Here is a 61,666-nt window from a genome sequence, read left to right on the forward strand (position 1 = left end):
TAATAGTTATTTCACTTCTCAGCTTTTTTGACCTGTTCTAGATGTAGAAAGCAGCAAACAGCTGAATCTGGTATCTCAAAACTGAGTGGGAGAGAGGCCCTTTGCACTACAAACAGCCAGCTCAGTATGGGAAGGCTTCAAGGTATTGTGCACAGGGTACTTTGGCTTGTTTGGCACCTACCTGCATCATTATGGACTTGGTGAGAAATTCCCTGACTCTTTTTCCAAATGGAGCCCATAGTATGTCTGCACTTGAGCATCCCAGTCCCTGACAAGAGGGAGAGCTCTGTCAGCCTGTCCTGTAAAAGGTTTTTGCAACCAAGTGAGACGGTGTGTGAGAAGGGTAGTAGCAGCAGTTTGACTCAAACAGCCATGTGGCAATCTACAGGCATAGACTAGTCTGTGGTGTCTTCCAAGTTCAAAGTTTATTTCACACTGCAAAATTCTCATTACAAAAGCATAACAGAATAGTTTGGAGCTAGGTCAGTTAACTGCTTTCTCACTGACAAACACAAATGTTATTCCACCCAACAGATCTACAGGTGGAGAATTGCAATACGTGCAATATACAGATTCAAGGAAACATTAGTTGGGTCACTTCATGTTTTCTTACAACATAGGGAAGGCAAAGGTGGCCTCTCAAAAACAGCAATTTTCAACTGTATTTGTAAATACTATATTTCAAAGTAATGCTGTTTTAATTTTTCTTCTCAGGTAGTTTGTTCATCACTAGGCTGTTTGCAAAAGACTTGACATCTTTCACAACAAAACTGTTTACTACTTTACCATCCCACTGGTGTTGTGTGTCAGTATTTTATCTGACCCCTCTAATCTTTGTAGACAATATCCTCTTTAGTGCCTGACTGCACTATTCCTTGTACAGCCATCTGCTCTAGTAATGTCATAAAATGTGTGTAAACATCCATCCTGGGGCAGTGTAAACAATTAGAAACACAAGCGGGAGAACTTTGACCAGCTCAGCGTTCTTTCAAAGTCAGTTTTGTCTCATGAAAAATTGCAGTTTGTTTTCAGAGCTTACACCTAAGTGTAAGTTCCTTACACCCAAAAGTAGCAACATAGGTGCAATAAACAGGATTCAATGCTTGCAAATAATTTTTAATGTAATACTGTAATTAGATACTTAATTTATTATGTTGATGGATGCTAATGACCACTGTCTATAATAGAAGACTTGCTATATTCAAAATGCAGGTGTCCTTCAAGACCATGATAATTTCCATCATGGGTTGATCTTAGAGGCTTGGTTGGTTGGTAGGTTGGTTGTTTTTAAGAGTGGTAGAAGCTGTGGATTTTATTAGCTAACCACAAAAATGTGGTCATGCTCAGCATGAAAGCATACTCTTTTTTTTTACTCTGACCTTGACTAGCAGAACTGAAAACTTAGCAGGTCAAAACAGCTTCATCAGACACTGCTGATTTAATTACTTTGCAATTCAGGATGTTTCTGCAGTAGTCACAAACATTTTGCCTTCTAGGTTTGTTCTTGCTTTTTTGTACAATACTTTCTCCTGAGGTAGAATTATTTTTTTACGATACTGTCCTTGGCTAACACTCAATGGTTTCCAGTTCAATCTCTTCTGTTGTACTTGCTGTAAATAAAATGATATTGTTATTGATTGGCAAATGGATTGGAAGGCCAACATTCCAAAATTAACTGTGCCACGACATTTTTTTAACTTTTTAATATTAGCTCAAGCTTGCTCATCTAAAATTAGGTTTTAAATACATCTTTTCAAAATATTTAACTGTATAAAGAAGTTCTCACAATCTGTAAAGTGATGATTATTTCTTCCAGTACAAGGCTAAAGGCACTAAGAAAACTAAGTTCATAAGGCCTGTTCTTATATCTCTCTTCATGACTTCTGAAAGGAGGGCTCTTCTGAGGTGGAATGGGGGGAGAAATTAGGTCTCTGCTTCGAACCATTTCCTGGGAGATCACACAACAGGTTTCTAGAACTGTGCTTTCCTGAACTCTGCCATATGTTACATGAACATATCTAATCAATTCAGCCCTGTGGGAAGATTGGCTTCAGCTAGAAGAAGAGACTTTAAACAAAATCCTGTATATTCTGGCATGATAGGAAAGTTTTCGGTAGCTACAGAAGCTTGTGAGTAGTGTATGCACCATGAAAACAGCAGCAGCCCTTAAGAGTTGTAAGTGAGCAACAGAAAGGAAGAGGCAGCTCAAACCAAGTAATTTTTTTCTATTAGGTTTTGCAGAGTTGACACGAAGTCTGGGCCATGAATCGTAGGATGCTTGAGTGTCTGTGTTGGTCTAGTAAAATACTGATAGCTAGGCTGCTTGTTGTAATGTAGCACTTACTATAGAAGAAATGCAGATCTTTTACGTAGAGGGCAAGAAACCACAAATGGATCTGCACTTACAAAGAGGGGAGGTAAACATCTGAAATATTTTGAAGTGGTAAAGGAAACCTCCCATTTCAAAGATGTGTCTAAGAGCATGATCCCAGGGAATGTGCATCTTGTCTTTCTGCCTGGGCCAAATATCCCTGGTGGTGGCTTGGAAATATCTTCTCAAATATGTCCCTTCAGCGTAGCCCTTGTGTTCCCTTGACCTGCTTTTCATTACTCTTGTCTTCAGTGTCAGGTTTTGATATTACTCAGTGTTTGTTGGAGTCTGCAACAGGATCAAAAGTGAACAGATGAAGAGGGGAGTTGAGAGGAGGAGATGCAATCCTCCACTGAGGACTGAACTGAGGTGGGGGCCACTCCCCAGGGTCATTTGAATATTTTCCCCTGGGATACACCCTGCTGATGTGAACTCTGAGATAGTTGCTGGTGCTCTTGACTTTGTCTCCTGCCCTTTGATGCAGGGTTATTGCAGCTCTGGCCTTTTCTCCTCAAGTTTTGCAATCAGCAGTGTTGGGAAGTATTTCACTATTTCTAATGTGAAACATACAAGGTAGATGTCCTGTGGATTTTTCTTCAGCTAAACACCTGTTATTCAGTTGCCTCAGCTACTAAGGAGTTAGAACAGGATAACTGATCTGAGCCCTTCAGTCTTGTTGCTCAGTGGCCCTGTATAGCACCTTTATGGTACAAATTTTAGGCTCAAATTTCAGGCTTGAAGACCCTATACCCTGACTACAGTTTTAAAGAAATACCTGTTAGTTTGTGTGTTGTCTTCTTCTGAAATAGATGCAGAGATTTATTACACAGCCACATTAAGCAGATTAGAATGGCAGATACTGCAGCGAGAAATGTGAAGAGAACTGCTACAAAATGCAAATCTTCATAGATAATCTCTGTAGGGAAAATGTAAAAAAAAAATCATATTATAAAATTGATTACAAGTAGGTTGATGCTTAAATGCAGGGTAAAGCCAAGAAGTCCCATCTAGTTTGTACCGTAAACATTGACTATGATGGTGCCATAGGCATTGGTTCCATGCTCCTCCATTACAGTGACAAAATAGTAGCCAGCATCTCTCATGCCCACATTCCGAAGCTGTATAGAGCCATTTTCAAAAGTAGTCACTCTGTCCTTGTAGACCGTGGATATGTTTACATAATTCCCACTTCTCCACTCAACAATGCTGGTGGTGCCCCAGCTTGATACATGCTTCCACTCAATGGTGGCCACGCCCCGGCAAGAGTATTCAACTGAGAGGAGGATGTTTTGTGCCACTGTTGCATTGATGTTGGGTTGTGGGACAACTAAAGATATTCCTCCAGGAGCTGAAAGACAAAGGAGAGTGGTGAGTCTGGAGGTGATGCTGTACCAACTGTCCAGAGCATGTTAGGACCTCTGGATCCTGGTGATTCATCCTACCTATCAATGATCTGTTTTAAGAGAGGATAGATTATGCTTTTCAATACCTTTTTTCTTTCTGCTTTCTATAAAAGTAACATACATACTTGAAGAACTAAATACACATTCATAATTTGTGATAGAAAAAATGCTTCCACTATAGAGGACATATAATTGTATGTGTTTCAATGTTTTAACACTCACATAGAAAGGGACTTTAAATAAGCATAACATTCTCTGAAAACTGAGCCATTTTCTTTTGTTCATCAGTAACTGTCTCTCTTTAAAAATCCTGCATTTACATGGAAAATTTAGTCCAAGGTAATCTATCACATTCGTTATCTACCATCCCCCAAAAGCAAGAACTGTAGTAGACCTAAGTCTGTGAAGTCTTGGCAAGGACTTTGTCGTGTTTTCAGGATATGTAATCAACATTAGAAATACCAGCTTCTTGAAGGTGGCCAGTTAATAAGCCAGTGCAGATAAATCACACGTAACCAAAGGCACGCAATTTCATGAGAAGCCAGGGACTTCATGTTCCTGATGATATCTGGGCAAAAATGCATGTAAAAGAATATTTAATTCTCACCTACTTCCTCCTGATGTGAGTACAGAGCTGTTTGTGACACTGCGAAACTGAACCAATGGCTTACTTTAATGTGTAACTGCAATAATTTCTGCTTGCATTTGGTGTTTCTGCATGAAGATTTGGATGAACACCAACACTGGAGTCTCAACTGGATTACGTGTGTTCTTTTTATTAGTGGCTTGTTTGAGACTCTTGGCTAAAGACTGAAATCCTGTTATCTACTCACAAAAATCAAGGCAGACGAAAGGCAGATAAAGCACAGAATAAGGCTGAATGCCTTTTCCTGGTTTGGCTTGGAGCAGCTCACCTGCTCTACTCCCTTACTGTGGGAAAAGCCTGACTGCAAGAGCAAAATGAAAAAGAAATGCTGTCCTGTAAATGTCTGTAACCCACCAGGGGAGTGAGAATGAGACCCTCAGCTACACTGCATGAGTGCAAAGCAGGACACCTGGGGATGATCCTGAAGGTTCTGTAGGATTTTCAGGGATAAGAATGATTAAGAAAGGCAAAGAAAAATTCTTCCAGGGAAAAAATATATTTTTAAAAATCTTAAAATAGGAGCCTTCTATGGCCGAAACTTCACAGCCACCACAAATGGAAGAGATGGGTGAATCTGTAGCAGGATTCACTAACTCTCCTGGTCAGGGTAACGTAAGGGAGTTTAAGAAGCCAGGCCCTCATCTACAGTGCCAAATAGGATTTTTCCAAGATAACACTCCTGGGCTCCCCCTTTCACGAACGTTGTCATACTCATGCTGCCCAGTCCCTCTGCAGGAGCATCATGCTTTCCAGGCAGCTCACTGCATCCTCAGCTGAGCTGTGTTCTGCTGTTCAGCCTGTGTGCAGGAGAGACTAACCAGAGCTGTGAAAAGGAGGTTTGTGCCAGCTACAGAAACAGAACAGCCGGCAACTTCTGGTAATCACTCCAAATTGTTCCAATTGTTTTCTGGTCCGTGTGTTTATTTAAAGGCCTTTCCCACTGTTTCTGACCAGACAGGAGCTGAGTGTCTCCCCTCAGTGACCCTTTCATGTTTTTATAGAGGCTTTGTTTTTAATATGTGATTGCAAGGTAAATGTAAAAGAGAGAGAATTTAAATGTTTCCATTAAATGATTTGGAAACATGTTCTGTCCGTATCTGGCATGCAAAGCTAAAAAACACGGTGCAGTATCTAACAATTCAAAACTATTTTTAGCAGGCAGTGTGCCAAGATCACCTGAACCGGTCTAACCCAACAGAGCTGCACCAGGCTGGAGAGCAAACATCACACCCACATACAAGGTGACTGCTCTCTGCTGCTGGCAAAACCAGCCCCTTCACACCCAGAAAAACGCACCCAGGAGAAGAGGGTACAGGGACTGCTCAGAGCTTACGGAGTTTGCCGTCCTGGCACGCTGCTCTACTCCAATGTATCTGCTAAGCCAAGAGTCAAAGTGGGAAGTGCGGCTGGCTCTGCGTACCAGACTTGGCTGTGGCACCGCAGCTGGGCACGCAGTGCGCTGGGCAGTGAGTGGGAAAGATAAACGCTGGCAGCAAGGGGCCTCCACGCGGGAGCTCTAAAAGGGGGGGACAGCTCTAAATGGGGCCTCTCAAACCTTGCGGACTGTTTCTCCACCCTTTGGTGTCCTGCTTGTGCGTCACCTCTGCCGGTGGAGTGCCGTGACCAAACCAAAATCGCTGGCGGCACTGACACCCCAGCCCCCAGGGGAGGGTGGGGTTGGCAGCAGCCTCCTTCCTTCGGCGCGACTGGGAGAGGACGGGACGGCTCTCTCTGCCCCCTGCCCCGTCCCCATCCGCACTCACCCTCCGTGAGATGCTGGCTTGGAACCCGCCTTCCCTCCTCACCGCCGCGTTTCCCAGCGTGAACCGACACCCCCTCGGGCTGACTAGCCGGGGTTCTTTCCACCTGTACGCCTTGTCCCCTCGGAAAAGCAGCGGGGGGACGGCGGCTGCTGGGGCCATCCCCGCCGAGAGCGGGCGTGAGGCCGGGGCGTGGGGCGCTCCCCCCGCTCCCTCCGAGCAGCAGGAGCGGGGACGAGCCTCCCCTGACTATGTCCAGCCTTCAGAGATCAGCGATGCCTGCCTGAGTCTCGGCATGTCCCGTGCCCACCCCCTCCCAGTTGCGGACGGGCTGGGCAGAGCGCTGGCTGCGGGCGGGGGTCGGTGTGCGCTCCGCACCGCTCCGCCGATGCCGGGCGCTGGGGCTGAGCCGGGACATCGCGGCCAGGAGCAGCAGGAAAAGGCCGGGAGCGGGGGAGGCAGGGACGGAGTCGGACACTTACTCTGCAGAGCCCACCCGGCGGCCAGGCAGAGGGTGACGGTCCCCACGACGACTCCCCGGCCTCGACAGCCCTGCAGTGGTCTCATCAGCGGGAAGCCGATGCCTCAGGGGCTGCATTTAAGTGCTCGGGCCGGCAGGCGCGGCCCGACCCCGGGGGCTGCCTGCCCCAGGCCTCTGCCCCGCTTCTTTCCCTCCTTCCCTCCTCTTCCTCCCGCTCCCGCCGCGCCGCCGGGGCTGCTCCCAGGCCCCCCCCCGCAGCGGCCCCCGGGCGCTCCCCGCCTCACACCCCGCGGTCTCCGATCCCGGCTGGAGATGCAATTGGCTGAGGAAGGGAAGGCGCTGCCCGGCCGCCGGCCATCGCCCAGCCGGGAAATGAGCAGCGCAGCCCTGCCCGGCCCCGCCGCTGCCCGGCCGGAGCCGGGAGCCGAGCCCGGGATCGGGACACCTGGCCGAGGAGGCTGTTTTTAAGCGTGATTTGGCATCCGCAAGGGAAATTTCACTTCGGGGTGTTAAAAACTGACTTTTTTGCTCCAAGAAGTCTGGGGATGCTGCAGGTGAGAGGGGATGGGGGGGGAGGGCTGGCGAGCAGCATCTCTGTGTCCTCAGAGATCATCTCAGATGACCACGCTGGAAAACAAACCTGGTTCCCATCCACCTGTACCCGGCACATGCACTAGGTGTTCCTCTCTCCCTTCTACTGTCGTCCAGAGGAGGTCCTCAGCAATCCTTGTGCTTCTTTCTGAAGCACTGGACAGTGTGAGGTAGTGGGAAACATGATTAGAAAACGGGAGAGCGTCCCAATCCTGAAAAATTCATCCTTGTTCAGAGGCATCCTTGTACATGGCTGCCAGAACCTCAGGAGACTTGCCCCTCTGACCAGGGAAAGAGTTACACACCAGATAAGCCTTTTTGCAGATTTTCCATTCTCTTTATTTGCATTTCCCTCTCCTCAAGTTTTCTTTAGTAGAGCTATGGATTAAAGAGAGACGTTTCAGCGTGCTGGTTAGCACGGGCTCCTTAGGATGAGAGGCACCAAAGGGCCATCACCCAGGTGAGGAGGGACAGCTGCGATCTGCCCGGGCCGCCTGCCGCCTGCACTGTATGGAATAATGCAAGTTTCCTTAGTTACAGGCTGGCTGTGAGGAGAACAGGTGAGTCCCAAGGGCTGAAGGAGGGCTGAAGCACAGCTCTGGGTGGGGGGCTGAGCAGGAGTGAGGCTTGTGCAGGGCTCAGCTGCAAGGGACCCACTCCTGCTGGGGCTTTTCAACCCAAGTGTCTTGCTACCATGTGCTACCATGCTTTATATGGCATTATGGCTTCTTTCATGCACATCTCAGGGGGAACTTCTAGGACTTAAGTCAGGCCTTGACAAGAGACAGCACAATCTTCATGGACTCCAGGACCCGGATTTTGTTAAGGTGCAAAAAAATCTCCAGCTCCACCGACTTCTGGTGCATCTCCTGAAGCTTCAGCGACGATACTCAGATGAAGGGGAAAGGAAGGTCAGTGAGGGAAGGAGGCCAGGTACTGCCCAAGTGTTTGATCCCACATAGGTTTTGCAGCCTGCCATGGTGCTGGGGTTGCCTGGAAGTGTGTTTGCACTTGATCTGCAGAGGCAGGCCATGAAGTGCTTCCCTTCTGCCTCATCTGTCTGAGCTGCTCCTGTGCTTTGCCAAATCCCCTCTGCTGCGTCAGACCAACATTGTGCCTGGGTGTCCCTGCTGAAAATGTAACTGCATGAAAAAGTGTGTAGTGCTTCCCCTGCACTGAGGTTTTGCCAGACAAGGTTTCTTTCCGATCCCATCACTATATGGCAGTTTTATTCCTCAGAGCATTAAAGAAGGTCTCATGGTGATGTGACTTCATGTAATTTTCCTTTTTTTATTTCTTTCAGCCTTTATTTAAATTATTTTTGAGCTTGTGGCCCAGTGAACTATTTTGACAGCACAACTTATGAGCTACATTCTCATATAAAATTAATCTGACCCTGCATATTTTAAATGTATTAAACTGGTTGCATTAAGTAAACACACTCTATTTGAAAAACAGATGCTAGTAATGAAATTTAAATACAGACTTGGAGCTCCTCTCAATTTTGGCAGTTTTGGCTACCAAAGGTCAAATGTTCAGTCCTGTGATAAAAAGAAGTCCTGTGTTGTGTTCAGCATCAATAATTAACAGCAAAGAACTTCTAAATTCCTTCTTTTTAAAGGAAAAATTATAAAACACCTAGAGGTTGGGGGCTTTTAAAATATAAACTGCATCTTAAGAAATACATATCACAAAGTGCTCAGCATTAAGAAAGCATTTAATCAAGTTATTACAAACTCACATTTATTTGAAAGCTAGCTGGTTCTTCTCTCCCTGAGAGCCCTTTGGAAGCAATGCTTCTTCCCTGCGTGCTGCAAACGTCCCCTCTGCAAGGGAGGAGGCTTTTCTTAAGCAGAAATGCATTGGGGTATGAAACAGCAGTGCTGGGTGACAGCTGGGCAGGGTGGGGACACCTTGGCAAGGCAGGGGAGCAGCAGAGGGCAGGGGCAATTTTCAAGGCAGTCCTTTTGCCTGCAGCCTGTGCACAAGTGTGGCCATATATGAGCTGCACTGTGGGGGCTGGTGCTGGAGGCCATGGGGTGCAGCCCCATCAACAAGTGACTACAGAGAGAATCACTTGGCTTCAAGGAATCATAGAATCAGTTTGGTTGGAAGAGATAATCAAGCCAACCATTAACCCAGCACTGCCAAGTCCACCACTAAACCATGCCCATAAGAACCACATCCACATGTCCATTAAATACCTCCAGGATGGTGACTCCACCACTTCCCTGTGCAGCCTGTTCCAGTGGTTGACAACCCTTTCAGAGAAGCAATTTTTAGTAATGACCTCTGGCATAATCTGAAATAATTTCCTCTTGTTCTGATGATGGCTGGATTATTGATTAGCAACCAATCTAACTGAATTTAACCTTGATGCCTGACCCCTCTGAGTCCCCCCAGCACCTACCTGCCTCCCAGAACCCTAAAGGCAATGGGGAATGAGCTTCAGCAGATATCACCCGCTGTTGGGCTGGAGTTTGAAGAGGGTGCTGTGGACATCCTGGGCTTTGGTGCTTGGGCATTGGTGCAAGCTTCAGCAGGGGAACAGTTTCTGCCAGGTGTGAGTGAAGGGATGCACCCTGCCTGGATCTTCTGAAGGATTTGGTAGCTAACTCAGGGTAACTTTACAGAAAAGCCAGATTGGAGTGTTATTCCTAATTTTACTTACCTTGGCATATTCATTATGTATTTTCCTGACAAAGCTTTTTATTAAAATCCTTTCCAATCAAATTCAGATAAACCTAATTATATGCCACTCCAGATTGTAGGGTTTTCATCCATTAATGCTTCTCTTCTGGTTTTATTTTTCTCTGCTTGTCAATCAGCAGTTCCAGGAAACATAAACATATCAAGTGATATAATAGGCACAGTAAAAAAATCAAGTAATATAATAGGCATTGTGAAAAATTAGGTTGTGTTTGTTTAATTACAAAGTGGCCTTAAACTATCAGGCTCTGGGAATGACTTACAAGGTCTGTAAAAGATTTAGTTTACCATTCCTACCCTGCTGTAGGCATCTGCAAATTTTACTGCTACATGCTCAGTACTTTAAGTATTCCTTCCCCTTCCCTTTGCTTATTTCCATTATTTTAAATGTTTTTTTCCCTTTCTTCTCAGTGCCAGATGTGAAACAACAGTCTCTCAAGTTTGTCTGGAGTGCCTGATTTCTCTTTCTGATGCCATTAATAATGGAACAAAACCACATTAACGATTGCAACAACAGGCAGACGGGAGCCAGAAAGCTCCTTTTGCTCTCTAATATGCTGCATGAGTACACTAGAGTGCTTTATACAAAGGGTTTGCTCTTTTTTTCTCACCCTTTTGCATTGATGTCTTTTTTGGAGTTGATAAAATACTTGACCTTGTCTTTGGCTGAAGAAAAGATAAAAACCACCAGAATTAAATGTTTGAAGAGATTACAGACCTGAGATGTAATCTCAGGTAATTTAATCCTGCAAGAAACCACAGGAGAAAACTCAGTGAAGAAATGTTAACAGTGACTGTAGGGCATTGCATCTGCCTGGTCAGACAGGCTGCAGAGGCTGCTCACCATTGTTTTTGGTTGGTGATGCAGTGAGCTGGCAGAAAGCAGGAGAGAGCTGCAGGCTTCCAAACCAGCAAAGAAACACCCACCTGGCACAGAAGTAGTCAAAAAAATAAGTAACAATCTGCTGGCCCCTCTTTCACATGAGGTTAGTCATCCTGGCTGAGTTTATTTGGGTCCTCTGGGAGTGAGAAGAACATTTATTGTGAGGTCTTGGTGTGTAAAAGCATTCCTCCCCTTTGTATTAGATGAAAAAGGATTTTTTTGGACCTGGTCAAATCTGCCTTTGCATGTCAGTGGTTTCTTTTTGCCTTTTATTTTTTCTGCAGAGGCACAGGACGAAAATCCCCCTTCTTACCTCAAATCAATCAACAGCTGTAAGAAGAAAGTTCTGGTCTGTCAGCATTCATCCACTTTTTAAGCTATCTAGACTGCCTAATTCTTGTGGGTTTGGCCTGTGGGTTTGCAGCTTAGGGAAATAGCGGAAAAAAATCAAATGATGATGCAGAAATGTTTATCTGAGAATGCACAGATGCTTAGTAGAAGGAACACATTTGGAAACAGCTTTTATCAAATGGGAAGTGCTTAAAGCACACCTTTGAGTGGGGATGACTGACATTGTCCCATGGGGTGCTGTTGTGGCAGTAAATATCTTCCAAGACAGTATATCCTCCCTCTGTATTCACAAAGAATGGAATATCCCCATGTTCTTTCAATGGGAAACCAAAGCACAGAGTTGTTTTTTTCTAGGAAGTTTATATCAAAGCAGAGAAAATAAATCCTCACTTATCTTGAGTCTCTGAGGTGGTCTTTATCCTGCCTCTCTTAGCAACCTGTTCTAGTATTGAACCACCCTCACTGTAAAAATTTTCTTACTTATATCTTGTCCAAATTGAATCTCCTTCAATTTAAAACAAATACACCTTTTCCTTTCACTACAGCTGCTCCTTGGCCTTCCTCACCCTGTCTTTACACACCTGAGCAGTGTCCCTGTACTCTTCCCAGGATACCTGTTCCTGTCCACTACCTGTGCATTTCCTTGTTGCCTAGTTTCTCTAGCAGGTCTTGACTCAGCCATGCTGATCTCTTGCCTTCCTTTCCTGATTTCTTATACCAAGGGATTGAGAGGTCTTGTGCTCTATGAAAAATGTCCTTTAAGATCTCTAAGGTCTTTTCTGCTCCCTTGCCCCTGAGGGCAGTTTTACACTGGGATCCTATTGACTAACTCTTTGAAGAATTGAATTTTTTTTTCCTAAAATTCAGGGTTCTGATTTTATTCTTTGCCTGACCTTTATCCCTCAGGATGAGAACTCTGCTAGTGCATTATCAGTGCAGCCCAGGCTGTCTCTGATCTTGATGTCACTGATTAATTCAACTTGTGTTGTGATGGTAAAAATAAAATAAAATAATAATTATATTCCAATTAAATAAAATAATTATATTCCATTTTGGACACCAGAAGGTCAGTCATTCCTACAGCCCTTCACGTCACATCAATGTCCCAAATTACTGTCTATTGATTAGTGTTATACCATACAAAGAATACACAAGAGGAGTCTTTATCACAAGGAAGATTAATCTGACCATTTTACACATTTCTAGTTCAACTTTGATGACCCATGGTATTTTTCACTGTTGTTCACTAGCAATATAAATATTTTCAATTGCAGAATTCAGCAAGTGAATGGCACATCTATCCACTGTGTGCAGAGTGGAAACAATCTCAAAAAGGGAAGGAACAAGTGCAAAAGGGTCTCTTGCGTCTTCCCTTTCCCACCCCCCTCTTTCCCCTCCCCTTTTTCTCTTCATTGTTGTCCATTACCAGGACAGTACAAGCTTTTTTCACCTCAGATCTCAGGATGCTCCAGGTGCTCAAGCCTATCTCTTATCTCTGATTTGATCACTGTCCTAAGATGCAGGATATGTACATTATGTTTTAATCTGATATGTACAGGTTGGGTAATAAGTAAAATGAAACATGAGTAATAATTAAGAAAAGCAGTAATTAAGCATTATTAAGTTGGTCTAGTTGAAATGGATTGTTTAAATATTCACACTTCAGTCTTAACCACACTTTTTATGTGGATCACCTAAACAGCTTTCCAATTTATTTGGCTTAAAAATAGTGCAAAGTATTTACTTTGACCTGCCCTGTCAGCACAGCTGCGTCCTCATGGTGTCTGAGCTGACAAAACCAGAACTCTTTTTAGAACCAGTGATTAAGCTCATAATGAGCTTGCTTGAGCACTGAGCAGGGGCTGCCACGGGGTCTCTCTAGAGAGCCAGACTTGACGATCCTGATCCTCACTGCAGGCAACCTCCTTGTCTGTGCTGGTTCCCATGCCTGGACACAGCACCTGCAAGGCAGCTGGGAATACAGAGCACTGAAGTGAATTGAATCGAGCCCCTCTGGCCCTGCAGAACAGCTGCTAAAGCATGTCAGGCATGTGGCCTTTCAAATAATGACTGTGATTGAGCAATAGTGGTGTAATTATGGTGTCTCCGGCGGAAACAAGTTTAGGTAACTCAGCAGTCACAGCTCAGACCCTTGCACAGGCACAGGGGGTGGTTTCCCCCTGGAACACCACACACGGATGTCACAACATTAATTATAGCCTTGGCCTTATGCCCCACCTCAGCCTATGTCTGTGGAGGACTTAGGAACTGCTCCCAACACACAAGAGATGAAATATTATTTTTTGGGTGCAGGGTGGGTAGGTGGCTGCTGGAGGATGTTGTACAGCACCATCACTAAGAGAAGGAGACTTTCTTCTCTCATCTTTGAACAGACCTCTTGGAATCCAGGATACAGAGAGTCTGCTGATGGAGGACCCAGTTTAGATTTAGAAATCCAAATCCCACCATGTTCTTGACTTCTTACTGTTGGAGTTCAAGGGTGGCAAGCAGGGCTCTGAGTAATGTCAGCATTAAGATAGAAATGACAGTGGTTGTCTCAGTGGTTACCTGATTGCTTATTGCCAGCAGGACTGGGAGAAGTAAGGAACAAATGTTACTGGGATTTGTTGGTCTGAACTCTGGGCTGGCATCAGATACCCTAGGGCTACACTGAATGGATTCCTCTTAAAACAGAGGGACAACTTTGAGAAGAGCTTCCACTTTGACTGCAACATTTTCAGTGATGGCAAATGCACCTCAGCCCTTGCCAATTTGCTCTACTTAATGGACTTTACATTTAAAATCCTGAACCTCATTTGTGGTCTTAATATGTCTAATTTTACTTCCAGACACTAGATGTTGCCATAAATCCTGCCTGTGAGGGAAAAAAAAAAAACAGACAAAAGTAGCAGGATCATGCCCTGGGCAAGGTTGATCTCACCTAAGTCTCGACATTGCAGTGCATAGCATCACTTAGACCTTCCTCTGAGGGCAACACAGCCAATAGTTGTTTTTAGGCTGTGATACACTTGATCTGTCTGTAGAAACCTGCATTAGATTGTCCATGAGACCACACTGACCTGCAGCTCATTTGACCAGCTGAGCACATGATGTGCACTGGTCCTCATTGCCCACCTCGCCACTGGCAAGTGCACTTCCATAGCACAATGCCAAGAATCACCCTCACTAGAGGTTCTGTTACTGGATGGTAATTTCCTACTTGTAATTACATTTAAAACCTGCCAGTTGTTAATCTACCTAATGCACATAACATTGATTTTGTACTGTTCTTCTTTCTTAATCAAATTTCAGTCTGATACCATCTCAGATGCTTCAAAGATGAACTGTAAACATGTCAAAGAAAGGCAAGACAGTGGAAGCCTCAGGGTATCTCAGTGGATCCTGCCAGCCCAGGCCCAAGTGTACTGCTGGATGCTGGTGTTTGCTGCTTTATGTAGCAGCTGTCTAGGCTGAGAAAAGTTAATGAAAGCTGAAATGGTATAGAGTCACTGTCATGGAACACTTCTAAGGGTCAAAGGAGGTAAATCCATGTGTGGAGAGGTAAGCTGGGGCCCTCTGGTGCCCAGGTGAATTTTTTATTTAGGTGGGGGGATAGAAAAATAAAGGAATGCTGAACTGGAGGCTGTAATCCATGAACAGAGCGGCTTCATGGGAGCTGGGTCATTACGTCCCATGCTAACACTTCAAGGACCTTGGGTCTGCTGGACTGGAACAACTAGGCATTTGGGCATTAAGTATAGGACAGAAGTAGTTTTGTATTTATTTTGCTTGCAGCTAATTGCTTCCAAAACTTTGTCCGACCTTGATGACTGTTTTCTTTTTAAGCTTGCTGGGGGATGTTCGGAGGAGAGAGTCATATAAGGGTGGAAAAGGGTAAACATTCATGAGAGTTACAGTAATTGTGTCTTTGCCATTTTCCTCTCTTCACACAAAGCAGAGGGCTGTTAGTGGTATGAAATTTAGGGAAAGCTTTGCAAGGGTCAAGTACGGCTGAGTACGCCAGATGCCCCTGACAGCAAAGAGTCTCTTTGTTTGAAGTCTCTGTGAGTTTCTGTGGTGATGCTGGGTGGTAAAATGGACTCTTCAGCAGTGTCCTTTACTGTTCTCTCAGGAAACTCAGGATCTATTGCCTGCCATGCCAAGCCTGTTTTCACAGAAAGGCTGCAATATCAAACTTTGGGTCTCTGCAGGGTAAAAGCAGCAGAAGTTGAGCACAGCAGTGGAGTGAAAAGGTATCTCCAGATGCAGGTGTTTGACTGTCAGAGCTGCTGTATGGGATAGATCCTGGGCTGCATGCAAAGCAATGTGGCCTGCAGGGTGAGGGAGGGAATTCTGCCCCTCTGCTCTGCTGTGCTCAGACCCCACCTGCAGTGCTGCATCCAGCTCTGGGGTCCCAGCACAAGAAAGATGTGCTGAGTGGGTCCAGATGAAGACACAAAGATGATCAGAGGGAAGGAATACCTCTCTTATGGAGCTAGACTGAGAGATTTGGGGTTGTTCAGCCTGGAGAAGAGAAAGCTCCATGGAATCCTCATTGTTGCCTTCAAGTACCTTAAGGGGGCTTATAAAAAGGAGGGAAAGGGACTTTTTGTGTGAACAGATAGTGACGGGGCAGTAATTTTTAAAATGAAAGAGTGCATTTTCAGATTAGATAATAAATTCTTTACTCAAAGGCTGGTAAGGCACAGGAACAGGTTGCCCAGGGAAGTTGTGGATTTCCAATCCCTGGAGGCATTCAAGGCCAGGTTGAATGGGGCCCTGAGCAACCTCACCTAGTTAGTGACATCCCTCCCCACGGCAGGGGGGCTTGGAACTAGATGAACTTAAAGATCTCTTCCAAGTCCTTAACATTCTATGATTCTATGGTCAGGAAATAAGGTGATGACCTTGGCATGAGGACTTTGGGGTTTCACTCTTACCTGGGTCATGCAGCAGGTCTGTGCCCTGGTTCAAATGCAGCATGTCAGCTTTGATCTGCTCCGCACAGGGGGATGGTCAGGTCCCCAAACTAGGTCACCCCTAGATCTCTTGGGGGAGTATGTTTGAATCAGCATCCAGCAACTGTGATTTAACAAGAGCTGTGTTCTCCTGGCGCTGAGGTAATGATAGCTTTGGTGCCTCCCTTGCCTAAGCACAACCTCACATACTCCCACTCAAATCACTGCTGTGTGAAAGACTCCCATGGGTGACTGCCTAGGGCCATAGTCAATGGCAAAGCTTTTGATTTTTAAACCAGTTTTTGACCCCCTTTTCTAGATACATTATAATTAATATTTCATGGCAGTCTCTAGAGACACAGGAGAGAATTTCTGGTCTTGGTTTAACCAAGTATGTCAACACGACTGCTGTGCATTGGAAGGTTAGTGTGCCCAGGTGTCCACTAACTAGCACAAAACATAAGGTTATGTGACATTTTTCTGATGAGGAGCAGAATCTCCACCTTGCTGAGGATGGATATTTTAAAAGAGGTGAATGATCCCTCAGAGGGAGCAGGGTCCTCAAAGCCATACCTAGGGTGCAGGGCTGATAGTCCTCCCAAGCCAAGGCACTTGCCTTGGTACAATTCAGAGTCTCATGGCTCCTTGCTGAGCTTGTTGCAGTGATGCACAGTGGCACCAGTGGAGCTTCTCACCTTGTGCAGGCACATGCTGGAAGTAAATCATAGAGCAGCACCTTGTTTTCACCTCAGCAGCTCACTTGGTTGTGAGGGCTACTCTGCTGCAGGATATTTTGGTTGTACCAGTAAATAGCATCCTTACAATAGTGCCAGGTGTTTTCACTCACAGCAGCTCCCACAACCACTTTGGAAAGGTACTGAGTGTGATTCCTGCTGGCTCTTGTGGGTGGATTGCAACTGACCCCGGTAAGATGCTGCACAGCTGCTGAGGAAAGTATAAAATGACAGCCATTACTATAGAATACTCCTGAATCTTTAATTCAGCTCACATCTTAATGATCCATCTCATTGGGGGATGTTCTCAGTCCATCAGACTTCAGGCTAGAATCCAAACTCACTATTTATCTGGGTTTCTTTTCTTCCAAGCCATTAAGAACTTATGCAAGCAAAGTATCGAGGGATTTTCTGTACTCATCTGTGGCTTGAATCTTTTGGGATCTTGCCTTCAGGATTTTAGGATTTTATGCCCCTACAGGAAAGTTTAGGATCAGTTTCCAGCAGCTTTCTGTGGTCACAGTCCTCTGAGTTCTCACACACCTGTTTGTGTATATCACACACCATCCTGTCACTGCGCTAGGGAAAGACCTTGACACAAGTGATTTAACAGCTTTTAGATGAAATTCATCCAATAGTCTGTCTGGCATCTCTGCTTTTCTATCTGGTTATGATTTTGTAAATAGTGGCTATGTAAATCTTTCTTAGTGAATAGTTAAGGGCCGTTGCTTTATCTTGTTTACCTGTTGCTGTCCTCCTGTTGTATAGAGGGGATGTCTCACACACTCCCAGGCTGAATGATCCACTGACAGATACTGCAGTGGGGAGAGACATGCAAAAACTTTTGCAGTATGAAGGAAAGCTTTCTAAAGCATACAACAAATGGTGCAGAACTGATATTACTGCTGCACTGCTGTGGCAGTTGCACTGCTTTCAATAATTTGTGTTTTCAGAGGTTTGATGTGCTCCCCAGGGATGATTATGCTAAACCTCTTGCTGTTTAATGGAAACAGGTCTGCTCACTTTTTTTTTTTTTTTTTTTAATCAAGAATACCCAATCTATCAGACATTAATTTGTCTTCTTTGTGGTGAGGAAAGTATGCAACTTGGGAACACCCTTAGTGTTGGAGCAGGATTATAGCTTTGCTTTCAGGTGGAATACCAGGGGCACCTCAAAGCAACCACTGCTGGGGCCCAAGGTGTCCCGAGGTCACCACCACAAGATTGTGCTCCATCACCATGTGACTTTCATCACTGCTGAATTCAAACTCACATGCTCTTGGATGAACAGAATGCCTCTTTATTTCTTAGTGAGAAATTTAAATAAATCATTAGTGGAGAAAGCAACGAGCGATGCTCTCTGTGCCATGCTCTAACTGCTGAAGACACCATGGCCTTTCAAATGAAGCCCCACATTTAACCATGGTTCTCTTCTAGTGCAGTGGTTGGCAAATGTTCCTGTTTCTCCACCTGCTGCAAGGGGATGAGGATGGCGCCTCCCCCCACGATATTGCAGACATCCCAGCTGCGAGGGAGGAGGTTTCTCTGAAACAAAGCCTTGGCCAGGTGTGAAACAGCAAGGATTGTACCCAAGGTGAGAAGCATGGTGAACATTTTAAAGGGGAAGAGCTGGCTGTAGGTCCCGTTTGCCAGGGAGCAGGCTGGGTAGCGGATGACAGGGGGGATGCTCAGGGCAGGCTCCCCTGCCAGTAGCCTCAGCAGGAGCCCAACCAAGAAGCCAGCTGCTGATCCGTAGGTGTTTGTGCTGGGTGCAAAGAGAGCACAGCAGAGCTGGGGGAAGAGGAGAGCGTACACCAGCTCCCCGCTGAGGAACCAGAGGTCATAGACAGAGCTGGAGTAAAAAGCCAGACCAGCAGCCCCGGCCCCAAACACCAACATGGAGGTCCTCATGGCCCACAACACCTCTGTCTCTGAAGCCTGTAAAGCAGAGATTGCAGCATTAGATACATGGTGTTTCCTGGCAGGATGACCAACACTGCCCTGGCCTCGGCTGCTTCTCCCCAAGCCCTTGAAGCTTTCAGGCACCACTTGCCACCAGCATCCAGGCAAGGCAGGCACCCCTGGATGGGACCCTCTGATTTTAAGGGTCATGGTTTTATGCTGTTTCCGTTAATACCTTAGTCCAAATTTTATACTAGTCATGTTAGAACGAGCAAAACTCACCAGTATGGGTACCACTACCAAGGATATGAACACCTGGCTTATGTTTTGAGCTCTGTCTCCAGAAATCAGTTCAGCAGCTGAAGGATACGCACCTCCAGTCACAGACTGGTTTAGAAGCAGCTTTGAAACAAGACTGCCTTTCCTGACACCAAAACTACTGAGTGCTGCAACCAGGTACCTTTTTCCTCAGGATTTTCCTGTAGATATTGTGAGCGAACATGGAGCCAGTGGAGAGAAGAGCTGAATCTGCAGAAGACATCGCAGCAGCAGCAATGGCTCCTAAACCAGTGATGGAGATGTATGCTGGGCAGAGATGTTGTAAAACAAGTGGTAGTATCATCACTGACTCCCCCCTCTCAAATGGACTTGGAAGACCGTAGCTTGTCTGATTCCAGTCTTTAAAACAAAACAAGGAAAAGTCACAACAAATCCTTTGTAGACATTTCTGCTGGCTTTGAAATTGCCTTTTCACAGAGGCCAGTCACAGAAGGGCTAAGAACTGAGATCCACTCAGTTCCCACTTTTAGGACTTAGATTAATTTCTTTGGGTTCTTTTGTGAACATTTGTGATTCTCCTCAGCATGATGCAGCTAGGAGATCAAAATTTCCCTTTTCCTCAGTAGCGTTTGTAGAAATAGGTGAGCTTTGTGTGATTCCAGAATTGGCTCAATTAAAGGTCAACCTCTGCTCACGAGGAGAAGGGAACTGGATGAAGTCATGACTTCAGCTAATTTCCTTGAATGTTCAGTGATCTGGCTGCACTTTTACCCTTGCTCACAGCAAACACAGGACTGATTCCCTGCATGGAGACTGAGTTTACAGGACTGAACCTCTTGATTCCTTCCAGCAAGAACCTTATCAATAATCTGTAGTAATATTGCAGGGTCTTAAATGTCTAAGGCATGGACAGAAGGAAACATAAAATTTCTTCTAAAATAGGATTATACAGAGTTTTAGAGAGTCTGCCTTCATCTTTCCTCAGCACAAAGCCTGGGAAAAGTAATTTTATCATAAAGAAATAGCTTTGAATAGGTTTTGGGGCAGTTTAAATGTCTGTAAGTAGCTGTGCAATGTACCTCAGGGGGCTCCACATTTTCTGGTACAGCTCACCTATCTTGGTGTCAAGGACCATGGGGCAGGGTAATTTGAAGTCTATCAGGACTTCTTTGGATCCCGTTTTAATCACCTTTGCCAAAACCACGTTGATTGCTCACAGACAAATGATTTGTTTTACCTGTTGATGCTGCAACTGCCCCAATGAACACCGAGGGGATGGCCATTGCAAAGCACCCCAGTCCAGAGAGGTAGGAGATGAGCCTTGCCTGTCCTGTCGAGGCAGCAGAGAGCACCCTTTGGAAGAAAGTCTGCCATGGGATGCTCCCAAGCACCTGAAACATTCATCAGTTACCAGTGGTACCCACCAGGCTGCATTCATAATAATCTTTAGTGTTATCAAATTCTCATTTCAAGTGCATAAATGTTGCCCCGCTCTAACTCTTAAGGATAATATTTCTGATAGTTGAGAATTCTCTTTTCCTTTGTTTTCATTGTGATGGATGTGAAATTTTAATGAAAGCAAGTTAATGGTTTGGCAGATGGAGAAAGCTGGAAAGTGGTAGTTTGGAATTGTGAATTGGGCACAGAGGAAGTGAAAGGAAAGTTTTTCAGGAATACAGCTTTTGTAAATAAATCTAAAGCTTAGCTATTCTGCTTTTAAAATGGAAAAATAAACCCAGAATTTTCACTTTCTTAGCACACAGAATTAATCAGATAAAATCTGAAGATTCTATCCTCACCAAGCAAGCTTCTGTGTGTCCCTGTAATCAGTTTAGTAAGAGCTGAACAACCTTCTGGAGTCTTGGCTATACTGGTAACTCAAAAATTGTGTTGTGCAGTGAAGCCAATTGCACTGTGCTTGCTGATGACCTGAAGTAATGTAATCGTAATTTATTATTTTTTTCAAATAGAGGGAATTTTACATATTTATGTTAAAAGCACACTATTGAGGCTACAAGACCAGCATTTCAAAAGGTAGGAAATTACTCATTAGGTACTCATTAGGAGAGGAACTGTCTGCCTGGATGGTCTTACCCAAGAGGTATGTTCCTCCATGTGGGTAAAGAATGGAGTGTCCCTGCTGCTTCTTTTTATTCCACAGCTGAGCCCTGGGTCTCCCCAACCCATTTAGGTGGCTGCAGGTGGTGCTGAGAGACAGTTTTACACCTCCAGCCTGTGTCAACTGGCCTTGCAATGTAGGGGCTCCTGGCTGGTAAAAATAATCTTTCCAGGCAGAAAGTCCCCTCACAGTTCCTCCTCCCAACCACTTGTCCAATAAACACTCCGTACCAAGTAGAAGAAGTCATCCAGCCACCTTCCAAGATATTGTTTTTCTATCTTCCCCATCCAAGGGTCTTGGTAAGATTGATGGGTTGCAGTGTAATAAATACTTTCCGTTGCAGAATTCGCCAGGGCAAAGGGGATACAGCTCCACTAGGATAGAAATTGAAGTTGTTAACCATTTTCCCAGTGTCCTTGCTCTTGGAGAACAGAGATTTAAATTAAGGTAGATGTAGAACACAGAGTTACATAAGATTAAACCTAGACTTAGAGTCTTCCTTTCTCCCCCTTCCTTACTCTAAGTCTACACGTTTCTGGTTCATGGCATCATCAAGAACATGAGTCTGTAATTCAGGTTAATTGGTACTTCCTGTAGACAGATGTCTCTCCATTCAGTATAGTTCTAGACAGGTTCTGCAAACTTCACTTTTGTGCAGACCTTTTTGTGTCCACCCAGCAAGGCCAGTGGCTCGTGTAGAGTGCTGTCTGAAATGCATTAGGTACAAACTTATAAAGACCGTAACACTTTTCAGGAAACCTGCTCTCCTAAAGGGGAACTGTAGGTCAAGGAAGTTATTTTTTGGTCTGAGACATGCTGAAAAGAAGACTAAAGGACTTTCCCCTTTAGTTAGGAAACTGGTACCAAAGAAATGCACAGGACTTGCCAGGCTGAGGGTAATGAAAACCATCTGGATGACATCAGTGTAGGCAACAGAGTAGAGGCCTCCCAGCAGAGTGTACAATATGACAGTACATGCTGAGATGGTGATAGCCAAAGAGCCTCCAATGTCCAAGATGACCCTCATTGTTGCTCCTGCAGACAAGGACAGAAGTCAAGTATTTTAGGACAGCTTTCATATGTGCAGAATACAGGATAAAGAAGGGTATGTTATTTCCCTGGTGCCAGTACAACGCATTGTATGGAAAATGCAGTCTATAGAGAGTGTGCACAGTGGGAACTCGAGAGAGCCCATGATTCCTTCCTGCTCTTACTGCTTCACCTTGCTGCATGGCCATTGCCAAGGCACTTTGCCTTTTTACATCTGCTCTTCTACAGACAAGAGGAAGGTACAAACTCATATTGGAAGAGTTCTCTATTATAACATAATGAATATATACCACTAATTGTTTTAAAATTTAAAATGTATTTTCTAGAATTAAAAAATGCTTGTTCCTCTCACAAAAGGAAACATGAAGCACAGCTTTCCACAAAACCCAAATATGTATCATACTCTGTCAGTCCATGTGACCTTCAACAAATGTAACAGGAAAGCAAGTATTTACCTAGGGATGCCAGGATAGCTGCAAACCAGAACACCTCTCCTAGCAGCGGTGGAATGAAGAGTAGGGTTCCCATCATGTTCCCATAAGTTTCTTGAAGGGGGTCCATCACGGTCACATAATTTTTTGATCTCATTGGATTTACAAAGAAGTAACCACCTATCAGACAGTAATGACATTTTGGTAGAATTCTTCATGTTCTATATTCCAGGGAAAAAAAGAGGTGAGAGTAATATGGTATATGCATATCAGACCCACCTAGTGAATGTGAAATTTGTATATAATGGACCCTAGAGAATGATGCAGCCAACCAGACACCAGGGGTTTACATTCATTCACTAAATGTTTGGTTTCATCCATTTGAGAGGTCCCATCTTATAAGGGATATCTGCTCACAGCTAATATATATTTGTTTTCTGGAGTGGCTTTTTATATTACTTTCTGGAGTGTCTACTGGAGGCCAGAGAGAACCCCCTGTGGCACCCCAAGTGGCACAAAATACCTGTGTGACTGTAACAGGAGTTTAGCTCAGTGGATACCCATACATAATCTCCTCTGTATCCTCAAAGACCTACCAATCAAAGACATGAAGTTTCTGAAAAGTGTCCAGTGGAAGATGTCAGTAGACAGAGTGAGTCATTGAAGACTCATATTTGGCTAAAAAGGAAGGAAAGTTTTGTCCTTGGTCATGTGATACAACCTGTTGATATATGGTCCTTTTCTGATTACATTTTTCATTTTGGTGACTTCATTGTCTATTCCCAGAACTATATTGTTTTAATCTGCACATTGAGCTGAGTCCCACCCACCTTTGTCTAAATACTGGACCTCAGATGTGCAACCATCTCATTAAAAGAAAAGAATACATATTATGGCTAACCCTGAAGCCAACAGGACTGCTTGTCTGGGCACTACTGACCTGTGCAAAGATTGCAGGATCAGACCTGCACTCCTCAGTTTCATTAGTAAGAATTACTCATATAAGCAGTGCTGGCAATATATTTGCAAGCCTGATTCATATTCACGTCAGTTGGAGTCTTTTCTTTGACTTGAAAATAAAAGTTATTGTTCTTTTAGAAATTCCTGTGTAAGGTCTGCACAGGTCTCCTTGCTTTCATCATCCTGTGTCCCTAGAGAGTTATGGTGTAACACCATGTGGCCTGAAAGCAACTTTGGTCTTGGCAAGACAGCTGAACATCAGCATGAGTCCAGTAATTCTCAGAGTTAGAAATGGCAACTCAGATATAGAACACTGCACATTTGGCTTAGTTTCAACAAAAAACTGACCAGCTATAAAGTGGCATAAACTGGATGCACAACACATTCATCCTGAGAGAAGACTACTCTCAGTAGTCTTCCATACTTCCATAGAAGTATGCATTTTAGTGGAAAAATCAAGGTACTATTATTTCATCACACAGAAATTCCAAGAAAAAAAATAGATACCACTACTCTCAATAGCCTGTGAATTACAGACCATGTGAAAAAAAGCAATATGCACATAGACACATTTTTCCAAATCCTCAGATAAGATTTTTGTCCTATAAATTACTACAAGCAGGCAAAACTCTACACTAGCTCCAAGCTACCCTAACTTATGTTTCAGTTCGGAGGATAGCATTATAAGTGCTTTTTCTCAATATATGGGAGACTGAAAAAACAAAATCACATTTAAAATGTACCCTATATTCTGTTACATATCTTAATATACCCCTATGATATATTTTTAAAGCTTATGTGTCCTAGTTACATGAATTATTTACCAATAACAAGGGACAAGGCAAATCCCACAGGTGCCTGGACCCACAGTAATCCTTTTGAAGGCAGGTAGACAATTTCAGCTATGCTGTTGATATATGCTCCTCCAACCCAGGTGGCTGTAATCATGAAAGACGAAAAGGTCAGAATTGAGAGACGTATTCTCAGCCAGCCCTGCAGAAAACTCTGAGAGCTTGTAAACATTTTTCTTATATGAATATTTACTCACACCTCTAGTTTCTTTGCAAAGTTTTCTGCCATACAGAGATGTGCTGCTAGCTATAGGTAATAGTATTAGAATCTCACTCTGAATAATTTTCCAGCTTCAAGAATGGATATCTGTGTGTGCATGGAAAAACTCAGTGTTTAAACAGTTAGAGGCAATTTGAATATTGCAATTTTTGATTACTTTTTTTTTCTCAAGGAAGACTTTTGCTAGAGGAAATAGAATTGCCTTTGTAGAATTGCCCTCCTTCAAGAGCATCATTTACAGGGTCTAAGAAAATAGACATTAAGGAAAACAAATGCAAACAGGCAATGCAGTCAGATAACAAACCTACAACAATGCTTTAAGTGTCTTAGCCAATGCCACTGGGGTATGCCTTTACAAAAAATAGGCCAGGGAAGCAAATTTCAGATTATGCCAGGCAGCAAGGAGAGAAAAGGGAAGTTGAGGGAAGTTCTTTAAGACAGAGACCAATGCTCACTATAAGTGACAATTTATTTCAGACAGAACTGGGCTTTTCTATGAGTAAAATTCTTCTGTTATGTTGGATAACAGAAACTGGTTCACAATTAAGACCACAGACCTCCTTAATGAAAAGTGTTGTATTCTTTTGTCAAATTAAATTAAACTCTTAACTCTTAACTAAACTCTTAATTGAATCTCTTTAATTTAAGAGAATCTACATAAACATTAGGTTCTGCTCAGTGTAAAGAGGTTTGTAAGAATCCATCCCAAAATGATTCATGAAACCATACTCCTTTAAAGTCACACTTGGGCAAAATCTACCCTGACATTAAAGGAGTTCACTTCCTTTGAAATAACAGCCACCCAGATCTATGCAATACATGTGTTTTAAGAAGAATTTTAAAGTCTTTTAAGAAAACTTACCTGTTGCAGTAAACAATCCAATGAAAACATTTATATTTCTGCCTCCAACCATGGCCATCTCTGTTGGGTTCCTGTTCTGCTGATCCTTTCTGCTTTTCCAAGAAGCCCAAATTCCAGTGGTTAAAGTTAATGTAAAAAATATACTCAAAGATGCTAAGCCTGGTATATTTAGAGCCATTTTCTGTTGCTTAATTTAGGTTATAGAGAGGAATAGTGGTGTGATGATAATATTCTTTGATTGAGTACACAATCAGAAAAAATCAGTGGAAATAGTGGTGCCTTGTAAAGAAACTGCTGAGTATTTGCTGGACTTTGCCACAAAAGAAGCAGCATGAAACAGAGTGATAAACCCAGAAGTCTGGAGAACTGGATGCAGAGTCTCAGTCTTTGGGAAAACACTGGTAATTCTGCAGCCTTCCCCCTTCTCCAGTAGATATCCAATCTTATTTTTGTGAGGAGCAAAGATTAAGAGCATAGGAATTAGTGTTTACATGCATAATGGAACACTGATATGAGGGGTATTGCCAGACTGGTTTAAAGTAGGGAAAATGTTATATTTTGTCTATATTAAATGGTATGAAGATAATCTATATTTCTCTGGGTTCTAGGCACAAGGCTATAGCAGAAGATAGGGCTAAGAATTAGTCTGTTTAAAGTTGACCAAATTAACTCTCAGCTGATCAAACTAAACTGATCAAAATAAACATCGGAAAAAGTAAAAAAATATTTACCATTGACCAGTTAAAGGAGCTACATGATGATACTCAAAGGAATCACTGTAAAGTGGTAGGAAAGTGAGGTGGTGTTGGACTCTTCAGTGAAACTATAGGAATGATACAGATTTTTAAACTTTGTGAAGCTCTCTGTAAACAGAAATAATTCTGGGAAAAAACCTCATATGTGCATTATGGAATTAAGCTGGTTACATTTATTGTACATTTATTATAGAATTGCCACACCAATATCTTTTTAGGTGCTCTGCCAATCTTTACCATCTGTCCACGTATGGCTCTTTATAACCAATTCTATGTAAAATCTGCCCATTTTCAGGTACATGTATGGCTTTCCTGGATGCCTTCATTCATCAGTGGAGAGGGTAACTCCTTTCCACGGGGAAATATCAGATGTCTTCTTCTCAGATGCACTTTGAGTGACAGACCAAATCCGTAGGAAGGTTTTCTGCAGTGTGCCAGCTCCTGCAGGCAGACAGGAGTAGCTGTGCATGGAAGTGACAGTGGCACAGGCTAAGCATATCCCATCTGCAGGACATGGTAGGAACACACAGGCACATAGGTGATAGCTGTGAAAAGAAAAGGGGAGAAGTGCAGGAACTCCATACTCTCTGTGACACCTCTCTGCACAAGGGGAAGTAAAGTTTTCTGTAAGATATGCAGTGATCTGGTGGGAAGACTGTATAATTAGTGCTTAAAAAGAAGTGAAACTTAAAAGAGATGAAAAAGCTTGACAACCGGGTGATTATTTAACCTTCCTTAGGAGAAATATTCCTTTATATTTATAATCAAATGCTATTTGCACTGAGCAATGACTTTAAATTTTTTTAAAGTCAATTATTATTTTAAATGCAAAATTATTTTCAGTACAAAAAGGGACAGTGTGCATTTTAAAGGCACATTTTTTGGGCTGGTAATTAGATACACTCCCTTCCACCTTAAATGAACCTGCTACAAGGTCATAGAAACTGCAGCTCCATTGCCAGTGGTGGTGGAGCCATTGGTTTCTCTGGTTTGCCTTCCTTGCTCAAAATGAATATTCCACAAACTTTTAAAACGGTGTATACATACTAAGTTTTGTACAAGCAAAACAGTGTATTTTTTAAGCAGGAACAGAAACAGGTTGAAGGTGCATGTGGTTGAGGGTGAATGCAGCCAGGTCTCAGCCTGCTCTGCAATCAGACACTCCTGGGAGGACATACCTGACTTTGCACCCTTCATGTCGACTAAATTCAATATGCCCAAAGCAAGATTTGAATTTGTTCTTTGACATCTGCAGGGAATGTCTGGACTGACCCTGCTTTTTTTCATCTCTTTGGGAAAAAACCCCAAAAAATTGTCAGGCATAAAATTCTCCAGAGAAACGTCATTTAAAGATCAAGAGGGGTGGAGGGCAGATGTGGTAGGACATAATGTAAGTGAAAACATTACATGACAGGATGAAGGACACTTAGACAAAGAGAATGTGTAAGGTTGTTAATCTGAATCTGGAGTGTTTTTTGCTGATATACAGTGCAAGGAAGAAGGATTGTAAAAATACAGGCTTATACCAAGAAGACCAGATCCTCACTGAATCTGTTATTCTACTCTTTTGCCCTTAAATGACTCTCAGCTAATGCATCTATTCTAAGGGGGACAAGAACAGAAATCTCACAAATTAAGAGACTTTTGAGACGGGGGGCTGCAGCTTTGGGTGCCAGCTGCTGTACTTCTCACTTCAAACTCCTGGAGTAACCCATGGGGAGAAATCTTAGGGGCTGACTGATGGACCTATTTCTAGTCTCATGAGGCAGGACAGAGTGAGGAGAGGTCTCAGACTGATGAACTCAGAGCAGTGTCACTGTACCTAGCAGATGTTTCAGAGCTTGATTTGAACTCTCACATAGAGATGGCTGGTGTCACCTGAGAGGCTACAAAACCTCTGAGACGCCCACTTGGCTGAGCAGAGGTTATAGTCCCTGTTGGAGACACGCTACCCTCCTGGAATAGCAGCCAATATATTCTGGTGTATCTCCAATGGTTCTGATCTTAGGGGATACAAGTGTTTTCCAGTACCTGAAGGGAATACAAGAAGGCTGAGGAGCAACTTTTTACAGGGGCATGTAGTGACAGGACAAGGAATAATGACTTTAAACTGAAAGAAGGTAGGTTTAGATTAGATATCACAAATTCTTTACTGTGAGGGTGCTGAGGCACTGGCACGTGTTGCCTGGAGGAGTTGTGGATATCCCATCCCTGGAAGTGCTCAAAGCTTTATTGGACTCTGAGCAACACAGTCTTGTGGTAGGTGTGCCTGCCTGTGCCAGGGGGTTGGAACTGGATGATTGTAAAGTCCCTTCTAACTCAAACCATTCCGTGACTCTACCATACTCAGCTGACCTCTTAACTCTTACACCTTATTAGCTGACCTTGATGGAACAGACTCTGACATGGTTTGTTGATAAAAACAGAAAGTGAGGAGTGCTGTGTACCAAGGAAGTTTTCTATGTATTGTAGAAATTATCTGCACTGTAGTGAGCACTTACAGCTTGGTAAGAGTAAGCACTGTATGAGCTACCCAGCTTTGAAGCTGAATGACAGGAAGAAAAAAGGATGGACAAAGCAGTGGCCTCTGTGGCTAAGACCAGGCTTTTGCTCTGCCTTTCTGGGTTAAAAGTGCTACATTATTACTGATGGGCTTTAGATGGCTCTCTGTGGACCATGGGCTTAGGACAAAAGGTGTGCTTCCAGTTGGGAAAGGTCCTACAGGGAAGGGCATTTCTGAAGGGTGGCTGTCACTGCTCTGGAAAGGGACAACCCCAAAGAACTGGTGCTGTGTAGGAGAAGAAATAAAACACTCTGAGAGTCTGGAAAGGTTTAGGGTTTTTAAAATTCCCTTTGGGATTTTTTAAAGTTTGTTTGCACAGAAGAGCTCACCTGGGAGCCGAGGCACAGGACTACAACTGGGACAGCAGAGCAGAGGCCATGGCACTCTGAAGTCTGCAATGCTCAACCTCTCACTGGTTTACTTTGCTGTGCAAGCCAAAAAAATCGAGAACGTCAAGTGCCCCGGGGGGCCTGAGGCATCTAAGCCATTTGCATCAAAATGAACTGACAGTTCCTCTTGAAATGAGAGGGTGTGAACTAGTCTGTGCTTCCCTGCCGAGGTATTTGGATTGTGTCCTTGATCCTGACACTTGAAACATGGGGCTGTTGGTCTCCAAAAATTTACATTTTTTAGATTATGTCCTTGGTCTAAAGTTTTACTCCTATTCCAAATTAGTCCTAACTGCAAGTAGCTGATCTCCTGTGTGAGTTTCAAATGCAGGACGGAGAGGGATAATTTGATGCAAACCCAACATATTTAAATCCTTAAATCACACTATGTAGTGTGAATGCACAGTGGATTAATACCAAAATTACACAAATATTTTTGTCTTTATATCCGGGTAGTTTTTTACTATTAATTATTTAAAGTTAATAGATATGGAAAAGATGGATGGATGGATGGATGGATGGATGGATGGATGGATGGATGGATGGATGGATGGATGGATGGATATAGAGAAAAGTTAGATATAGAAAAATGAGTTCCTTAGTTTTACTAAGTTCTTCATGTATACAATGCAAAAAACATTTCAAGGACAAAATTGCTCTTTTCCTTTGCTAGGAGATGAATTCAATTTCCAATTTGGAAAAAAAAACCCCAAACCAATAACTTAAAATCTGTAGTAATCCTAATTCTGAAGCACAACATCTTATCTTCAGTTAAGCCAACTCTCTGTTCAAAGTTTTTATTAGATTTAGTATTATGTAGACATTTTCTTTTGAAGCCTTGATCACCAGAAGAGCTTAGGTTTGCAGGTCTCCCTGCATTGCTTGACGTGAGGAGCTGCCCCATTGCAGTGGGCTGGCTGGCTCCTGGAGAAGGCTCTGGTGACAATTCTGGGAGGACAGGCTTTGACTCATTGGAAAGGTGATTTGGGGGATCCAAAAAAACATGTGCTGAAATAATTTCATATAATTTTAGTCACCTTTATGTATTTTCACTAAACAAATTTTCAGCATCCTTGTGTTTGCAAGAGACATCTGTTTGTTTTGGTCATCCACACCTTTGTGCTTTTTAGCTCCAGATGAGACTCTTGAATCTCTGGACATCTTGAGTGGGTTCTTTGCTGCACTTCAAATGGCACTAGATGTTCCTGTCCATGGTGGATAGATGTTCCTGGCCATGGTGGACAACTGAACCTTGCTCAGAAAGGCAATGCCTCCCACTTGCCTTAAGCATCTCTTTCAGTGTGGGCAGGGGGAAGGTTGCCTCTCTCCATGACCTTTGTATCTTGATGCCTACCCTAGAAGAGACTTCTTCAAGGTGATTCAAGTTAGACAATTTAACTCTGCTTTCTCTGTTATTCCATTTATCTTCCTATTGGAGGTAGTTTGAACTCACAAGTCCTTTAGACCACACACATCAAGTCAAAAAATAAGTTCAGAATAGCAATATTTAATATTTACACATATCAGTGAGGCCAGTGGTCACACAGTTGGCTGGAACAGAGGTTGTTCCCAGGAGGACACAGACATCTCTGGGGCAGGACAGCCTGAAACAAGCAGATGACAGCAGTACAGTGCAATTATTTTTCTGTGCTGGAGATGTGCCAGTGGGTATCTCTTCCTCTCCTGGTGTTAACACATCCAAAGGTGGTTTTATCCCAGGGGTGGGAGTCAGGCAGTCAAAACTAAGGGATGAGGAAGGACAGGCATTTAAGGACTGTGAAGATTTCATAGAGCCCCTGTGCTGATGCAGTAGTCTCTGTCCACCTGACTACATGTGAATATCCTTATTTCCCTTTTCCCCTTTAACACTTTTCCTAGTTTGCTGTTTGCTGTACGTGGTTGCACTGCCCATGCTTCACTGCTGGCAATGAACATGAGCTTTTAAAGCCTCCTGGCAGGTTTGGATGCACCTAGCGATGGATTGCAAACTTCAAAAAGTCTTACGCTTTCTCCTTTACAGAGGTTGCATTTAAGTTTTATAGGTTCAATTTCCTGATTCTAGGGGTGAAACTATGCTTCAAGGTGCATAAGCTCCTCATCTAGGCAACTGACATTTTCTTCTCCATTTTATATAAACGAGAATGTAAAGTATTTTGTGTGCTGCATTAGAGGACAGCACAAGTAGCCATGTATGTCTGCAATAAATGTGTTTAAAGAGCTTGCTCCCATGCTACAGTGCAGAAATATGGACAACTCTGAGAAAAAATAAATCAGGAAAAATAGGGTCCAAGTGCTTTAAATATATTCAGCTTTTCATAACTGCCTACATGCATTCAGGATGGGTAAAGATTATTTCACGATTTGGCTGATAGAGAAAAGAGAGTTCACGTCCAAGAATTAACCTTTGAGGAAGGCACTGAACTGAGGAGTTTTCTGAAACTTCCCAGTCACGGACATTAGCTCAAGTTCAAGAGCTGGCTCTTGATGATGGGGAATTATGCAGTTCCTGGTTGGTATTACTGCTGCTAAAAAACTAAAGCTGATGCAATTTACCTCCTTCAGATTATATCTTCTATTTATTACTAAGTTGCACATAATTACTACATATATCTTTGTTTATCTTTGGTGAGTTAATTCCTTGATCCATGTGCTCTGTTGTAGAACAGCCCTACAGCCCTTCCTGTGTGGAAGATAGTGAACTTCTTAGGCAGTTTCATGAAGGTAAAATTGGTCATGAGGTTCTTCACCCTTTTGTTGAACCAGGCATTTTAAACTCTTGCTGTAAACCCTACTGTCTGTGATGACCCACAACAAGGCTGCCACAACTCTCAGGTGCTCCTGAAGAATTGATTTAGAAGTGCACTGGGCTTTGGCAAGGGGATCTAGCTCCAGGGTGGCAGAAAGAAGCTGAAAATCATGTTCTTCAGTTGCCTCTGCATTGTCTCAAACACTGCTCGTTATATTCTCTGCTCATCTTCATTCAAATCTGTGAGTGCCCCACTCAGTTATTAATAGGAACAGACAGGTGAGCTCACAGTGGGATTTGGGGAGAGCGGGACAATATTTACATCAGCGAGAGAGCACCTGCTTCATGCAGCTGATAAATGTATACATTAACAACAGCTCCATTTCCACATATGTGAGAGGGCAAGTCCTGATTTTTTATCGGAGAACTGTTGTGCTTTACACACAAGTACAGCAGTAAGGGCCAGATAGATTCATGTTTTTTGCCAGTACCTGAGGTTTAACAGGTATGTTTAGAAAGATGAAAATATAGAGTCTCAGACTGAAATGATCCAGCCATTTTCCACCCTGACTTCTTTATAAAAAAATCATTTTGCCCTGTGAAACCCCTGAACATTTTTTTGGTTTTGTCCCGCATAGGTAAAACAGTACAGTGCACTATGCTTTTTGTATGTGAATTGGCAGTTCGGAGCTTGTCTTGGCATTCCTTGTAGGTCATTCACATTCCAGAAATGTTTGTCTGAAAGGCAATTAATTAAAGATGATTATTAGTATTCCAGGGGGTATCTGACTTACTGTAAATATCCTCTACAATGAAAATAAACAATGAAAAGGAAGCAATAGTAATAAATGAAATTTGGAAGATGTTTTCTTCCATTCTGTAAAATAACAATATTACTACATTGGACCAACTTCAAACATCTCTACTTTTTGTCTCTCACTTACAAATACTGGGGAGGGCCATCACACTTCATCAAAAAGGCTTCTTAAATAGGAACAGAACCATGCAATGGTACATCAATATGTTATACTGGTCTGCTGTTTAGAAAAATCTGAGGACCAGGTTATCCCTGACTATAAGGTGAGAGACAGAAAGAGAGTGTGCAAATGCATCTGTACTGCCCATAGGAGCTTGTCCAGGGACTCTGCAGATCTCTCATCTCATGTACCATTACCAGAGCCTGAAAAATAAAACTGGAAAGAATGTAAAGCACCTTTTTACTGCATACCAACCTTTCTTCTCCTCATACATGTGCCACATATGAAACCAGTGAGTCCATTGATGACTTGAATGAAACAAAGAATAGCTTCAATCACACCGATGACCAGGAGAATAGAGAAAAGGACGATATTCCAAAGGATGATGTTTTCAGGTTGTTTGCAAATACTCCATGTTGTCTGGTTAAACAAATAATTGTCTCTGTGATAGAGGAAAATAATTGGCAAGGTATTAGAAAGTAAAAACTTAAGAATGCTTTCTGTGTTTTCTGGCATTTTATTTTCTGAACTTGATTGCACAAAGTGAGTCTCAGATGAGGCTATAATTGGTCAAAGCTGGTGATTTACCCCAGAATTTCCTTTGCAGAGATGCAATTGATTATTAGGGAGGAAAGCCACATCCGTACTTTGTTGCATGCACAAGAATCTTCTCTTTGTTTTATGGCAAAATTATGTTAATAACTAAAGAGAAAAGTCTGTAATGGTTTTAAAATGTGTCTCCACATTCTCCATTCCTGCTGTGGTATCTGAGCCCAGTCTGTTCATTAGCTCTAGCTCTGATTTGAAGAGGATGGTTGTCAAGGTTGACTTCAAAGAAGATTTTTACTTTGTTTTTCAGAAGTAGGTAGAGCTGGCTGAATTCTTGACAATTTAACAGATTAATGTGGCACAGTAAGCAAACATTTCCCTTTGACTCCAGTGGTAGTCAAAGCTCACGGGTGTTTTGAAAGCATGGTGCAAATTGCACAAGGGGTTTGTGGCAAGCTTAGCAGATGAAACTCAGGCAGGGATGATTCCTTGGTCAAAGAGATGACCAGCTGGAACATGCTACTCAGAGAAGTGTGAGTTTAGGTGTACACAGGGTGAACCATCAGTTGATTTTGCAAAAAAATCCAAGTTCACTTTAAAAAGATAGGGGTGGGATCAAGGAAAGCGAAACTGGAGGAGCCTGTCAGTCATACTCACTCTAGAGTGTCATTCCTGAAAGGATAGAGGTATTCTCCATCACCTGTGTCACACAGAGGACCCCCAATAAGTCCCAGTGAAGAGATGACCACACAATATGCTCCTCCTGCGAATCCCAGCACAGAAAGGATCACTGACAGCAACATCTGAAAGGGAAAAGACCTTCAGCATTGTGTGCACAGAGGTTTGAGTAGCATGGAGAGCTCACAATGAACGCGGAAAATTCTCTTTCTTGTTGCTTACTTTATGCTGAAACTACTACTGAATTTGTAGGAATAAAGGATAGTTGACTTTTTCTGACTCTTGTAGCTGTCCTAGATGTTAAAGAACTTATGAATAAGTTTTATGCTTAAGCTATCAATTATGAAGAATCTGATGAGTTTTCTTTCAAAATCCAGTATGAAGCCAGTCCTGGATTGATTTGTTCTGTATCGTGCCTCGGCATTTCCATCTCTTCATCTTTTTTGGCCCTTGCATCAACTGAAAAAAGCAAGCAACTACTGAACCAGGTATAAAAGCAACAGAAGATGCATTATTTTTTGCTCATTGATAGAATGCAAAAAAGCCTTTCTTATTCCTGCTTTCCTTCATTTTGCAACACCATGACACGTGATTACCACTTCTCATGTTGAGAAATCTAATTGTGCTGCATGTGGCAACAAACCAGCAATGACTTCAAATTGTATGTAATGCACTCATGTTTTACATCAGCCACTCACACAGAAATGTTACCTTTACTTAATTCTGGGATAGTTTTCTAGTAATGAATGGGATGTATCCAGTTGCTGTTTGCCTATAGGAACAAAAATCCCAGGAGGGTGCTACTGGTGGTGCATCTAGGACAGGCTCCCCAATTGTCTTGTTAAGAATCGCTGTGGCTGTTCACAACTCTGCCAAGTGAGGGAAGAAACTCTGGAGCAGACTGATAGAGCCAGGAGAAGACCTGGAGCAGGGAGAATGCAGCAGGCATGCTTTAAAGTCAGGGCAGTGGCATGACCAAAGAAGCACATACAAAATACTCTCATCCATTACTCAGGTTTGAAGCCAAGTATCTCAAGTCTCATAATTCCCTGTTGCCAGCAAATACCAGGGGAAATCCGACAGCCAACAAGGCAGGTAGAAACCTTCTGCTAGTCCCAGTTGTTCCACAGACCACTGCACTACAGAGTCAAATGGAAATACCCACCATCCAGGTAGGAGTTTTTTGACAAAGCCTTGAAAAGTCTATTCACTGTCTGAACACATTCAAGCTGGTGAATGCAGTTTCCAGCTTGCCAGCTGACTGCTTTCTGTAGAACCTTGCACGATACTGGTCTGTGAATTGGCTAATTTAGTGTGTTGTTTTGCCTCTAAAGCAATCCTTGAGTTAAAAGTTGCTGGGATTTCTTAAGGGATTTATTTAATCATGACTGATTAACAACTCAGTCTTTTCTAGCAAAGCTGGATACCCTTTATTTAGTCTTTATCTGCATGTTGGCTGAATTGCCTCTTAGCAGAGCTCCATTGTCAGCAAAATGTAGGTAATTTAGTCTATTGTCCTGGACCAAAGCAGTGTCTGGGTTGCAGCTGATGCACTCTCTCACAATAAGATCACCAACCATGTCTTGTGGTGAAGGTGAGTGACTGATACTGTCTTTAAGACTCCTACCTATTATGAATCACTTTCCCTCACTTGTTTTCTCATTTACTTCAACTATGCATTCTGCTTCTTGGTTGAAGGATCTTAATTATGTTAACAAATCATTTTAGTACAGCATAGCAGTACAGGGCATCCTGAAGATAACTATGAAGGTAAAGTCAAATGATCTTTTGGTATTACAATGTTTTATGATAGCATTTAGTACTAGTAGTACTTGTCAGTGCTATCTGTTATGACTGTGCTCTGTCACATGATTGTCTCATTTGGAATCTGTTGACTGTATGACTAGCCTCATCCCAACTATTTCCCTTACTGTGTACAAGATCATCTAGACAGAGACTTGTCACTGAAAGAGGAGTCTGAAGTTGTTGTAGCTGTTAGATTGGCTCTCCTCAGCATTTTCTAGACATGCTGCGGCATTTTCCCATTTTATCTACTGATCTGGAGACTTTTCTGGAGTCTTGCCTCATAGTCTGTTAAAATCCAAAAATTTATTAAACATTTCATCATCTCAAACTTTCAGCATTTTCCCTAGTTGTACTTCTCATTGAAATATTCCCTCATTTGTGACCTTAATTGCAACAGGAGGCCTAAGCTGAGATGCTTGAGTGTGGTGAAATTTGTTTCCCATGATGTTGCCCTTTTCTGTACTGCTGAAAAGGTTTTGCTGATAATTTTTGCTGATTTTCACTTCTTTATCCTTCATGCAATTGAATTGTCCCTGGTGAGCTGATGAAGACTCTTAGAATTTAGTGTTTGAATGTTTGCATCAGCTACTTTGGTGAAGTTAACAAGTTCCTCCTGTCCCAGCTTGTGCTGCTCTTTATTACCCTGGTTCTTGTTCCATATACATTTCTTTCTTCTCTGTTTCTTTGTCTGGAAGCGGTTTTTTGGTTTTTTGATGGAATTGTTATTTTATCTGTATATCTGGATATCTTTGCTTAGGTTTGTTTGTCTGGAAAGCTGCTATGGCTATTCTTGTTCTACCAGTAACTCGTAAGGAAGACTTAGAAATACTGGAGTATATGTTTGCTGATGCAATGAGAGAAGCTGTATTTTGCGTGGGCCTTTTTTCCTCATCACACCAATGCAGTGGATTATTTCAGATGTATACGTGTTAAGCTGCAAGACACTGAAGCTTTCTAAATCTATTACTTTTCAAATTCATTACTCTATGGTGCAAGGACAAGAAACCATTGATGTATGTTTGTAAGGAATAATTTAAAGTTGATTAATTAAAAACTTAACATAGCATGTAATCACCAAGAACTGGAAAGCTCACCAAAGTGAATGAGAAACATAGTAATTTTTATTACTGTTGGAGATACTTTGGCAGTGTGTAAAGGCTTTGATGAAGTCTGAAACTATTAAACCAGGAATTGTGCAAAATAAAATAGAACAGAGTCCCTGACTTGAGGAAAATATTATGTTTTGATTGAGCAATAATTCTGATCAGTAATAATGCTTTAAATTCATTGTTGTTGTTTTTTTTTAATATGTCAAGCAATTCTGAGTATTCAGTGTAAGTTATCATTTTATACCTAAGATGTCCAAAGCAGAAAGGTGCCCAAACTAACCTTTGGATTACAGAGGCTCCTGAGTAGTTCCATGAGAGCTATTTCTCTGCCAGTAGCTAGAAGTAGTTGGGGACCCCTTAGCTTCATCCTGCCTCCCAAGGAGCTCTGACACTTTGGGAGGCTGCTGATATTGTGAATGTTTGAACCAATACCAGGAGTCCTCTGCTCTCCAGGGCCTCATTCCATACCCTGTCTTGCATATACAGCCCTTACAGTCAGGGCATCTGAGCACCCCTGCTGTGGATGTCTGTGCATTTTCTTCCACTCTCCACAAAGCAGATTTTGCCTGAGATTTCTTCCCTTGAACAAGCAGATCACCAGCTTTCCTATCTCCTGCTAACATGCACCTCTTTTTGAATGTTTGGAAAACACTTCCCCAGGAGCTGTGCAGGGTAAACTTGTTTTTAGTGTTGTTCACAGCCACTCACTCTTTGTTCATATCCCAGTCTCATCCCTATTTTGAGCTACAGTCTATTTAAAACATAGGGAGTAGAGTTTCACCCTTTCCCCCTCACTGAGTGTATGACTCCAGAGGAGTGTGTGTTCAAAAAGACAGCAATTTCATAGATAGACTGTCCTCACTAAGCCTATTTTCCAGTTTGGTTTGGGTAGCTTCATCACTTGGCCATCAGCCACTTTCTGATACGGTTTAGTGGGCATGGTGGTATTCATTGGACTTGACGAACTTGGAGGTTTTTTCCAGCCTTAATGATTCTGTGATTCTCCTGATTCTACAAAATATCACAGTGAATAATCAAATTACTTTCTTAATGTCTACTTTATTCCTCCATAACAGCAAATAAAGAAGAGGAGGAATAGCCTGTAGGTCACCAATCAGTGATGGGAAGGTGCAGTCAGGGTATCTGGCATTGATGTACTGCCGCTAGGAATGACTCAGTGAAAGAGGAGTGGGAGAAGGGAGGATCATGATGGGTCTGTGGATGTGGGCTGCTGGATGACACTGCTGCCACCTGTGTTGTTGGGCTGGGGAGCGAAGCCAGCCAGCCTGGGGAAGTTTGACTCTTGCCTCTGCAATATTTAGGGCTGGGATGAAGGATGGAGAAGAGACACCTGAGATGTTTTGTGAACTCCCCTCCTCAGTTCAGCTGGACTTCCCCCTGTTACTTACCAGATTCAGTGAGTGTAGGAACCACTACTGTGGCTGTCTTTCATCACTTCTTTCTACATCACTCAAAAATCAGGCAAAGCAGCTGGCTCAGGCACCGTTTGCAGGGTGCCTAGGATCTCACCCCAGCCCTGCAACTGGCCTGCTTGGCCACTGTTAGCATCCTGTCTGTACACGTGACATTTGGTAGAATCAATATAATGACATGTCCTTTGGGATGTGCTTGCTGACTTCCTAATAAAGAATGCTATTTTGGTATTATGAATAATGAATTAATATAAGTAAAATGTTTTAAAGAGGCAAAGGTTTTCTCATGGATCAGACTAAATATTAATTGAAGAGTACAGAAGAGACATGCTTTTTTGCATGAAATCTCTCATTCCAGGCTGCTTCTGGGAAGGATGCAAACTCAAAAAAATTTCCAAGTCAGTTTATTCTTACCAATAATGATAGCCACACAGAAGTCTGTGCCCAGGTCTTGAAGATGAATGGAGATGCCTTTATAATATGTTGCTTTATAATATTCTTAATTATCAAGGAAAATAATCTCTCTGGCCTTTCTTTAGATGTCAGAGATACTAAATTGTGTTTTCATATTTCACATGCCTAACATCTGGGCACATGTGAGCTACTAGTCAGAACTGCAGGAAGCAGTGCTGGCTCCTTGGCGCCAGATGCAGCAGCTCACGCTTTTGGCATGGACCTGCAAATAGGGGACCTACAGAGAAAAGCAGGGATGAACCTGTGGGTAAGCAGATTGCCATGGAAGGGTATGGAGGAAACAGGACTCTGTGGAAGCAGGCAACTGTCTTAGTCTTTAGGATTGCCTTGAGCAGGGGAAGCTGGAGCCACGTTTTATTTTATGTGATGTAGTCCCCTTTGCCCTCAGCATTGTGTCTAAGGGCTCCAGCACCAGCCCTGGCTGATTTCCCTCATATCAGCAGCTGCAACATCATAACGTTCTTGTTGGCTAACTGAGCTCTCAGCCCCAGCCCAGGGACCCTGCAGATCAAGCTCCTCTTCTATGTTTCCCTGACATGGCTGCTGAGAGTGGTGTGATGATTTGTCACTGCACATTTCCACCTGCTGAGCAGCCATTTAAAAAGCTATTGCACAAACTCTATAGTGCCATTTCAACACATAAATATCCACTTACCCCACATCTGTTAGCACAACATCCCGCTCCGCCTGCTCCCAGCATCATGAATGCTGGCAAAATAACCTGCAAGAAAAACAAAGGCTGAATTGGTGTGCAGCACTCCTGCTGGGGTGGCTTTTAAATTCTAAGAGCTTGGGCATCATGTTCTTTAAATATAAGTCACTTTCTGACTCTTCTCTGGGAGTCACACCTGCTTGGATATTGGTGCTGCTGAAGAGTTACTCAGAAATAGGTGTGGGATTACAGCTAGAGTTGTCTGGCAAATTGCTGGTACATCAATTCTGATTGCTGAAGCTGTACTGCTTTCTACAGGGTAGAAAAAGGTTCAGCACGGTATTGCTGGGGGCTTTTTGTTTGGAAAAAAATGTGTCAGTTTTGAGAAAATTGAATTTCTGCCCTGAAAAGATACATAGCTGGACTAAGAATTATGTCAGTTTAAACCTCCTGAACATTCTGCTCTGGATTATAATTAGGAAATCAGCCTTGAGCTTCTTGAAACAGATCTGACTTCAGTTTGGGTGGGTTGTTTTGGTTTTGTTTTGTTTTTGTGCTAAACTTCTGGAATACCTACAAGAAGGACTTCAGTCAATAGGGAACTTCCAGTTCACATCACCTTTGTCCATGGTAATTATCAGGTGGAGCTGGACCAATACAACGCAGTCAGTAACCATCCATCTATGACTCGGGACATAATGCTGCCTTATGGATACTCTGGAGTTAGGAAAAGTTGCCTTTAGTTTGGTAGCCAGAGGGCAAGAAAGCTTTTGTGGGTCTGGCTGTTCAGCCAGCACACTCCCACTGCCTTGTCTCTACACACCAGTGCTGGTTAAAGCATCCCAAAGAGCAGCACAAGTAAAGGAGTATGTAAGAAAGTAGGAAATGGTTACCATAAAGTTAATGAAAGAAGGAGAACCCAAATCAATCAGTCAATCACTGAATTAATCGATCAATCAATCAAAAAACCATAAAAGCAATCATAGAAACATAATCAATCATAAAAAGCATAAAAATGGTAAAAATGGCCTGATTAGATGCTGGTAAGATTTTTTCTCAAGTAGGGCAGGAAGAGCAGAATGACCATGATGAACAAAGCCCAGAGAATTTATGTGTGTAGTGTGAATATCTCTGGTGAAGAGTGTTGGACAATGTTATGAAACTTGCTTAGATTTGTAGGCTCCTAAATATTTTTCAAAGGATTTATTCTCTGTTGCCTTTTATGCATACGCCAGAGGCAACCTACAGCACCTACAGTGGTGGCTGGACCACATCTGGAAGCCTGCAGAAGTAGAGCATTGAGGTTAAAAAGAGGTTTGCTCCTTTTCCTGCAAAGAAGTCCGCTCCTAAATGATCTTGAATGGTCCCCAAGGCAGCCTCAGCCCCAGCATTCAACTATCTGGCACTCAGAAGAAGAGTTAGTACCTCTGCCCATCAAACCAACACTCCTTTTCCTCAAGGGCTGTAATTTTTCTTTCGAGGCTTCCCATCTAAGCGGCAAAAACTTTTGTGCCCTCTATTAGCCTGGCTCAGGATGAAGGATTTGCTTGGCAGCTTTCTTTTTATGCAGTGCCTGATTACAAATACCTGCCTTTTGACATGGGAATGAGAATTTGCTGGGTTTGGCTGTTGTCAGTAAAACAAGAGCTGTGTGTGAGCCACGGCTCAGTCAGGCATTTCCTTGTGTTGCACACAGGCTTTCCATGAGGAAAGACATTACTATGACACATAGAGCCAGTCTTACTCTCTTGACATCCTAAATATTTGAAATAAGGAAACTAAGAGGTTTTCATGTCATGTAATTTCCATTAGAGATTCAGCAGAGGAGGAGGAAAGGGTGGAGCTGACTACTTAGCCAAAGAGTGTGCTGATGATCTAGGTATCAGTCTACAGATTAAGTTCCCAGGTGGAGGGAGATTTACTGGCTCATAGAGCTAAACCAGGCTGTTTTCTCCCACCGACTTGACTCTGGAGGCTGCATCCTAGTGTTGGGGAGATTTTCCAAGATCAGGCAACCTATTGTCATGACTTGCCTCAGTTTTCTTTGGGAGGAAGCCAGGTGCATGGGGGAATGTATTGAAGCTTCATCTTTCCTCACTGTAGTGTCAGGATATGGACCAGACTTCAGACATAGGACATCCCGTCCCTTATTTTAACTCCTAAAGACACCAAGAAGCCAGTCTTCATTTTCCTGTGCTTCTGGCACCTGGAAGATGGAGCTGATGATAATGCTTTCTTTCCCCTTACCCTGTGGGCATTTCTCATGCTGTTTTCTGGAAAATGTGTATGCTCAACAACATTGTTTGTGGATCAATAATTATTCCTAATGCCATGTTTTGCAGGTCAATGCAAATTTTTCCTTTCCTCTGACTAGCTGTTCTCATTTTTGATGTATGTGGTGCTGGCCACAGGCAAGTCTGTGTGGAAGCCTTAAAAGAAGGCACGTTTTCAATGAGCCGATGATGCTCTCACATCTAACATCTGCCTTTCCTTTCATTGAACGCCAATGACTCCTGGGCTTGCAGTGATCCAAATTTTCCACAAGGTCTCTCATGTAGTTCCACTTCTTCCTTCTACAAACTCAGGCTTATTTTCAAGCTCACCATGAGTAATAGGCCCAAGTGGTAGCCACAAGAAGGAGCAGACAAGCTGCTGGTGGAGAGCAGTTTATTGAATAATCTTATACCATGTTTCTTCTTCAGGAATTAAGAGTATGAACCAGATCCATGCAGGCTTTCCATAGACTTAAGTGGCAGCTGCATCATAGTCTGACTGTGAATGAGATTTATTGTTTCTAAGTTAATTATTCTTAAACATTCTTTTATATTTTGGCCAGCTCTGTTACAGTTTGCCATCTGCCCAGTACTAGTCATATATGTTACTTGCTCAGCTTTTTAACTGCACTTGGGTAGATAATTGAAAGAGCACAAAGGGAGCAGACTTTATGATGAACTGGAAAGATAAATATTCCCCAACATGTTCCCTTCTAGCCATGGATATTCACATAAAAGTGGTCTTTCCTGAGACCTGGAATGCAGAACTAGTTACAGAAGAGCACATTCAAACCAGATCCAACCCGAAAGAAGGTGGGTGGGAGTGTGGGAACAGGAGACATTCATCTTATTAAGCCATTTGCAGCTCCACATTTGTAAAGTGTTAGCTGGGTCTCAAACTAACACCTGTTGAAACGTGTTTCAGTTTTTCCCTTAATGTTTTGGTGAATTGTGTGTACATAAAATTAGTTGAAGGAGTAACGTGGGGGTGCAGACAATAGTGAAAACTCCTCACCTCCAGCTGATCTTAGGACCTCACCTTTGCTTTCAGTCTTGGAGAATGAACACTTGTGTAACACTTCTCCACAGAGAGCAGTCAGGCCTAGTACTTCTTCCTAACTTGGTGTCTTGATATTTATTTCAGGAATGTTCTATCTTTGACTAGGTACTTTTTTTGCCTTAAATGCATTTTCTCAGTTACATACCCAACTTATTTAAACTGTTCACATGTTTATGCAAAACACGTTTTTATGACCTTTTCTTTTTTCTTTAATGGAGGTTTTCTTGGCCCCAAATTTAAAGCAAAGCAGAACAAAACTCACAAGAAACATTCATCTCTTACCAGTATCCCAGCTCCCAGAATGCCATGGAAAAACCAGACCAAATCAGTTATCTCGCTGAGCTGCAGTACTTGTCCGTTGGGGAAGTACAGGAGAATGTTGGAGACAATGGCACATACTGCCAGTGGGAAGAGGGTGATCCCAATGCACTTTGAACACTTCCCCGTGCACATGGCTGCTCTCTGTTCAGGAAAGATACAGGGAAATTTGGGTTACTGCAGTGCAGGGAGCACCAAATTTCAGCAGTTTAATTCTTTAGTGAAAGAAGAATAAATTTTATAGAAAGAAAAGTTCCACGTAAGACTTACACATGTAATCCTGTTCTATAGACCCTGTTCCCTTCAGAGAATTTATTTAAAATTGAATTATTCAAAGCTGGGATGTTTAATTGAATTTATTTAAAATTGTAGGACTAAACCTGTATTGGAAGGAAATTACCAGAGAGTTTCATTTTAGTAGTTAATGGACAATTGTCTGTCCATTAGGAATATCAACAACAAAACCATGACCCCACAAAGAGATACCCTGGCTGGCAGTCGGAGCCAAGGCCTTGAGTGGAAGGGGAGGTGAATGCACTGGGTTTTCTGGAACCACTGTCTTGGGAAGCTGATTTGAAATCTCTTGCACTGACGGTCTAGAAGAGCAGGAAATGGCTTCTGTCATGGTTTAATGATGTTTGGTTTTCAGCTGGGGGAGTGGTTCCCTGTGGGGAACTGGCAGACCCAATGAGCTGGCTAGGTTTGAAGATTGAAACCCGGTTAAACCACTTAAAAGAGTTGAACACACCTCTATGGAAAACACATTTTAAAACAAACAAAAGCCCGGGAAAGGCTCTCTTGGCTTCCAGCCTTCAAACAAATGACTTTCGGGGCTGGCCCACGTGGCCAAGTTGGCTGACATTTCTGTCCCTGAGGGGTGCTGAGTGGGCTGCCAAGCCCCTCACCTGGGAGCCCGCTGGTACTTTTTCCAGCAGTGCCAGTGGGGAGGCTATATCAGCACTGGGAGCAACCCTGTGGTGGGGACCAGTGCCAGGAGTGGCCGCATGGCTGCAGCCACCTGGACTGGGAGCGACCATGTGGCTGGTACAGCGAGGCCAAAACTGAGACAACCAGGAAAACCGAGACAACTGGGACAGCTGGGACAGTGGCGCATGGCTGTGGCTATCTCAACATGGCTTGCAATGAACTTTGTTTAGCTGTTTTTAGCCAGCCAGGCTGCAGACAGGACAAAAATAGCAGCAGCAGCTTTTCTTGTTTCCGGCTCTCTGCATGAAGAAAAGTGCTGAGTGGAGCTGGTGGCTGGCACAGATCGCACAGTGTCAGCAAGAGACATGGCGAGTGGTCTCTCCAGTGCAGAGCCTGGGTGAGATCAACCTTTCAGCACTTCAGAGCTCTATAAAAACTGTTTCAATTGATGTAACTTGAGAACAAATGAACCTACAAACACCAATCCTCTCCCGAATCAGGAAAAGGAAAGGGTGAAGATACATAGAGGAAACAAAATGGGACACCGAGGTCAGTGAAGAAAGAGTCAAATTCTAGATAGGAGGGGGATTGTGGAGATGCCCTAGTCTTGTGAGGACATGGTAAAGATACATATTTTATATATCAGACTTTGTTTTTTCCCTGTAATTCATGGAATGTATTATGGGCACGTAGTGCTCTAACTACAGCCGTGAGCAGAAGCATCAGTGTTGAAATAATCAGATGTTGCAGTAGCTGTGATCCAAAGAAAAACTTGAACAGAGAGAGATGAGAGACGTGAGAAACCTTGCCCCAGGAATAGAAGAAGAAAACCTCTGTTCCCAGGGATGGATGGATGAAGAGAACTTCTGTTTTTATGCTAGAACAGCTCATCCTTAAAATAGCACCCCGATAAGTTGACATGGCTCATGAAAGTAGCTGTGGGAAAGGCAAAAGGCATGGGAGGGACTTTCACACTGCAAACAGATTTTCCTTTCCTGGGCAGCTGATTTGCTGTGACAATGAAGCCACAAAAGAACTGTTTCTTGTGGAGAAGTCTCCATAACATGGCAAGAGAGACTCCTCTCCCTAGGTGAACTGAAGAAAGATTATTTTAGAGGTAGTAAACTGACTGAAAGTCCCAGGTTTTGTTTCTCTACTTTGTCAGTGGGAAAGAAAAGAGTGTGTGTGGGGGGGAGGAGAAGTGTTCTGAAGGTTTATTCTGATTTTCTTCTTGTTTTTTCTTTTAATTGTGTTATTAACGTTTTTTTATACCTTTAAAGTTTTGAGCCTGCTTTGTTGTCTTCCTAATCATTATATCACAGAAGAAAATTAGTAAATAATTCTAGTACGCTAGACCCACTACAGCTACCAAGGTACCATGTGAATATTCAACCCTGCCTTGGCACTAGGACAAGCAGGGAAGCCTCCTCAGGGTGCCTTTCAGCTGCATTTCCTCTATTTCATTCAAAAATACAGCCTCAGCAAGAATTGGAGAAATATTTATTATAGTTTACTGTGACCTGCTTATTCTGCACATAGGATAGATAAGACTGTGGATCATGAACCTGTTTGGCACCCACCCTAAAATATCTCAAAAGCTGCAATCTTGTCTAATTCTGTGTCTATTTGCTAAGGGCAGATAAAAAATCCCATCCCATCCCATCCCATCCCATCCCATCCCATCCCATCCCATCCCATCCCATCCCATCCCATCCCATCCCATCCCATCCCATCCCATCCCATTTTCAGACATCTGTCATAGGATGCAGCAGCTTACTAGTTCATAGCATTCTGTTTTTTGTGGGGTTTTTTTGTTTGTTTGTTTGTTTGTTTTTGTTTTTTTGTTTTGTTTTGTTTTGTTTTAATCAAAGAATCAACATAAATGAATCACGGGTTGAGAAAGATCTTTGCAGGTGTCCAGTCTGACCTCCTGCTGAAAGCAGGACACTGCCACCAACACTAGGTCACTATGTCAGCCATGGCTTTGTGTAGCTCAGCTTTAAAAACCCCCCAAGGACAGAGCCACCACTACCTCTCTGGGTGACCTGTTGCAGGGTTGACCCAATCTCTTGATGAAAAAATCTTTTCTCATGTTCAATCTGAATCTCCAAAGCTGTAAACAGGGTTGCTGCTCCTCATTATATCCATTTACACAACTCCATCACCTCTGTCACCTCCCAGTTTTTTGTAGGCTGCTATTAGACCCCTCTTCACCAAAGTCTACAACCTCAGCTCACACTGCACCCAAGCTGTGATCTACAGCCAGAGAGAAAAGCCTGAATGGTACAAAAGTGGATTCACAGATATATCTCCATGTCAGTTTGAAAATTTCAGACTGTTGGGTCAGAAGTAATTGAACTTACACACTACCTTCAATTTTATGGCACAGACTGATCACAACTTCTTCATGATGTTTTATCATAGCTTCATTCCAGCTCACGTCTTTCAAATTAATAAAAATATAAAATGTGCATGAAAATACAAAATATCAAGCTGTGGATTTCTGTCCTCAGAGAGAACTGTCAGTTTATGATGAAAAACATGTGCTCATCTGTAAGTTAGGAAATGTAAGAGAAGGGAAAGGACACGGACACAAACCATCTCATGCACACACAGATGCCTTTGCTTGTTATGTGCAAATAGTTTTTGTAATAACTGTGGCAGTCAGCAGTGAAATGTCCCTCAATTTCCTCATGTGCATTGGCTAATCCAGAAAGTTTTATGAATAAAAGATTGGTGTGGAGAAGGTATTAAGCAGGCTGGGAACACAGAAATCAATCAAGGTTAGGTTCCCAAGCAAGAAAAAGACCCAGATGAAAGGTAGCTTGAAGCCATTTGAGAAAGCCAGAGACAGGCTAAAACAGAATGAAGACAGTGAAGAGATAAGGTAAGATAACAGGTGAGATGTCCTCAGACCTCTTCAACTGAGAGGGAAAACAGAAAGACTTTATGGGGTGCCATATATTGCTGTGAAGCAGCTGTGCCTGCCAGAGACGACTTCTGAGTTTGCATTTCTGTAGGAAAAAATTTGCATTGTTCCCTGCTGCTATGAGTTCAACAACAGCACTGTGCTTATGCGCCTTTTCTTCTGAGCACTTTGCAGTCATGTTGAGCTTTATAATCCATCTTTAAAATAAGATAACTGGCATTAAGCTATTCTAGATGGGATCATTTTTAATGGAGATACTTCTGTGTTTATGGTCATTACTTGTTGTTTACACAGTGCTCAAAATTTCGCAAAGCATTTTGCAAGCATCTGGAAAAAGCCCTGGCTCAAAGAGATAAAAATCTAAACAAACCAGCAACATGAAAATGAAAGATGAAGTGGGGAATGGGAATGGAAGAAAATGGAAAGAATACTAGGTATTTCACCTGTCTTTCAAATAACCAGTGTCTAGGTTATTTTTTTATGCTGACTTTTGCCTACCTGCTTTCCCATCTCGTTCCAGCTTAGCTTTTCCATTTGTTTGCCCAACCTCACCTACTTCTCCTCTCCAGAAAGAAGCAAACAAGCACAGGCACAGCCTAGCCTCCTTCTACAAAAGCTAAGCCTTGCAGTTGAGCTATACATTCTCTTCTGCATCTTTCCTACATCGCTGGAGGGCCCGATTCTTGTAGGGCGCAGAGCAACATTGACGCTGCTTTGTCTGGAAGAACTGGGGGTTCCAGCCCGTTCTCCCTGACCTATCTCTATACCACTTCAAAATGCAGGGAGAACTTAACCTAAACAGCAATCACCAGACCTAGTGAGAGCTTATACCACCAAAATCAATGCCGCCTTGCCACCTGTGCACATCAGAGGATCTGCATGTGTTATTACAGCTTAGGAAAACACTCCGGTTCGCCAGAAGCACTTAAACCACTTTATTAATTAACCAAACAAAAGCACATTCTACAGCTTCGTTAAGCAAGGTGGCTAAAGCAAGCTTCTAATTTTTAGTGAGGTTTTTAGAAAGTTTTGCTTTTTAATGCTACAGTAAGCGTGTAAATACTTTTGCTTACCTTTCAAACAGGGCTAAGATGGCCTCCAGAGTTCCCCACAGCCGGCTTCAGGCTTTCCAGCTCCTCTCTCCTGGAGCGTGGCAGTCTGAGTGAGGCACAGCGAGATTTTTGGGTGACGGCCTCTATTAAACAAATAGCTGTTTCTCTCTGAGAATGAGGAAATACCCCAAGTTATCCCTGGTTGGCCAGTGCAAGGCTGGCGTGGCGTGTCACCCGTGGTTATTGATTATTTCAAGGCAGTGTTCCAATGGTCAATGCCTCAGCCCCCAGGACATGTGGATTAGAGCAGCAGAGACATTTTTACAGCTGTTACCATTTCAACTGTGTGGAGTCTGGCAGAAGAGGAAAGGCAGGAGATGGCAGGGGAACAATGAGTACCTGGCAGAAAATATGGTTGGAGCACGAGGTGGTGGCACAGCAAAGTCCAGCCATTGGTGTGGTGTCATCTTCTGCACACCAGGCTGTGGCTGTTAAAATTCAGTACATGCTCCAAAGCATGCTCTTGGGAGAGTTAGGTGAGGAGAATGTCCATGGGAAGGGACGAAGACTCACAGTAAGACAGGAGAAAAAGGAGAAAGAAGGACAGATAGGCAGGGGAAAAAAAGAGAGACGCGACCAAGGGAAGGAGTAAGGAAACAAGAAACCACACTATTCCAAGGAGGAGAGAGTGGGAGTATGGAAAGGAAGCTGAAAATTTGCTTTGGCAGTGGAGAAAATAAAGGTAGAAGAGATACTAGGGGTGGGCCAAGAAATGTAAAACATAGTGAAGAGTATTATGACATTAAATTGAACTGGGAGAAGACTCATACTGAGGAGAAATGGAGTTTCTTTTGTAGAAAATGTGGTGATAATAGTAACTGTTAAAATATGTCCAAACTTCAAAACATAGAAATATATATGTTAATTGGTAGGTCAGATTTGGCCCCAGTTGTGCTAGGAATGTACCCAGACCCCTTCCTTCAACTGCAAACATCCCTTCTCTGACAAGCTTATCTGCATCCTCACCTCTCACCTTCATCCTCTAAAGTCCCTAGGAAAGATTGGTTGTGAAGGGTGGAATTCATCTCATGTGACTTTGGGCACAGATGTCAACCTAGGCTGGCTTATTTCTTGTGAGAGAAACAGACACTTTTAAGAAAAAGAATCACAAGACCTATTTCAGGAATTACTGTAGGGTTACAGTAAATCATTAATGGCAAAAGAATCTCGCCAGTTGTTCAGATCTAGATGTCAGAATCTGTTGTCAGATGAATCACATCCATGAGGACTACCAGCATGTCAGAGAGATTGCAAAAGCACCAGAAATTCAGTCCCTGGTTGCATATTTAATATAAATAATAGTATCAAATAATCACTGACTCACAGCCAGTGAAAATCTTCAGTGATCTTGGAGGGATGTCAAGCAGAAAACCTTCAGTAAAATGGAGATGGTACCAAAGAGGAAAACTGAACTAACTCACTGAATCCAGCGCCCCAAACGTCAACTGACATGAGGAGCAACAGCCTTTAAACATGTCTTTGTGGCAGTGCTTCAACTGCAAGGGAAGGGACCAGAGTAAGTGTCATACAATCTTCAGACAGGACAAAGGCACCAGTGACATTTAAAGCAGTTAAAGAAATAACTTTACAACAACTTGGAGACCATCAGCAATTTGCTCTGATAGCTGGAACAACTGGAGGCACCTGGCGGCTTATGTAGAGAGTTAAGAAGCAAATGAGGGAACTTCATGATGATGCTTAAGATGAACCCTGCCCCTAAATCTCGTATCCTGGTTGCTTGGAGTTTTTATAGACTTTAACTCCATAATATCTCTCAGGTACCACCATTTCAATTGTCACATACCCAACAATCTAAGCTGGGCTCAGCATCCTTAATTTTCATTCTGCTTTTCTCTGGTTTTGCCTGGCTCATACTCCTCCAGGATGATGTGAAAACCTCACCTCTGTAGTTTCTCACCTATACTGTGTCCCCAGCATTACACATTCTTTTACTGACCACTTCCATTTTCTTCTCTGCACTTTCCAAATTTTGTCTATTGACAATGTAGATTTTAAAGTGTTTGGGGCAAGTTCAGTGTTTTCATCTACATTTGTACAACACTCGTGTGCTCAGGGGCTTAACCAAAGACTAGTGCTTCTAGTCACTACAGAAAAAATGAAATACTAGTAAGCTATATTGAACTCTATTCTCTTACTGATTCAAGAATATCTTTAGATGTGCTCATTATTGAGTAGGATCTGCATTCAGTCTTCGATGAGTTCTGTGCTAAGTACTACTCGTTGTGAGGCACAGGAAGAATGCCAAAAAGAAGAACATAATAAAAATCTGTATTAGCACCAGGCATCCTGACTCCTACCTGTTTTGCTAAAGCGACAGACTCACCCAAAAGAAATGAAAGCAAGCAACCTCTGAAACACTTAAAAACACTGAGCTTTGTCTGTGAATTGTTTAGTGGCTAAGCTGAGTGTATGCTATTGTGTACATCTATTTTTCCCCCTGCAATATTGACTTTTAAGGCAATGAAAACATTTTGTGTTCCACTGATCAATGCCTCCTGATTATGTTGACTTACTGTACACCAGCTCTGATCCTCCTTTTAATCCTCCCTTTTAGCCATAAATTCTTGATTAATTTTCCTGTTACAGTAGTACCTCGGAACTGAGAGAGGAACTATAAATATGTGAATAATCTTGTTCACCATTATAGGAATGAAAACAGTTCCAGCCCCACAATTTTCCTGAGTGGTGCAATGTGAGAAACTGAAGAATTACAGCCCCATGCAGGTTTTTGAAGGGCATATCTGACTGCCCACTTACTCTATTAATTGATCTGCCCCATTTGGAGCGTGGATGCTGCGCACTAAGGAAAAATAGCCTTTTTGCTGTTGATATGATGTGGAAAAAGGAGCAAGGCAGCTCTGTTCCCATCTATTCTTGTACAAACTTAAGCGATTGCTCTGAAGTCACAGATTTATTCTGGGTACGCAGTGACACTCCACTCAATTACATTTATTCAGTTTTGATACAAGTTATTTCTTACTGCTGTTTCCTGCGACACTTTGCTGTTAATGTTCCCTTCAGCTGTGGGAAAGAGAGGTTGATTTTCCTGAGACCAGCTGCTGTTAGGAAGTTTAACTGCTGTTAAGAAGGTTTTTCTGGGATGAGCTAACTCTGAGAAGGTCCATGTGCTTGGGCATTGCAGGTAACCTGGCCTGAAGTGCCAGCTGCCCCTGCATCTCTTGCAGCAGGTGCCCAGCTGAACCTGCCTTCCTGTATCCAGCAGCAAGCAGATGCTCTGTTAAGGTAGAAACAGGAAGATGTAAATGGCACTACCAGCGTTATTCAGGTTTTCCTTTATCTGGAGTGTCCAAGATCTGCATGACCTAGGCCACAAATAGCTGATTGCACAGCAAGGGTATTGAGGAATCTGAGAAACAGATCAGAGACAGCCAGAAAACAGCTACTTTCAATGGCTGGGTGGCGCAAGTTAAGGTTTTTATATGAAGGATACCTATGAGTCTGAAGAGGTGGAATGGAAGTTATTCTGGAGAAAATTTTGAAATAGACTCTCTGCACTCTTTGGGAATGTATTCACCGCATTGCACCATCATGTACTGGTGGTCTCAACACACAGCATATGCTGGACATGCACTTTGCAGCAACAACAGTCACACGGGTGAATCTTTCCTTCTCTTCTACCCATTTTTCATTTTCCCCTCCTTCTTTCTTTTCTCTTGTCTCTCCTTTTATGCATAATTCCCTTTCCTACATACTCAGACTCTCTCTGCTCCCTTAGATGACATCCTGCTAAGCACACTTTTCCCCCTGCAATGGCAGCACAGCACATCATTGCCCCTGGGGACACTTGCACCACTACCAAGAGACAGTGCTTTGGGAATAAACCCCATCATTATCAGTTACTCTGTGACCCCAGGGCACCCCAGGGTGGCACAGCCAACCCTCTGCAGAAGCACCTTCTGGGGTGAGGATAATGGTCCTGAGACAACACCCAGTGAGCTCTGCCCATCCAACAAAACATTATCCATTGCTTGCTTGGGTGTATGCTTGTTCATCTGATTTATAACAAAGCTTGCTTTATTTAATTACCTGAGTAGTTTGCCCAGGGACAGCACTGTACCAACTCTAATGTTTTCTAAAATAGCAATGAACTGTGACCTGTGGCCAAGGGTTGTTTGTACTCCCAACACAGAACAATGCTGTCACTATCCAATATTAAAATAATTAGAGGCTTGTGCTTTCATTTTGCTGGTTTCATGCAACACTTCTTTCTGATTTTGGCTGAAATGCATTTCTCATCCATATGTTTTGACATTGGGGTTTTCCCAAGAATGTGCTTAGGGAGAGGGTGAATTTGGAGCTAAAAGTAGTACTGACTAGAAAATGCCCCTCTTTACTGAGCAAACAGGAGAAATCTTACTGGTGATCCTTCTCCTCCCTTCCTCTCTTGCCCTGAACTTCCCCAGGTTTCTTAGGAAGTCTTCAGTTATGAAGAACAAATATTGGGAAAATGCTGAAGCAATATGTGATTTGTCAAAAAATGTTCATTGTATTTTTTGTATGTTTGACACTGTCAGGAGGGAAGGTTTCTGTAGTCCAGAGTGCTGGTTTCAGTCAGACTGAGAGATGTAGCTTACCCAGGTAACCTGAAAGAGATTACAAATTTCCATGTAAGGATGAGGCACCTTGGGCAATAACTCCCACCAGAATGAAAGAGGAGGGTAACACCCAGGAGGTCAGAAGTGACCATTAAGTGTTTTGTTATTGCAAGGGGCACTGTCCTCTTGTTCACTACCTCCATCTGGTTTTGTGCCCAAAGGAAAAAAAGAAAAATCAATACTAGCTCTGTGTGCGTAGTTGTGATGTTTTGAACATGCACATGAGGCCAGGTTTGTAGCCAGGATTACTGCTTGCTAGTAGAAGTATTTGCCACTTACTTTGTCTGTTTCAGACAAATGAATATATGTGGAAAAATTGGATAAGCCTTTGGAAATACAGCTGGTTTTCGGATCCTGAGGTTTGTTTCTTTTCAGCTGGTGCTGGCTGGTTGAAGAAAGGACAATCCATCTCCTTGCTGACTCCAAAGTTGTTAGTTGTTTGCATCCATTGTGAGACCAGGTAGTATTTAAAATCTCCACATATGTAGCAGAAGGTCCTGAGGCAATTAAGTCAGTATTTCCCAAACTGGAAAGTGCTTTCAGGCATTTCTTGGCACTGCATGGGATTCTGAAATGAATTCTCTGCTTTCACGGACAAACACATCTCAGATTTTCCCAGAAACTAAGCAATCTTCATCTTCAAATTATCTATTCTTTATTGTTTCTATGTCCACTGAAAGGCAGATTCAAGGCGTTTTTGAGGGTGAGGGGATGTTGAGGAAAGTGGGCTGCAGGCATTTTTTTTTGTGTGTGTGTGCAAAATTAGCCAGAAAAAATTAAAGGTCCTTTCTGAAAATGGACAAACTGTCTGTCTCCAGCCTTGAAGATGTATAATCTCCAGTCCTGGAAATATTCAAAAGCTGTCTGGGCATGGTCCAGGGTGGCCAGCTCCAGGTAGCCCTGCCTGAGCCAGCATGAGGAAGACATCAAAAACTAGACTTAAAAAAATGAACAAACCATCTGGTATGCTCTTGTCATTCCTTGGTGGTGTAATCCATTTTTTTATATTAGGTGTTGCTTGAACTGAGCTAAGGGCAAGATCTGCATTAACTCTGCGAGCATGGCAAGACTCCAGAAGCTGGGAGAAAGGCAAGAGCACCGGGAAGTTATAAGAGGGAAGATACTGGGTGGAGACAGGATCATAAAAGAGCTAGGTGAAAGATGAAGCCACACACATTACCAAAATAAAAGCCTGGAGGGCCTCCTCCGGGGGGCACACCTCATCTCGCCCTGTGCAATGCTCCGGCTTCGTGCCTGTGTGGTTCCCCCTGCAATGGCACAGAGGGACAATGACCCACAGTGTCCACGGCCATCAGAGGGAGCTTGGAGAAGCCCAAGGTTGAAATGCAGCCCTGGAAAGCAGAAGCAGTGTATGGAAGACAGCGGGTTCAGCATTTTAAACATATTTTTAATATCCTTGAGATGATTGATGAGATAAGGAGGCATTTCCCTATGATCTCCAAGAAATACAGCTGCCTCTTCCTTGGAAGAATTGTTTTTTGGAAGAGGGCAGTATTCTTTCAAGAGCAGTTCAATAGCTTAATTAAAGTGCATGTCTGGTGGTGTCTTCCATCAGGCATCCTCATCCCACGACAAATTAAATTTTAAAAAAATGCAGCTGATGTTGTCCCAAGTATGTTCACCAGCTGTTAGTAAATGGACTGGGTGTTTTTACTTGGGACAAAGCAAACAAGGATGCCGTTTGGATTCATAGAGCAGTCAGAGAAAGGTTCAGCAATTGCTGGGTTCACCCAGGACATTGCAGGTCCAGCTACAACCTCATTCCACTGATGGGCTAAAACAGACCCTGAAGGAGGTGAGGGATGCAGATGCCTGACCCCTGGGCTAGCCTGGTACTCGCTGACCCAGGATCTGCCTCTGCAGCCCTTCACGCTCTGAAGCAAAGGTGTGATGGCTCAGATTGGCACATCTCATCCCAGAGCATCCCAATCCAGCCATGCTACCGGCCTCGCTCATGTTTCCCACTCCCTCCACTGAGCCAGCGCCAGCCCTTTCGCAGTCACGTGTGAGAGCTCTCAGCATCTGCCTGGGACCCACTCAGGTTTTTTTTTACTTCTGTATCTGTCTGCCTGTCTAGTCAGGCATTAGATAAAGGAACAAATTACCGTGGAGCGCCTCCTCACTGCACGTAAGCTCCTCCTAACACCCAGCCCCGCGGCACTTTGGGGAGAATGGAAATTACTGGTGAGACTCGCCGGGTGCACGGCAGGGAAGAGGGATGAGCTGTCACCGAGCCCGTGCTCATTTCCTTCCTGCTGAGCAGTTGATTGACAGAAACCTGTTACCACCAGGAATTTGTTCTACCTATCCAAATATTTCAAATTGGCTGTGGGCAGTTTTGACTTGTTCTTTATTAATGAAATCTTTTCAGTACTCATGGCTGCAAAGAAAAACTTCAGAGCTTGATTTGCTCAAAACTTAGAGGGCAAACAAGGCGAGTTGCATTTACTACCTTTTGTAAAAGACTTCCTTATTTGATATGCTGACTTGAGATTTTTATAATCCCTCCGAACAGTAGTATTGTACTGCTTTTTTTTTTTTTTTTTTTTTTTTTTTTTTTTGGCTAAGAGGACACTTGTAAAAAGCAGCTGTTGCAAAACCCGGCCCCTGTGCGGTAAGTCACTACATGCATTGCTTTTTGTCTGGGTTTGTGCTCCCTTCCCCGCTCTTTGTCTGGTTGATCTGGCTGGTGAGATTAGGAGCTCTGCAGGGCAGGGAGGATCCCCGTCTGTGTATTTGCGCTGTGTCTTGACACTTGTAAAGGAAGCGAGTAATCATCACTCTTGCTGCTTTCATGTGTCCTTGCACAATAGAAATAATTAATAGTAATAGCAGTGCTTTGCCTATCTGCGGCCCCTTTCATCTGAAGACCTGAAAGTGCTTGACAAGCATTAACTAAATTAGCTTCCAAATACCTGGAGAGGGAGTCAGATGTAATCATCCCCACTTTTAGATGAGCACACAGGAGGAGAAGCTAAGTTAACAGAGTGCTTACAGTTAGTCAGCTGAAACCATGTTTCCTCCATTGGGGAGCTTGCTCAGCACTTAGGAGGCTCAGGTTGCTTTTTGAGGTGTCCAAAGGTGGGGTTTGATGTCCACTTTTTACTTCCAAAACATACAGGCTGTGGAGCTGTGCGATCTGCCCTGCAGGAGCTGGAGGATGCACGTCATTCGTGAAGTTTACCATTTGAACTACTAACCTGGCCTGGGAAGGAAGGAAGGAAGTTCTGCTGACACCCGTGTTGGCAAAGCCAGAGTGATTCTGAGTTAGTCAAATATAAGAAATATAAGTGGCCCCTGGCACGGAAACCCTTCAGCTTGGACCCAGGGGTGCTGCAGCCAGGTTTGCATCGTGCTGCCTTTCACTCCATAACCCTTTTGGAGAGGAATCTGTACCAGAACTGGCAAATTTGATCAGCCTTATATACATAGTGTGGGCTTACCAGGCCCTGCCACGGTGTTCACAGCACTTCATCAGAAAGATGCCCATCTCAGAAAGATGCTGCGAGTCCTGACCCAAATCTGGAGTCTTAAATAGATCTCTGTTAAAACAAGGGTGCTCTGCTACTCCTACGATGGTACTCAGCAGGGGAAAGGAAGAAATTCTCAGTATCAACTATGTAAGATCAGGTACTGACATGAAATTGTAAAACAATGGCAGATGATGTTTTGAAAGACCACAGCAAGCTCTTCAAAATGGTAACTGGGTTGGTGGACAAGAGAGGATTTTTCCATAGACTATGGAATTTCTAATGCTGCAGAAATTGTTTTCCTTTTTAATATCAGACCTGAAAGGCTTCCATTCCAGGAATGGCACTCTGGCTGTAGGATAGGCTCCTTTAAATAGGAAGTAGAGTCACTGAAGAACTAGGTAGGGCTGCTCCTTATTGCAAAACTTTGTAGACTCAGATGAAAGACACTAATAGTGTTGGCAGCATATCCCATAAATCACATGATTTCACTGTGGGCAGTCATAGAGGTTTCCACAAGGTTGTGACATTTTCCATGTTTTCTCCTTTCCAGACAAGAAACTGGCCAGAAGGAGCTGTCTGGACATCAGGTAACTCCTGTCAGCTTCTGCACTTCACACAACACCCTCCCATTTAATCAACAGACCCTAAGCAAAGTGTCACAATCCTGCTGGGAGTATGCAGCTTAATATCACTCTTGGGGATGTGTTGCCTGGCAGAATTGAGTTTTCAACAGTTTGGAAGCCACTTGTGCAGATGCAATCACATCAGTTCTTTATTTTCTGCTCGCAATGCTCGATACCTTCCTTTCTGCTGCCTTCTTTAAATAGTCCTGGTTAGGCTTCCAGTGCTGGGGTTTATTGCCACAACTCCCCTATTTACCTAGAGGCACAATGAGGCAATGATCTCATAGGAGGAAAACAAAAGGGTCACATTTCCTCTAGAGTAAGTAAATAGGTCAGTGCCATGAGACATGATGGAAGAGGATCCCATGATGCCCACGGGGTGACTAGAGGAGGCTGGACAGGCGGCAGAGCTGCCTGAGAAGGAGAGCTCAGGTGGACCTCAGCCAGGCTCTCCTGCAGGCAGGCAGCAAAGGTGTGTGTGGAAGAGTTTCACCATGCAACCAATCACAGCATCGCTTCCACAAACACTGGAAGTCCAACAAGACCCTGATCTCCACCAGCCCCATGCTCAGGGGGAGGCCTGTGGGCCAGGAGGGATGTTTCCTTTCTCCCAACTCTGGAACAGGGAGTCAAGACCAGGTGGCCTTGTTTTGTGAGCATCTGGATATTGTGTACCCTTCCTCCTTCCTCGTTTGTATAATAGGGTTAATAAACACGTTCTGTCCCACAGTGCTGACGTAATGTTAAGCTCTTTCATGTTTGTTAAGTGCTACAATAAGCAGCACCATAGAAACTCATAAATAATGTACCTTGAAGTTCTGTCGAGGTATTAACCTTGTTTTAACAGTGCAGATTTACATGAGTTACCACACACAAGAAGCTTCTCTTAATTAGGATCAAAACTTACTTTTTTTAGCTTTGTTTTAATGGCTTTTAAGGATGAAGAATTTTTACTTGCCCAGCCTATTTGGCAATTTATTATAATCTCTTAAAGCTTGCAGTTCCTTTCAGTACGCAGTTAAACACCTTTCTTCTCATCACTGCATTCCTTTACATTCTTCAAATTGAAATATCTTTAGGGGTTTTTTTACAAATGTATAATTGGTTTCTCTGAAATCTAAAGTAATAAAGTAAAAAAGTGTTATCGTACTTTGGTGGTGGTGTGAGGGATACTAGGTTTGACTCAAAACCTTGACAGAAAAGAAAGGATCTGTGTGCTGCTTCTGATACAACAGAGGCTCATTTTTCCATTTCACACCTTGCCTCAGATTTGCCCGCTGGTAATGTACCAAAGTAGCTGTTCTGCAAGGAGACTTTTTGCACAGAGATGTACAGGGAAAATTATTCTGCACTAATGATCTGCAGACAACCGCTGTGGTAAATGCCCAGTTGTGACCCTGAGCTGGGTGCATGGACTGAGCCCATATGGCTGGAAGGCAACACCAGGGAGTCATGTGGGCTCTGACATGGGAATCTGGAGGGATGGGTTCAGTTTCCATCCTGCCTCAAAGACTTCTGGGCACATATGAGTGAGGTTCACCGTGTCGCATGTAATATGGGATATAGCTGCATTTCTAATATCTTCATTGATTATAGGTCCTTGTTATTCTTGGAGTTCCAGCAGCTTCTTTGTGCTTCTGTCTCGAACAGTTTCAGTACTCAGACCTGGAATGCTTTAGGGAAATGACAAGGAAGCCTTTCTCACCAAAGTCCTATCCAGTACTCCAAACAGAATTCTGAATGCCTTTTGAGATTTCCCACCTACCAGTGTGAACTCAAAAAATGCACCTTATGTGATTACCCAAGATAACATGAGGTTTATATTCTGTTCACTATTGGTGCAACTCAGAAAATGATTAGAAAGTGCAATATAAACTGGTTTTAAGTGATGTACTAAGAAGCTTTTTTATTAAATGTGTGTTTATGTCTGGAGAGCATAGGACAACTGATGAAGGGAGAGGATGTCTTGGTTGATGCAAAATTCAGGAGGGTTCAGTTCCCAGATATATCACAGACAGCTTTTGTCACCTTGGGATGGTCACTACAGGCACAGCTCCAGGGCTTGTGGCAATACTAGCTGAGGATAATCTTATGCTGGAAGCAGGGACTAATTCCCCAGCCTGGATTGTTATGGAGACACAAACCAACACAGCAGAGGCATCAGGAAGGATCAGCTATGAATGAGAGCTGCTACTATCAAGAAGAAACAGAGGAAACAGAGTAGACAATCTGCATGAACATCAGATCATCATCTGCTCAATGGAGAATCAAAGCTGGGCTTAAGTCATAGCCAGTCTGATTAAAATGCTTGTCTATGATCTAATTTCAAGGAACTGACAAAAGTCAGCACATCCATCATCTGTCTTTGTTGATTTTACAGCCGTCACAACTTCAGTATTTTAGTTTTAGTCATTAACATCAGTTGGCACAGGTCTAGGCTTTAGTGCACTAATTTAAGCTAATTCTTGCAGTAATTCCTGATTTACTTGAAAAGAAAGCTCTATTGGTGATGTTTTGGGGCTCATTCACAAACTGGTATTCAAGATGTTCACCCTTCGGTCCTATGAACACTGCTTCTCATTGCAAAACTTTGAAAACCAGCCATGCTTTAATTTTAGCCTTCAGAGGGACAGAAAATCTCAGAGTAACCAATAGCCAACCCCTTTGCTGAAAGGATCCTGGACAAAGTGTCAAATTTAATCCCATGATGTCATTACTGGAAGGGAGCTTCCCAGAAATTTTCCTGATGCAAAGGCAAAACAGCTGTTCTTTCATCTTTTTCTGAGTCACGCCCACAGCACCTCCCCGGAATGCAAATGTGCCTGGGTTTAATGATGTGACAAGGTAATTAAGTGTTAATGTGTGGATGCAAAGGGTATACAAGTTGCCAGATCTACTAAGTGCTGAAGCCAAGCTAAGGCGTTTACCAGACTTACAACACATTGCTGATATAGGGTGCTAATGTCTACCCATTATTCCTGTTACACAAGTAAATTTTACAGTAATAGACAAATAAATTAACTTCGTATTTGAATTTTAAAGAGTTATTCTAACAAGAAAGTAGCCGGGACCCAATCCTAGGTACATGAGAAGCAATAGAAAATCTAGGACATAGCACTATTATTATTTAAATTACTATAACGCAGTCAGATGCCAGCTCAGAATTGGACACTCCCCCTTCCTATTCCCTATTAGCTTGATGCATTTGTGTTGTATTAGTCCACATATACAGAGATTTAAACGTATAACAGAATTCATGAATTATAAAAAGAGCACACGGACAAGAAATCATAACACTGTCTAGATTAAATTGGCCCTGTACCCAGTACTTAAATAACTCTAATGGCATGCAAATGTCTGATTTAAGCAATTGAACTCCACACAATCTCATTCAAAGTGCACACTGCCCTATACATAAACATATTTCCTACTCGAATGCAAAGGCTTGCTACACTATGACAATGAATATTTGCATAACAGGCAGGAGTTCTTGTAAATGCAGGTGCTTGAGTGACAGGCGATGAAGTTTGTAACTCCCCTGGGCTCAGGAGAGCTCCTCTGGGCAGTGGAAGTATTCCCAGGCCCTGTGAGAAGGTGACAGTGGGATCCTGTTGACGCCCAGGTATCACCTTGGTCTTCTCTCAGGTTTGTAGCCCAGCAGCTGGCCTGTCTGTCCCACCGCAGGGGCTGTTCGATGGCTGTGCCACGGGCTGGCAAAGCTCTGTCCCACTGTCTTTGTGCTTTCTTTTGCTTTCTAATTACGCCTGTTAGAATCACAATGCTTTTAGTCACCGTCCTTTGAGTAACGCAAATGAGGTGACACAATGAAGCAGTGGAAAAGGAAGATGACTTTTAACTATCAGTGTTTTGGAAGAGGGGATACAGACTGACGTGAGAAAATGAGAGGCTGGGCGTCCTGTGGTTTGCAGCAGGAGAATGAGGAATTCATCGAGGTGTCCAAGGATATCAGAAAGTCTGTAGGTGCCACCTCTGAGGACCAGGATCTCTGTACAACACCTGTAGTGTCCTGTTTCACAACACCTGTGTTGTCCTCTCCTCTTTCTCATTGTTCTTCCATTTACTGATATGAGAAAATTAACATCAGCTTGTATCAGAGAGAATTTTAGGGGCCAAGGGACTCCTGCTTTTATAACTGTGTTAAGCCGACCATTTGCAGTTTGTCTGACTGTATCTTTAACCCACATACACTGGGCTTTCAGCGCTCATAGCTAAAGAGATGGAAAGCATAGGCTAAAAACACCCAAAGCTTCTTCAGCACGATACTGCATGTGTCTGTGTGCCTTGTCTCTTAATTTAGATGAGTCTTATCGAGGTCTGTCAGGTGGCTGGAGCTGGGCTGCTGTGAACAGCACCTGGTTTTTTGAGTGATTCTCTGTGACTTCAGAGACATCTGCACACCAGTGAGAAGAGGGGAGCTCAGCACAGCTGACCACAGGTGTAGCCATCACTGCCACTTGCCAGAGGGTGAACCTCACCCGACTGCCACATAATTCACATCACTGAGCTAAATCTCGGTGGACAGCATTAAACCTGTGACTTCCAAACCTGTTTCCGAAGCCCCCTGCACCCCTACTCATGGA

At 43.1% G+C, this 61,666-nt stretch overlaps 3 protein-coding genes across 3 annotated transcripts; all 3 read right to left on the bottom strand.

Moving 5' to 3' along the window:
• Window positions 1–1,566: 1,566 nt before the first annotated feature.
• On the bottom strand, window positions 1,567–6,747 carry VSTM5 (V-set and transmembrane domain containing 5). The gene is made up of 4 exons (XM_062514316.1): window positions 6,663–6,747; window positions 3,390–3,719; window positions 3,147–3,287; window positions 1,567–1,610 (listed from the first exon to the last, which is right to left on the bottom strand). Exons 1-4 carry the CDS (start codon window positions 6,745–6,747, stop codon window positions 1,567–1,569), a joined length of 600 nt encoding a protein of 199 aa, XP_062370300.1.
• Window positions 6,748–17,612: 10,865 nt separating this feature from the next.
• Window positions 17,613–25,739, bottom strand: LOC134057333 (high affinity choline transporter 1-like). Its single transcript, XM_062514326.1, has 8 exons — window positions 25,562–25,739; window positions 24,453–24,566; window positions 22,693–22,848; window positions 22,074–22,222; window positions 21,418–21,561; window positions 20,306–20,459; window positions 19,250–19,467; window positions 17,613–18,825 (listed from the first exon to the last, which is right to left on the bottom strand). Exons 1-8 carry the CDS (start codon window positions 25,737–25,739, stop codon window positions 18,304–18,306), a joined length of 1,635 nt encoding a protein of 544 aa, XP_062370310.1. The 3' UTR covers window positions 17,613–18,303.
• Window positions 25,740–32,731: 6,992 nt separating this feature from the next.
• LOC134057344 (transmembrane 4 L6 family member 1-like) lies at window positions 32,732–43,478 on the bottom strand. The gene is made up of 5 exons (XM_062514336.1): window positions 43,308–43,478; window positions 39,696–39,761; window positions 34,198–34,343; window positions 33,247–33,433; window positions 32,732–32,752 (listed from the first exon to the last, which is right to left on the bottom strand). The coding sequence occupies exons 1-5, from the start codon at window positions 43,476–43,478 to the stop codon at window positions 32,732–32,734; spliced, it is 591 nt and encodes a 196-aa protein (XP_062370320.1).
• Between the last annotated feature and the right edge of the window lie 18,188 nt (window positions 43,479–61,666).

This window comes from Cinclus cinclus, chromosome 2, assembly GCF_963662255.1.
Source record: "Cinclus cinclus chromosome 2, bCinCin1.1, whole genome shotgun sequence".
Taxonomy (NCBI): Eukaryota; Metazoa; Chordata; class Aves; order Passeriformes; family Cinclidae; genus Cinclus; species Cinclus cinclus.

What these genes read in the sequence shown, in the direction of transcription:
- LOC134057333 (XM_062514326.1), bottom strand. Translation starts at nt 25,739, where the DNA reads ATGGCTCTAAATATACCAGGCTTAGCATCTTTGAGTATATTTTTTACA. An exon ending in TGGATTGTTTACTGCAACAG is followed by an intron (nt 24,567 to 25,561) that starts GTAAGTTTTCTT and finishes TCATGATTACAG; the next exon opens with CCACCTGGGTTGGAGGAGCA. An exon ending in TTTTCATTACCCTCAGCCTG is followed by an intron (nt 21,562 to 22,073) that starts GCAAGTCCTGTG and finishes TTTCTATCCTAG; the next exon opens with TGGAGCTGTATCCCCTTTGC.
- LOC134057344 (XM_062514336.1), bottom strand. Translation starts at nt 43,478, where the DNA reads ATGTGCACGGGGAAGTGTTCAAAGTGCATTGGGATCACCCTCTTCCCA. An exon ending in GTTGTGCTAACAGATGTGGG is followed by an intron (nt 34,344 to 39,695) that starts GTAAGTGGATAT and finishes TTTCCCTTTCAG; the next exon opens with ATGTTGCTGTCAGTGATCCT. An exon ending in TTCAGGAATGACACTCTAGA is followed by an intron (nt 33,434 to 34,197) that starts GTGAGTATGACT and finishes CCTCTATCACAG; the next exon opens with AGACAATTATTTGTTTAACC.
- VSTM5 (XM_062514316.1), bottom strand. Translation starts at nt 6,747, where the DNA reads ATGAGACCACTGCAGGGCTGTCGAGGCCGGGGAGTCGTCGTGGGGACC. An exon ending in CGCCGGGTGGGCTCTGCAGA is followed by an intron (nt 3,720 to 6,662) that starts GTAAGTGTCCGA and finishes TTTGTCTTTCAG; the next exon opens with CTCCTGGAGGAATATCTTTA. An exon ending in GACAACACACAAACTAACAG is followed by an intron (nt 1,611 to 3,146) that starts GTATTTCTTTAA and finishes TTTTATTTACAG; the next exon opens with CAAGTACAACAGAAGAGATT.